The sequence below is a fragment of the Anoplopoma fimbria genome, chromosome 13 (genome assembly GCF_027596085.1).
Source record: "Anoplopoma fimbria isolate UVic2021 breed Golden Eagle Sablefish chromosome 13, Afim_UVic_2022, whole genome shotgun sequence".
NCBI lineage: Eukaryota > Metazoa > Chordata > Actinopteri > Perciformes > Anoplopomatidae > Anoplopoma > Anoplopoma fimbria.
Window position 1 is genome coordinate 11,791,858 of NC_072461.1, and position 72,089 is coordinate 11,863,946.

Consider the following 72,089-nt stretch of genomic DNA (forward strand, 5'->3'; position numbering starts at 1 on the left):
CCTTGTCAGTGCAAATTAATATCAGCTGGTTCAGTCCCAACTGATGGCCTATAAAAAGGTGTCTCATTACCAAGGTGTCACACAAGAAACATCTCATGATGGGTAAAAGCAAAGAGCTCTCTCAAGACCTTTGCAACCTTATTGTTGCAAAACATACTGATGGCATTGGTTACAGAAGGATTTATAAACTTCTGAATGTTCCAGTGAGCACTGTTGGGGCCATAATCCAGAGTGGAAAGAACATCATTTCACCATAAACCGCCCACGACCAGGTGCTCCTCGCAACATTTCTGACAGAGGAGTGAAAATAATTATCAGAAGAGTTGTCCAAGAGCCAAGGACCACTTGTGGAGAGCTTCAGAAAGACCTGGAATTAGCAGGTACAATTGTTTCAGAGAAAACAAAAAGTAATGCACACAACCGCCGTGGCCTGTATGCATGCTCACCACGCAAGACTCCATTGCTGAAGAAAAAGCTTGTTGAAGCTCGTTTAAAGTTTGCTGCACAACATTTAGACAAGCCTGTGAAATACTGGGAGAATATAGTCTGGTCAGATGAGGCCAAAATTGAACTCTTTGGATGCCATAATACACACCATGTTTGGAGGTCAAATGGCACTGCACATCACCCCAAAAACACCATACCGACAGTGAAGTTTGGAGGTGGGAACATCATGTATTCAGTATGTATTTAAAATTGTTTGAAGGACACCTACATTAAACTGAAACATCGTCAATGTCCATGTACTAATAAACTTGTTGACTTCCACTGGACTGATTGAAACTGCTTGTGTTTGAAGCGCCCATCTTAAAACTCAATAAAGTCGAACTGCTCTGTCGGTACATTTCACTTTCTTAACAGATAACATAGTTGGATCATCTGGTGACTTGTATATAACGTTACATGCTAGGTTTCTCTACCAAATGCATTTACACATAAATGCAAGGCTCTGAGGAAGTCAGGGGACAAAGTCTTTCTTCGAGAGAAATGGAATTTTTGGGCGCGTCATTGCGTTGCGCCAGTGAAGATATGAAAATGAATGTCCAGCCGGGTGTCATGTTTCCACAACTGTGGATCAGAAATGGAGCCGATAGATACCTGCGGCTACCGCAGAGCCATTTGTCCCAGGAATGAATGCTGATTTTAACCTTTCCGACTAAAGACAAAAGCCAGATGTTAGTGGGGGTTTTTTTGTCCAGGGGGAAAAGGGCATGATAGTCACTTGTGGCCATAGCGGTTACTATGTAGGCTGTGTTGATTGTTTGTTACAATGACATCACCTGGATATGAGCTATTAGCATTAACCATACAGCAGTTTTTTGATGGATGGCCACTGTGTGGTTTGGAGTTTACACAGTATACAGCTAACCCGGAGTGTCCGGCCTGCTGACAACAAACCCACAGTGTGAGGAAGTGAATGATTAAATAATGAGGAGACCTTAATGCTTCTTCTGGCAGGACATGCCTCTGGTTATATATGAGCACTTACGGCAGACAATAACTGTCCTCTTTGTCTGCTTAAAGGGAGCAGACATTAAGAGCAGGCCAACACCTCTGGACATAAATATTCACACTATTCAAATCAACGGGCCTGAGAGAATATCGTCAGGGCGGTAAGCAGGGTGAAATACGGATGCAGCTCATTTCAGACGCACTTTAATGAGCTTTTCATCCTCTTTGTGCTGACAGAAAGGAAAACACATCTTCTTAATTGAAACGCCCTTTTCCTATCTATTTTCTCTTCAGGATGTGTTACCCAGACACATGTCAATATTTCATCGCCATGCTGATGACAAGCAGAGGGTTATTTTACGTATCAAATTTAGATTTATGACATTATGATAAACACAAATAGTGTTCCTCAAACAAACATTCCAGTCACTCTATACTGTTTGCATAGGTATTACAATAGCAGGAGAATGAATGGGGCACCATTTTCCACATTTTGACCGGCGGGCTGCAGTAAGATGGAGAGCAGGAAGTTATCTACGTTTTGAGCATATTTGTACACTTCAACACTTCCTCTTAAAAAGATTGACTCCCTCACGCAGTGAAAAGCTACTCTGGAAAATTAGCGACACTCTGCCAGCTTCTGTAAATTATCCTGAAAAGTGCACTGGCGCTCAGTTTAGGGCATTGAACTTGAATGCAAGCTAAAAGAAAAGACAGGAGATCGAATCGTCATGGGAGATAAAGTGCTGATTGTCAATCCCTTTTAGGTGCAAAGTGTAAGATCTTGAAAGACTTTTAGTTTAAAACGTTCAAAAAATGTACTAACATTATCAACAGAATTTGTAGAGGTCCCAGTGTTGAGGTAATATCAAGGATGTCTATGTATTGCGTTGCATAGATTACTACTGAAATGAGCACGCTAACCAGCTAGCTTCCTGTCTTGCAATACCAGTTGTACCAATAGAGGCGATAGTTAGTCACTGCAGTGTCCAGTCTGTCCTCACTCAGTCCATGAAAGGACAACGAAGTAGAGCTGCCCCAAGGATTGTCCATCACGTTAAAATGTACAGGATCTGTAAACGAGTTTGATTATTGGATTGAATCCAAAGTGGTAAAACAGGGCAAAATAGGGCTGAGGTTACATAGGGATAAGGGAACATAAGGCCCTATGTTCCTTCAACCGTATGTTCCCCCAACTCCATGTTCCCTCAACTCTATGTTCCCCTTAACTCTTTATTCCCTCAGCTCTATGTTTTCTCAGCCCTATGTAACTTCAGCCCTAAGTTCCCTCAGCTCTATGTTCTCTCAGCCCTATGTTACCTCAGCTCAATGTTCTCTCAACTCTATGTTCCGCCAACTCTATGTTTCCTCAGGCCTTTGTTGCCTCAGCTAAATGTTCTCTCAGCCCGATGTTCTCTGAACCCTATGTTACCTCAACCCTATGATCTTTCAGCCCTGTTACCTCAACCCTATGTTCTTTCAGCCCTATGTTACCTCAACCATATGTTCTCTCAGTGCTATGTTACCTCAACCCTATGTGCTTTCATCCCTATGTTACCTCAACCCTATGTTCTTTCAGTCCTATTTTACCTCAGCCTTATGTTACCTCAACCATATGTTCTCTCAGTCCTATGTTACCTCAACCCTATGTTCTTTCAGTCCTATGTTACCTCAACCATATGTTCTCTCAGTGCTATGTTACCTCAACCCTATGTGCTTTCATCCCTATGTTACCTCAACCCTATGTTCTTTCAGCCCTATGTTACCTCAACCCTATGTTCTTTCAGTCCAATTTTACCTCAGCCCTATGTTACCTCAACCATATGTTCTCTCAGCCCTATGTTCTCTCAACCCTATGTTCTTTCAGCCCTGTTACCTCAACCCTATGTTCTCTCAGCCCTATGTTACCTCAACCATATGTTAACTCAGTCCTATGTTACCTCAACCCTATGTTCTTTCATCCCTATGTTACCTCAACCCTATGTTCTTTCAGTCCAATTTTACCTCAGTCCTATGTTACCTCAACCCTATGTTCTTTCATCCCTATGTTACCTCAACCCTATGTTCTTTCAGTCCAATTTTACCTCAGCCCTATGTTACCTCAACCCTATGTTCTTTCAGTCCTATATTACCTCAGCTCTATGTTCTCTCAACCCTATGTTCCATCAGCTCCATGGTCTCTCAACCATATGTTCTCTCAGCCCTATGTTCCCTCATTATGCTACCCCATCCTAAGCAATAAAAAAAACACATGCACAGCACATGGCTAATTATTATGCAGAATGATGGGAATTTTTTTCCTACTATGGTGAGGGTATGACTGATTTGCTAATCCTGGTATTCTTACCCTAACGCTAATCTCAATCCTTATACCTAAACCTAACAAACCCAACCAAAGAAGGCAACAAGCACTAGCCAGTCTGTCTGTTGTCAGATATTGTTAGCTGAATATCTCAAAAAGTTATCGACAGATTTTCACATGGACCAAGGATGATGCTGACTGAGCAAAGAGCTGAGGGAACTAAGGGCCTAACTTGGATGCGTGAAAAATCATAGGGGCTGAGGGAACATATGGCTGAAGATTTTCACCACCTCAGCCGTCACCAGCCCACCTCCAAATCACTTAACTGAGAATAAAAGGACTGTCTTCACCCACCGGCCTGTCCAGCGTCCGCATTTGGGTTCTGCCTTACACTCGGTGACAGCATGTCAAATATTCAGAGTTGTTCTAAGAGCAGAATCTGTTTTAAATTTATGATCAATTATTATATCAGTCATGTTTTCAAATAACGGTAATTTCATTAAGCAATTAAAGCGTCTTATTGTGGCCTTAGACACAAATGTAAAGGATTGTTATATATTTCAAGCTGACTCCTCTTCTTCAGACATAAAATAATGATGGAGAGAGAGACTTGGAGTGTTTGCTCCTTAGTTTCCACAGAGCTCATCAGCGGAGAAGCCGTTTTACAGTTACAGCTCTCTTTAACATCCAGCCTCCAATCCATCTTTCACCTCTCAATAAGCTAATAGGTCTAATGTGTCAAAATTGATTTCTAGGGGCCTCCTGCCTCCTCCTCCCACAGCTCTTTCCCATCCCCTTTCTCTGCTCGCCTTCCTATATAGCTGATTTATGGCCATGTTGGTGCTGGAAAAACTGTATTGATTTTTTTTTCTTTTTTCTTTGTTTTGTATGAATGAACTGGAAAAACAAAATTAACTCAAAAGCTTCAATGAGATAGTTTTAAATAGTTTTTTGAATAAAAGTTGAATAAAATTGCCTCTAACAGTCATCGATGGCGCTAAAGTGGGTTAAACCTGACATAAATCTTTATGATGTAAACAGTTTCACAACAAGCCTGAGATATACAAAACTGATTCTGGATAAGAGAGAAAACAGAGATTAGGCGCTAGGCTTCCACAACGACGCTGCGGGTCGGTGTGGCTATATCAGCTGTTACCAATGCATGAGCACAGTGCAGAGTGGTGGCAATGAGCACAGTGCACACACAATGTGACTCACATGCACTACCATGCACGCACAGCTGGACAACAGTGAAGCATGGAATACATCACATACACTGAGGGAGAGTTATTTCAATCACTGCTCAGGACGCCATTACGCCACCAGAGTTGTTTAAAGCTATGTCAATATGCTAAATTTCATTCCTAAACTCTATGGAAAGATTGAAAAGTATAATGTTTAGACACGATTATTTACCATATTGCTCAATTTTATTTATGCATTTAGAAACTTGGGGACTTCATTTTATGAGCAGCTATAATCGGTATTTTTTACAACAAGAATGTATCAAATGACAATATGAAATGGGCCGCTTGTATTGATTAACGTACAGAGAATCGTCAGCTGAATCTGCAGCTTTCCGCAGACTTTCGGAAGCTTTATAGCCATTTAACACCAAGCAGGAATTGTAATGTGAAAAATTTGCAAGCAAATTTATGAAAACAGATTTTATTGTTTCTTATAAATGCTTGCACGCATCTGCAGAACACTCGTGCTTTCACAGCTTTCGGGAGCAATTTTGTGGATAATTGTCTTGCCAAAGGGCACATCGACATGGACTGCCCAACCGCCGACCCTCTGATTCGAGGACGACCCGCTCTGCCTCTGAGCCACAGTGGCCCCAACTAGTGATACCTCATACCTCCACGTCCATGTAGATTTCTTTGTTATATTGGCTACTCACGGGTTATCGCAGGTCACTTTGGACCTTTATCTGTAAATTTGGTTGACATGTATTAAAACAATGACTTACTGTACCTCAACAGATTTTTTGGTCATAGTATGTTATTGAACAGTATTATCTCAGTGAGTTGCATTTTGCAGTCTCCATTAAGGTAAAAGAAAAAAAATATTATATTTGTTTTTCTTTTTTTAAACACCTTTAAACCTATTTTCTTGCTGTGTTTTGTGTTGTTTTCAAGACTATATCCTTTTTGGCAGCAAAAACACATTTCTTTACAAGGAGCCACTGCTGTGAAATATATAGTTGTTCATCTGGACATGAAACGTGGGTTGTTATTCCAACATTTTAATCTTTGGATGCCACACTGCTACAGAGCTGATGGGTATTGTTGTTCATCCTCGGGCCCACCACACAAATATGTCTTAACTGTGTCTGACTTCTTCCAAAGGGGATCTGTGAAATGTGAGGAATGCTTAGCATCACCTTGTGAATCCTCTGCTTCAAATCCACCCCCCCACCCCCCCACTCATCTGCGACCCAAAGGTTATCTGCTGCCGTTCTTGTCTGCATATACCGTTTCATTGTAAAAACACTTGTGACTGGACCGTGCTGGTGTGAATCGTGTCCGGCAGCCACATCTCAAACAGAGCTTCGGCTCTGGCCTCCGTGTTGTTTACTGCTGGCTGCCAACAGAACCTTGTGAACATCCAGCTCAATCTACTGTATTAAATGATAAGAGGACATCACAAACCGGGGGGCAAAAATATGTGCATTACTTATATTATCCTGGAATCACGATATCGAATAATCTTGTCCCTACAGCTAACCTTTAATTCAGGGCTCCTCTTATACACCGAGCCTCAAGATTATGTGGCAAAGCAGGTGTTGCATGAAGGCCCTTATCATTTCAGTTTATAACAGCTTTAGTGGTTGTGATGGGAATGCCTGGTGCAATGAAAGGTGTTAAAAGTACCATGTGCGGATATCTATTTATTTATGTTTATCTTAAAGGGCTACCAATGTGTTGAATGCATTTTCTTACTCATCTACAAATACCTTGTTAGCTTGCACTCTTCCTCTTAGCCTCCTTCGTGATTTACTACTATGTTTCTTTTTGTGTGACTGCCACCAACTGTTAAAACTGACTTTAGGAATCCACGAACCAGGCTGCAACCTCAGCGTCTGAAAAGTGAAGCCAATGCTGAAGTGCCTTAAACCTGCATTCTCTCTAAGGTCCTCCTTTGGTTCAATAGAAATCTATGATAAAATGACCCTACTTCTCCCTTGATTTATTCCCTCAGTAAGTTTATGAACTCAATCTCTAGTTTCAAGTCTTCTTCAATACAGCATGATGTTCATTTAGTAAATAATGGTCCATTTAGATTCAAATAGACCATAAAGCGGAACATGCTTTAGGGCGGGGCTACCTTGTGATTGACAGGTCACTACCACCGCGTTGTCCTGTCTTGAATATGTCCATTGTTTAGCCTTAGAACAACCCTTTCACAGTGTGTTTTCACTTCATGAAAGTTAACTAACATTTTGGCTGTCTAAAAACACCCCATACAGCACTCAGGTGTACTGAAGACAGCCATAAACCAAGATGGCGATGGCCAAAATTGCCAAACTCGTGGCTTTAAAACCTGTAGTCCACAAACTAATGGGTGATATGACCTAGACTGCGTACATTTCTTATTTACGTGCTTGAAAAAACTTTGCTCTACAGCGCTACTAATACCTGGGCCCAGGGTAACAAATTTCGAATAAAGAGATAGTGACTTCATTCTCTGTTCAGGTCGACATTACTCCACTATATCTTTGCATAGACAATAGTTGTTTTCTGACATGTTAATGTTCAGAATGGTTAATACAGCTATATTCCCTACTTTGATTCCGATAGTTATTCATATCTTCTTCAAATCCTTAAATACTCGAAAGCAATTCCAATAAATACTTGTAATACAATGATACTCCACAACTGATTCTTTAGTTTTGGATAAAATATTTATATTTCTTAAGGGGGAACTCTCAATCATTGTTAGACTGAATATGACTGGAATGTAGTTATGATACCACACCCTACAGTCTGATGGTGATCGACTACACTTGACTTTCTCATGGCTTGTCTTGCAGTCCGCCCCACCTCGAGACATGTGGCCGCTCTGTGCGTGTTTGTGTTTGATATCAGCTCGGGCCCGTCTCTTTTAACACCTCCGCTCTGCTGTTAAACTACATTCCTCCCACCTCCGAAGCCCAACTATGTTCACTCGCACTAACCTGTTACCGTTAGGCCATTCATCAACGTTCCGCTGTCCAAACACGAGAGGTGTTAGGGAGACAGTGCGGCCAGAACGGTTTGGAAGCTTTCCAGTGACCCTGGCTGTGGAGAAGATTTCCAGTCAGAGGACATAAAGTCTGCAGAAAGACGACAGGGAGACTTGTCCGGAGGTGTGTTAGAGCGCAAATGAAAATTATTATTGAGGAATAAATTATGCTTGATGCTACAGATGACTAAACCAACAACAGTAACCTTATTAAAAGGGGAAACGTACCAGCTGGCTTCCTGATGGGCTGAAAGATCTGCTAGAGTCTGTCCTTTTGAGTGTTGCTTTACACCTTTCAAAATATTGTTTTACTCTTTACTCTCATCTTTACCAAAAACTGTAAAGAAGATGTGGATGTAGTCATTGTGACGTCACCCATTGGTTTATGGACTGCAGTTCTACAGACGGCGAGTTCAACATCGTCATCTTGGACTACGGTCGTAGGCAATGTCGTTTATTTTTGCAGCCAATTAACATAAGTTACCATATTAGGAATACGGAGGAGTGACGTAGAGATGGCGTACAGGGCTCTGGCAACAGCAGCAACCTGTTAACACAGTAAGCCCTGTCCTAAAGCATACCCTGCTTTATGGTCTATTTGACTCTAAATGGACCATCATTTACTAAATGAACATCATGCTGTATTGAAGAAGACTTGAAACTAGCGATTGAGACCATGAACTCATGGTCTCAATCACTAGTTTCTCATAGTAGGGTTATCTTCTCATAGACTTCTATACAATCAGACCCCCTGCTGGCCAGTAGAGATCAAGTTAAAACACTTCCTCATTGGCTTCACTTGGCAGAACCGGAGGTTGCCGTCTGATCTTTCCTATTTTATTATATGATTCCAGTGGTGGCTGTGTAGGATTGTTTCCGAGTTGTGTTATCCAAACATTTTCAATAATTTCTTGGCATTGCAAAGTAATAAAAAAAAAAAAAAATTATTGGAAGATATGTAATCATTTCAAGTCCACATTTTTATCTAACGATAACTTCTGCTACAATGCATATACGTTGGCGTTTAGCCTCTCAAAACCCACCTATGAATAGTTAAGAGTATAAATACAACCCCTTTGCACTTTACCTTGCGCCCAGGTTATGCATGGTTCAGCTAGCAAAAGTGGAGTTTGATACGCTCTACTGTAAATGCATTTAGATGTAAGGCCCTACGAGTCTGAAGCCATGTGGCGGCTGTGAGGCTGTATTTGAGCAAAATGCTCATATCAATATGCTAACATGCTCACAAAGCACGTTGACGTTTAGCCGTTTTAACTCACCTGTATTCCCTGTGCTCAGCATCTTAGAATGCAAGCGTTTGATTATTTGAATTTAACACTTAGTAATCTGGAATGGCATGAGGTTTGCGGATATTTGGTCATAAACCAATGTATCGGACAAGTTAACATTTTGACCAGATGATGGTCAGGGCATCAAAGTTATTAAAATCCATGCTGGACCCTGTGAATGTGTGTACAACAATCTACTGCACAGTTTATTTTTTATTTTATTTTATTTTATTACAAGATATTTCAATCATCACCTGGGTACCTTTGTTAACCGTACCAAATGTGCTAATCCATGTTGTAGATTTTGAGATTTTCACAGTAAAAGTGGACATTCTTGAACATCAAAGACTTGATATAGTTATCAAATAGTTGTTGGGATATTTCAGTCTGAACCACAACTGTCAACCTCATGGTGGGGCTGGAGGAAGAGTCCGGGGCTCACCAAAGTCAATAGGATACACAGTTCTCCATGTGGTATCTCTGTACAACCATGTCTCCTACAAAACACCTACCCAAACAACTTAACTGCATACCCCATTTTTTGTTCAAGGGAAACATAGTTTTAAACTGGTTAAAATGCATTCATGTTAAGGTAACAAAGCTACTTGGTTAGGTTTAGTAAAACATCAGGGTTGGCTTGAAATGAGTGTAAGGGTTTCTCTGGACTTCTCACTTCCTGTTTCATTTAGTAATCACTGCCTCATGTGTCCTGTGTTTGTTTAACTTCCTGTCCAGGTATTTTCTGATGATGCCTTTATACATTTTGGCTGTTTATGGACTTTCTGTTTCATTGTTTCACTTGTTTGGACCAGCATCACCGCCTGTGTAAGTTTTGGTTGGAAGTTTTCTTTATTGAAATCACCCATAATCATCCTCCTGCTCACCATGTGTGTCCGTGTTTGGGTCATCTCCTTTTCCTGCTGCTGCTTTGCTCAGCCGGAAAATAAGTATGTTTGTTACATTAAAGGTAAATTCAATGCTGACTTTTGGTTTTATATGGGACACAAACAGCGGTCCCCTGGGTGAAAGTCCTGTGTCTTTTTGCATTTTCATTTTGTAATCACTGCCTCATGTGTCCTGTGTTTGTTTAACTTCCTGTCCAGGTATTTTCTGATGATGCCTTTATACATTTTGGCTGGTGTCTTTTTGAACCACCCATCTATCCTGACTTTCTCACTGATAAGAAATATATTTGTAACACGTGTAAAAAAAAAAAAACTGAATCCAGGAGAAAACATGTTTCATATAAAACATAACTGACTTTTTTGAGAAAGTGCGAGTTAGTTATGGTGAAGCTCCGGTAGCTATGTGTTGGCTCTGTGGCTGCACAGGAACCCCATGAAGCTTGATTTATTCTTGATGCATCTGCAAGGGTTGTGAATTTTTGTAGGGCCAAAGAGATATCTCACCAACAGAAACACCCCTTCGCGGGGGTCCTGTACTTCAGGTTCTCATCTGTCCATGCACATCCCACATTTCTTTAACTATCCTGGATCGGCGGAACCCATGTTGAAACCATTTTGAAACCATGCTGTTGACAGGAGCTTTTTTTGGTCTCACAATACCAGACAATCAGAGATCTTTGGAAAGCATAACTGAGGCTTAACACCATACTATAAACGCTTCTAATTTCTCACTCTCTGCTGAGGGGGATTTCTACTTTACCCAATTTTAACATTTTATATCTTACACCATAAATCATAAGGTATATACACAGAAATCTAATTATGGTTCCTGACATGTTTGGAGATACTGTTTTAACAACATTTTGAAAGTTGAAAGTAGTGAGCTTTCCAAACCCGTGTAGCGGCTTGATGCTACATTGGCCGCTTCTAGCATTACACACCCAAATCTATGACCAAGCAGGCGGTTGAGTTGCATAATGGGCGCCAGCTTTTTGACAAGGAACAATCTGCAGAAAAAGCTGCATTCATTTTGATCACTATTTCAATGTCAATAGTGAGTCCGACAATTTTTGTGGGGTATTCTTTAAAGTAAAGAAACCAAGCAGGGACTTTTAGTTGTCTTATGGACCATATTCCTACACCCCAAAACGGACCATACAGCAATGGGAAGGTTTCACTGGGGAGAGTGTGTTACTGGGCAGTGACCCAGTGGAGATCTGCGGGTTTATCCTCAGTGACAGGTTTCACACGCAGCTTGCGGGCCAAACCCACAAATAACAGCCAGGCGTCTTGTTTGCCATCCTCCTCGTTCCTGTTTCGGATTACCGACGGGCTCTTTGAAGTTGGCTGACGGACCGGCAGGGTTTTCCCCTGCTTCTCTGCCAGAAAAAGATTGGGTCATCAACAACTCCGCCACCCACTGCATATCTTGAATGACCTCGGAATAAGATGCGTGCTTACTTAGGCATCTGATCAGAGAGCCGTCGGGAGGCCGTAACAAAAGGGTCTAGTGTGAGGCGTTTCCCGATTTCACAGCAAAGTCCCTGCTGAAACACAAGCCTTGGTGTGATACTTTTAGAAAAACTGCTGTTGCCCCTTACCATTGTTTCATCAAAGGCCACGACTTACAAGTTGTGACACACTATAAATAAGTGGACAGTCATTGACACCAGTGGCTGCTACTCTTTTATTTTCCAAGGAGAATCAACTTATTTGATTATCAAGTCACTACTCCGTTCAGTTTGCTATCTGTGATTTAGTAGTCACATTTTCTTTTTTTAAAAAGCTTCTCAAACATGTAAAACCTGTCATCCACGTCAAAGAAGGCCGATTGAAATAATCCAAATCACACTTATTATGATTGCTTTTCAGTTAAGATACAACCAAGTTAACACACAATTGTCTGGGTATAAGTATTGTCTGGGTTTAGGGCTGAATCATGTTACCATGGATCAGTATCATGGCAGCTAGTGAAATAGTCACAAAATTTTTGGTTTGCATACAGCCACACAAATTATTTTTTCGTGTCGCACAGCACCAAAACAATGCCAATGGAAAGTAAATAAGGAGCATTATTTGTAGTGGAAACACAAATTAAATTAAGTAACATCCAGAGCAAGTGACGTACTTTGTAATATCCAAAAACACAAGAGTTGGTGTGCTGGATTTGAGGTGGAGGGGTCCAAATAACAGGACTTTCAACCAGAAGACAGGTGTTCGACACCGCTGGTTTTATGGTAGTGGATCCCAAACTGTTACTGAGAGTTTTCCTAAGACCTAATGACGTGGTATTGTTGCCTAAACCTAACTGTTGGTTGTGTTGCCCAAATCTAACTGTACATGGTTATTTTAAGCCCAACCATGATGTATTTCCTTAACCTAACTAAGTGGTTTTGTTGCCTTGACCTTACTTTTTGTGTTTTAACGTGATGTGGTCCTGAAAAAAAAGCTGTGTCCCTGTCGATGAAACTAAGAAATTTCACAAACTGCCATGAGACTGTTGGGTATCAACAGGCTGTACAGTGCAAATATATATATTTCTCATATGCATATGCAATACAAAACAACGCTCTTTACTGGCAGAACATTCAGCACAATGTTAAACATCCATACACTTGAGTTCACCAGCAAGGCCAGACACCCGGGTCGGATTCACAAAGCTTTGATGTAAATTAATATTGAGTCATTTATATCTGGTGTCTCTTACTAGCACAGAGTAGTTAATAACATTCAGGTAACAACTTCTCATTTATAGCCATCACTGACCGTAGCGTTCAAAATGATAAACCTCGAAGCGGGTCTTATCAGCTGTTGCTAATTTATGTTAACTCTGTGAGTGACCTGACGATAGGATGACAGAAGAAGCTCCACTTTTAAATTGTTTCAGGGATTTTACTCTCCCAGGTTTTTATATATCAACTAGAAAATATCGCTTTTGTTCCGCTCCAAGTACATCCCGTGTTTCAGAGTTCTGATGTCTTTATTTCAGTTTGCCCTTGTGTCTTTTTCATACTGTATGTCTGTTGTTTATAAGAGATGTATTAATGTTATTTCTTTAAAATAGTGCCCCTAATTTTTGGTCTCTGCCCCTAATAAATTAATGTGAGCCCTGAGAGTCCTGGCAGAAGTTGTTAGTTGTAGAAAATGAGACAACCCCAGTTTAGATAGATGCAGTTGTTAGTCCAGTGGTGGATCTATGGGGGTTGGTGGATGGGGGGGTTTCCACAAATCCTTGTTCTGTAACCACGATCTTTCCCTGATCTTAACCATACCAAAATTGCCATATCCAGATATTGTGGAACTTCAGAATGCGTAAAAAATAATGATTTAGAAAAACAAAGCCAAACATAGCAGATAATCCAGGATTTATTTCACATTTGGGGCTCAAGGGGGGGTCCAGGGACGTGCTCCCCGGGCAGCTATGTGCATAATATTTTAAGCCATTTCAAATAAAAGAATGCCTAGAAATCTTTATAATATTTGGTTGAAACATGATAGAAAAAATATTATCCCAGAAAACCTAATTTTTTCCAACAACATTGTGAGATGTTACTATTTTTAAGTTACAAACATACATAAGTAGGGTGGGAATTTGGTATAAATGACATCGTGAAACCTCTTTTTTCTACTATGCTGGAGGAGAGATCACAGAATTAATGTTTAGCTGGTAAATGTGCTACCTTTGAATCAACAGGCCATAATAATATTGGCTGCTCTACTAGGATCCCCAAAAATAGCATCTAAATGTGGTCCTCAATACTCTCAATTGATTATCGGGCTGACAGAAGAACATGTTCCCAATTATATTAGATGTCTTTAGGGAATAGCAAAGTAGTAGAAGAGACATATTTCCCAAGTTATAGAACTTTTGCTCCATTTATTGCCGGTCCAGTCAGAGAGACTGTGGGGAGATGACACAATGTTTAAGGTCTAAAGAGATTCAAGGATTTTGAGAAAACAAAAGCCCTGCTCCACCCCTGAGTGTAAAGTAACATAATGTGCAAAATATGTAATATAATGTAATAATTAATATTCTTCTTTAAAATAAAGCAAAATCTGACAATTTACTAAATCTCTCTTTATGAGTTTTTCATTCACATGGTGAAAACCTTTATCATCAACAACACAGGATTTTAATATAAATAATTCTGATTGTTTTCTTGTTTTAAAACATCTGTGAGTAATTCTCTTTTTTTTCATACAATGGTTTCATGTTGTCGTACCGTGGAGCCCTTGTAGCGCCGCACATCTCTCACTCACAGAGAGTTAGTTCTCCCCGGGAACGTTCCTCCGCTGTCATGGACCATTGAGCAATAAAAAGCATGTAACCAAACCCAGAGCCTTAATCCGGCCGAGGACAATCGCTGGCAGAAGGCTCCATCTCCAAAGTAGAACCGCCGCATGGGTGGAGAGAGCACATCCGTGGAGCTAATCAAACCAAAGGTTGCTGGAAGGATTGTGTGAAGAAAGAAAGTCAGTGTCTGTAGCTGGGTTGATGGTGCACTAAGAGTCTATTATATATTGAACTGAGGGGAAGATAGTTTGAGGTCCTTTTTGTGTCTGATAAAGTGCTCCGTGTGCGTCATTTTTTCAGGTTAATAAAAAAATCATCCCTAGTTGTTACAAGCAGCTTCATCAGCCAGTGAAAAACTTGAAGCAGCATTTTCCCTGCACATAAAGTGCAACAGAAGGGAACTCCACCCACTGCTGGGTGTCAAACTCCAGTCCAAACGTGTCAAGGAGCAAATCAGCCTCGGACGCAGGCTGGGAGGCATCTGAGCGCACTGGACGAAAAACATCCAGAGCAAAAGCAAAAAAATATTATTAAAGCTTACTTCTCTTAATGCTTTTACGTGAGTTTAAAGTATGCAGATACGTGAATCACGCAGGTTTCAACGTGGCGTAAAAGTGTGACCCGACAAGCGTCGTGCGTAAAAGTTTGCTTTATCCTTTTGGAGATCATGCGCAGCTTCTCGGGGCCGTGCACGAGAGTCGGAGATGCAGCCCTGCACGGGACTATCTTGGCCGGACCCTCGCTGTTCTCAGACATGCCATTGTCCTGCCGAGGCTCATCTGATCCCGGATTGGAAGCCTGCACGGACCCGATGAGGCACACGTCTCCACCGGAGCAGCGGTCTTTGGTTTTGCGCAGGCCTCCCGGGACTCTGGAGGAAGGGGAGATGACGGAGGACGAGCCGAAGGTATATTTGGAAGCCAGCGACCTTTGGACACAGTTCCACGAATGCGGCACTGAAATGGTCATTACGAAATCTGGGAGGTACGGTAAACGACTAAGAATTACGCACGGGCTGGAAAGTTTTGACTGAGTTTTTATCCAAGGCATCACGGCACCGTTATCTCTCCTCCTCTCCATACAGGCGCATGTTCCCGCCGCTCAGGGCCAGGTGCGCCGGCATGGACAGAAAAGCCAAGTACGTTGTCCTGATGGACATCGTGGCGGCCGACGACTGCAGATATAAGTTCCACAACTCCCGCTGGATGGTGGCGGGGAAGGCGGACCCGGAGATGCCCAAACGCATGTACATCCACCCGGACAGCCCGGCCACGGGCGAGCAGTGGATGTCCAAAGTTGTCAACTTCCACAAACTGAAACTGACCAACAACGTGTCCGATAAACACGGATTTGTATGTTTAGGTTTTTAATATTGAAAATGTTGGGAATTTCAATCGGGAATTAACAATTATAATAATAAATAATATTAGGCTATAATATAAAGTAATAATAATACTAAGTAATAATGCTGATCACTTAAATTAAAAAAAGTGTGTCATAATTATGATAAAGATATGTATTTATTATTTAAATAGTACATTTGCTGTGATGCATGAAGTAATCACTGAATTTAATATCATGATGATATGCTCTTGCTTATATCTTCACCGTAACCAATTCACTCGTTTTAAAAAACATATAACAAGACAATTGAGGATTTTATATGGTTTCAACTCTTCATTATAATTTTTTTTTTGCAGACAATTCTAAACTCGATGCACAAGTATCAGCCACGATTTCACATCGTGAAGACAAACGACATCTTGAAACTTCCCTACAGCACCTTCAGGACTTATGTCTTCTGTGAGACAGAGTTCATCGCAGTGACAGCTTACCAAAACGACAAAGTGAGAGATGTGGAGAAGAAAGACGCTTTTTCTTTTCATTTTGAAGTACATCATTATAATTGATAACGTGACATTAACAAATGTTTCCCTCCTTTGTACAAACTTCCAGATAACGCAGCTGAAAATTGACAACAATCCTTTCGCTAAAGGATTCCGAGACACGGGCAACGGGAGAAGAGAGAAGAGGCAAGTTATCATTCATGTTTATTACTCAATAAGACGTTCATATTGTTGCTACAGTATGCAAAAGTCATATTTAAAGTGTGTTTTATTAGTATCATTGTCCTGCTTCGTGAGCTCATTGTTGTTTCATGTAGACTTTCTGCATTTAAAGTATCATCATGCAAAATATACCAAAATAAAAGCACACAATGCAGAATGGCCTGTATGTGAGTATAATGGTATTGTGTGTTAATAATAATAGTAATAGTAATAATAATAATAATAATAATAAATAAATAAATAATAATAACACTTTTAATAATAGTAGTAATAATAATCTACTTTATTTATATAGCATCTGTCATACAATGGGAATAGTTAAATGAGCTCTATTATAAATCGAAGAAGCCTGAGAATAAATAAAAACAGACAGATTAAAACTTGCAAACACTGCAGCAGGCAATAAAACAGAGGATGGCATTAGAACAAAAAAACATGTAAAGGATTAAAGCAAGGGCAGAAATAAGAACAATAAACTCGTATAAGATTAGTGTCAAACAATAGAATAGCGAGAGGTAGTTAAAGGCATTGATGAATAAATACCTTTTCAATTGTCGTTTCAAAATGTTCACAGAGCTTCCATCTCTTATAACCTAAATCCATAGTATTGGTGCATAGTTAAAAACCGCTGAGCTGCAGATTTTCATATTCGTTTGATTATTTGAATTTGAGGAAAAAAAGAAATGGCAGCAGAGGATCTAAGAGGCCATGATTCATTATTAATGTATGCCGGTCCCAAAGCATCAAGAGCATTGTCAACAAAATAACTTATAAATCAATCCCAGAAGACATGAGTGCAGGTTAACTAAAACTGGGCTGATGCTCTCTCTGTCTGGTGATAGTTAAAATCCTGGCAGCAGAGTTCAGAATGAATTGTAGTTCGTCATTGGATTGTTTTGAGGGACCGGTGAAGAAAGTATTACAGAAGTGTAAGCTGTTTAAAACAACGTTGCAACATTTCTTAAATTAAAGAAAGCTGCAGTGGTGGAAAAACTGACAATTCACCAAGAACTAGTTCTCCTTTTGTGGACCAACTAATACAATCCTCACAATGGAGAAGCTGTGATTACAGTTGGTTGGACTTTTGCCAATGAAAAACGGCATAACAATGAATTGACAATCAAAGCAATAGCAGTTTATTTTATAGTATTTATTTTTCCAAACTAATGAAGATCCATTCATATATGTGAAGATAAACTTTGTTTTATTTTTGATAAATCCCTAAAATAATACAAAATCACAGAATAATTCCGGATATTTTCACACAGGAAAATGATGTTGACAGATATCACTTAGAAATAATTTACCTTTGAATGTCCTACATGCATTGCCCATCTATATTTTGTATCTGGTAAAGCCACAGAAAGCTATCTCCAAAGTTAGAGGGTGTAGCCAAGTTGTTGCAAATTCAAACATATTAAACCATAAACTTACCAGAGAAGATGAATAAAATGTTTTTCCTAACAAGTCCTCTTTGTTAGAACGGAGAACACAGAGATAATCTCATGGTGCAAGCCTGTTTAAGTCAACATGCTTCTTCCAGTATTACCAAGTCAGTTTTATACTGGTAAACTCCCTCTGGTCAACTCTGCTGTCTGTCAATCTGAGCAGACAAACAATACACTTTTATTCAAATTCAGCAGATTTATCCTCACGGTTTGCTAACTGTTCATTCTGTATGTACGCTGAAAAAGAATCTGGCTCTGAAAATGGGAAACAATATAATGTCTCGGAGCGTGCCAAACAACTCTACAACAACCAGCCCTCTGTGCACAGGAAAGAGGAAATATTTGGAAGCCCTGAGAGGCTAGTAAAAATGCTGGTCATTTATTTTCTGAGTCTGATCTAAATTGTTTTCTCTCTTGTGTTTATGACACATGTTTATTAAGAACAGGTGCAAAAAAAGGTTCTAATAATCTTGTTTTTAGTATTTTTTTCCTTGTGAAACATGTAGGAAGTTTGTTGTTGTAATACTTATTGTGTCCACAAGAGGCTGAATAGACCCATTACTCCATGCTCTAAATAGGACTGACTCACCTCACCTCGAAGAAAACACCAATGCTTTTAGTCCTATTTAGTTCGTGAGGTAGTTTGCACTTCAACTTCTTGTGGCATAAATTAGTATTTCTACAACAAACACTTAGAAAGGTGATTATGAATAAAAAATATCACACACCAAAACTTTTTTTTAACCTGTTAAATAAATTATATTATGGATAACCACAATTTTTTTTTCTCATCGCCTCTAAAGGTTTCTGTAGCAAAGGCCATGGTTGTTTAGAGAGAAAGGCAGTGTGGGGCACGAGGGACGGTAAATCTGGAGGGGGGCTTGTTGGGGTGTTGAGTTCAGATATCAGAATCACTGACTCCACCTTTAAAGGGATGGTGAAATAAATTAAAGAGATCCACTTCTTATTGAATGATGTCTCACACATTTATCCTAAAATGATGATTTGAATCATTCTATGTATCATTATCAGTCTTTTTTTTTCTTTCTGTTCTTACATCAGGAAACTACAACATCCATCACAAAAGTCTAAAGAGACGCGGATGACTGAGGAGAAATCTGAACCTGTAAAGGAATCATCTTCACAACATTCAGTCGATTCCAAATCTTCAGGTAAAAAAAACACATTATAATGGAATTTTGTCTATAGGTAACATTCAATGAGTCTACAAACATGAATCAAAACTAACTTTCCCGTGTATCTGTTCTTTGTTCTCAAGATGCTCATGAAGGTGACGGTGACAAAGGTGAAAAGGCTGAGGACGATCCTGGACAAGAGATCAGTGAGACACAGACTAAGTCGAAGGGCCCCACAGAGGAGAGGACAGCACAGACTCCGGTTGGGGCTCAGACAGAATCAGAGCCCAGACAAACCCACGTCATCAGTATATTAACTGATGGAGCCGGTTGCTACGAGCAACAAGACTCTGAGAGGGAACAAGTGAGCAAATCCTGCAGCGGTGTCGCACACAGCCCAGTTTATCCACCGGAACTGAACAGACATCTGCGGGATCCCAGTATCCCCAACAGTCTTCTCCACTCTGCTCAGGTAAACACCTGGAACAGCTGTGCCGCCGTGGATGGAGCAGCGCCGTGTGGACTGAGACTGGCAGCACCTGTTAGGACTCCAGGAACTCCAGGGTTCCCCATCGGCCTTCAACGGCACGCACCACTACAGGTACACGGGACTACCTACAAACCAGCGGAATGCTTTTTAAAACACTTATACATAATACTTATAGAACATATCATTTTATGTTTCATTACAACTTAGAAAAAGTGTTTGAACAATTTGAGATCATAAGTAAAAGTAGCAATACCGCTTTAAAGAAATTCCTCCAATGTAATTCAAAATCCTTTATTTATAATCTTACATAAGTTTAAGTAAAGAAGAAGTAACACTACAAATGTACTTCATATTACTACAATGAACCTCTAAAAATAAACATAAACAATATGAATAGTCTCATTTAAATACTGAGGCCTCCATATGACCTACATGACCTCCAACGAGACCACAAGCCAAAAACAAAATGATTTAAAGGGGTTCAGGTTCTCCAGAAACTCCTTCAGCTCAGAGTCCAGCAGGGACCAGCCCACCGCGGACAGACCTAGATCCGGACTTGCGAACTTTGATTTAGAGCTCCGGCAGGAGGAGGAGAGCTCAGCCCCAGGCAGCAGCCTCTCCCTGCAGTTGGCTGGGAGCCACAAACGACAGGACAATACTGATGGAGGGAAGTGAGGCTCTGGAGAACCAGAACCAGGATGGCGTGGGGATGAGTGTCAGACCCCTGCTGCAGTAAAATTAGATGTTTTCCAAAGGGAGTCTGGTGCTCAGAAACACCACCGCTTTTGTCCACAGGGACCACCAAAACCATCACAAAATGAAAGTTCCTTGTAGTCACTTTAACATTCTTTCAGGGTTGGTCCATAATATAATACTTGATCATCATTATTATTATTATTGGCTTAGTAAAATATAAGCAGCATTTTGATGTTGTAGCCAGTTGACCGTTCATGGACACAAAACCGTTTTTATGATTCTTATTCAGTAATGCAAGTAAGAGTAAAAAGTACAGAATTTGCCTCTGAAATGTAGTAAAGTAAAGTCAAAGTACTTTATATTCCAAAGATATTTGATGCTGGTGTGAGCTTCAGTCTGAGTTAAACAAATTAAGTGGGGGTTCCAATTTAACAGTGTTTTTAGTACAGACTTGTAGCTTTGAGTTTGCGATAGTAACACAAGACATTTTGTACAAGAAAGACTGTAGCTCTACTTTAAGATCCTCTCTTGATTTTCCAACTCAGCCTCATATTAAAGCGTGATTTATGCATTCTGCATCTGTGATGGTCTCCAATGTCAGAGAGAAAATGTAGAACTTTTAGGAGCTTAAAGAATGTTAGATTTCTGCAAGGAGAGACCCGCACAGAGTATAAAAGATCCAAAGGTTTCCTTGTTCCGATTCCACGTCAGCTCATGTCCGTGAGACATTCTTGCGTAGGGGCTCAACTTAGTTTCAACTTTGGAACACATTTTTATGCAGAAAGAGGACCGTAGGTTTTGTCTTCCATTACTGACATCAATGGTGCATCACGAAGGGATCTTCATCCACTAACAGGAGGAAACCTTTTTAAAAGTTCACATAGGAAAACTTGTGAAACCATACTTTAATGTGTAAGGAGCATTTTAATGTTACAGTGTGTCGGTGTGGAACTCACTGTTAAGTATTTTAGTCATTATTTGTTTTTTATCTGAATTTGCAAAGTCACAACAGCTGTCCAATAAATGTAGAAAATAACAATATTTTCCCCTTAAAGTACCTAAAAAATGATACCTAATTGTAGTGCTTGTCCCTTTAATCATTAAAGAACAGCAGATAACCTGTTGTTTGTATTTGCTTCCCTTGTTAACAGGATCTGGTGAGCCTCTCACACTTTGGAGGCTTCCTGTTTTATCCCTACTCCAGCTTCTCTGCAGCATCAGCCCAGTACCTCATCCCACCGACACCGTCCAGAGTGGACTTCAGAGCCTATCCAGGCGTCCACAGCCGGGACTACTTCCCCTCTCACATGATGTCCTCCACTGTTCCTGCTTTGGGTGTTGGTGGATTGAAATATCTCGCCCCAGAGTTGCTAACACTACCCAAAACAGACCAGAAGGACTCAGGGGACGACGCTGAAATTGATTGACAGGGTTTAAGAACTGACTTGAGAGCAGTCACTCTTGATTTAAAGTGTCTCCGCCTGCATGCAGTACACCCGCTCCCAGAATGAAAAGAGATGCAACGGAATGCTGTTCTTTTGTGGGAACGACACTGAACTTGTTTCAAAATGAAAGTTTTGTATCGGTAAAGTCTCATCCATCTGCATCTTATTGCCTTTATGAATGAAGAGTGAATGACTGTGGTGCAACGAGCATTTTATTTCTACAAATGTAACTAAGTTTATAAATTACATCTGATGTGATTTTATGGAAATGAGGTGCTGCGTAGTGGATCATAAGGGGCTGAATTAACTGCTCTCTAAATTCAGAAAATGTCTTACATTTAAACCCAGACAGAGTTTCTCGTTAAAATTTGTACTATTAACACACACACACACATACATTTGAAATAAGTAAGCTAAAACATGAAGAATCAATTTATTTGTCCATTAGTTTAAGTTTTTTTTTCTTAAAAACTGCAATCCAATAAATGAGATAAAATTATATTTATCCAAAGAGTCCCTTTTTGTAGCTGGTTTTAAAGCCTCTGTAAACTTGGCTTCAAGTGTTTTTTATACCAAGTCAAAAACATCTATTATTTACGAAGAGTTTAACAGTCAAACCATATACAGTCTATGAGTCCAGCCAGTTTGATCTGATTTGATTGAAAGTGACCAACAACCCACTGATTCATATTTTGCTAAAACCTTATTGGTTCATGGACGTATGTTATAGAAAGCCGATGAGGTCATTATTCATGATGTTGTTATATAGTTTCACATCTATCCGGCTAGCGTATATAAGCGCTGTTGCTCATGCGCCTCCCTACCATCACGTGATGTCATAGGTTCCATAAAGACTGTCATTTTAGCTAGCGCAATTGCTTTACGGGAAATAGATGCGGAATATCGCAGGATGATCAGGGTAACTTTCTGTGCGTTCCAATACCCATACTGCCAGACTATTTAGAAGCCAGGGATACAAAAGATTTAGTTTGTCAGAATACATATTATGTCAATTGGAACAGACAGAAAGACCAGGATGTCCTACTGCATCTGGTGGCATTTTGCAGTAAACAAGCCAGCATGCATTTCTGGCTGCCCTGGCGCGAAATCCTTTGACCAGCAGATATATGAGCAACCGGGTCAAAGTTCAAGTTGCAATGTTGAAGTAGTATGTGCCAATTGAATGCATACTGCACGCAACAGTACTAACTTTGTAAGGGCAGCTGCATTATGTACTAAAAGAATAAAAGAAAAAAAGTATGCTATGTGGAACACAGCCCTACTCTTGTATCACAAAAATAGTTCACAAAAATGTGTTTTTTAAAACATTTGAAGCCAGAAATTTAGTGTTAAGTGTTAAGTGTCTTCTTTTTATATCAACAAATTGAGTTTTGGGGGGAGTTTGCTGTGTTGCAATAGCAATTTGCAATATTTGCAAATATTCAGATACTAGTGAAACATATTATGTTAAATATGCTGTTGAATTAATTTTAAAAAAACAAAAAAACAACAACAATAACAATTGGTTGCAAAGAGACATGACATTGCTTGGAAGAACACAATTTGAAACTTTACGCTGCATACTTAAGCCATATCTCTCAAGATTATCAAAGAAATTTAAAAGAACAATTTCAATTTATTTTAGAGTAATAGGCTACAGTACAACAGAAAGGAAGATATGAAATATAAAGATGGTGGGATAGAAGCAATAGATTTCGAAATCATGAATAGATTATAAAAATTTTAATGGATTCAATCTTCAAAGTTGTGTTTTATTCATTACATTCTTTTCTGGTTAAAGATTTTTTGCCTTGAGTTTAATAAAAGACATGACTTAAATTAAAAAAAGATATTTTAAATTGACACAAAATATTCCAATGGTATTTATTCAATGTATTTCAGTAATGTTTCTTTTTTTTCGAGCATAGTCCTACTAATAAGACATAGTGATAAATAACTAGTTTATCGTTATGTCCTAGGTTGGTAGGAGCTGTTTTGAACAGGAAGTTTGCAAAACAAATACAGAGAATTAAATAAAGTTGAAAAAAAAAAAAAAAAAAAAAAAAAAGAAAGATCCAGGCGGGATTTGATGACGTACCTCCGGCGCGTCATACACACGCGACCCAAATAAACCGTCGTCGGTAGCTAGCTAGCTAAATGTCGCCGTTAACCATGAACGGCTATTTTATCAGAATGAAAGCAGCATTTTGAGGGTGACAATGATTTCGGTGAGCTACATTCTGTTGTGCGGACAGCTACTGCTGCTGCTGGCGGTGATTCTGTTACAATGTCTGGAAGGAATTCATTCCCAAAACTCTTCGACATCGGAGACCCCCTCCGCTTCTCCTGGGCAGGGAGCTACCGCGGTCCCGTTCAGCGAGCAGCCGCCGGAAATCGTCGTGAAATACGAAATACCGGTGGAAAACGGGAATTATACAGAGCCCTATGAGTACAAACCCCCGTCACCGGTCGTCCTCTGCAGCTACCTGTAAGTAAGATGAGGCGGTGCAGTTCTACGCTAGCTAACGTTGATGCTAGTCCTAAAATCAGAAATCATCACTCACTTGTCCATCTTTAACACAGACACTTTACCTTAAGCAGCGCTGTTTCCAACAGTCTGACTTTCTTAATCAACGTTACATTCAGAATGTCAGGTGTAATACAATATAAGAATGATCTATTATCTGAGGAACAGCTGCGAGCTGATGTGGACCAGTCTTAAGTATCAGGAGAGGGTCTGTGAGGTCATATACGAAACTGGGCCTGTCATGCTCTATTAGAGGGGTCTGCTATGAAGTGAGATGAGAGCCTAAAACCAGAGTTGTTAATGTTAAAATGAAGGTGGCTATAGCTAGGCCGTTTGAACATTGAATCAAACCACACCCCTTTCTATATTTATATTATATATATATATATATATATATATTCATTATAGCATTTCTCTGAGCAAAAATGATATTCTCACTAGTCAGAATGTCTATAAAAAATATCTTGAATTACATTCCTATCAGCAGAAATCATATTTCAATTTATCTACAACTTTGATTTTACTTGTCAAAAACGAAATTTTATCTTTAAAACCGTAAAAAATATAAATGACCATTTTGATATTCACTTGCGAGACTCAATTTAAATACTGCAGAAAATCTGTCGTTTATGTCTTCCCGGTCGAAAAAAACCAGGAAGACATAAACGTCATCCCACTATGTTTTTTTTCCTTCTCCATTCATATGTATTGATCTTTCAGTTTCAGATATCCAAAATTGCATTATTTTTTTTTTTTTACCTGCAATAGATAATAAAAACTCCCTTATATAAGATCTACAATCCAGTTGTAACTGGTCATAACTGAAGTCAGCCATTTTGTCATATTATTATCTATTTGGATATCCAGAACAGATATCTGTAATGTATCTCTAATGACGTTTTGTGTTCTTTATATTCAAAATTACACAATAGATAATAGGTAATTGGTGATCGTGTCATTTTCCTAGCAGTGGCATACAAGCTTACCTCCCTCCCTCTTTATCTTTCTTTACACACACGATGTCCGATGAAGACCAGAGGAGTTCATCTACTGTCAAGATCCCGTCGATCATTCAATGAACCACAGCGCTTTTCAGGAGATGGGCCACGGTTGTGTCGGGGTAAGTGTTGTTTTTTGAAGAACACATGATTTTGTTAATCACCGACCACTTCACCTTATTTTTTATTTTTTTTACTGTTTCTGTCTTTTAGTGGGGGGGCCAGACTCAGAAAGAGGTGAACCGCACACGGGTTATCTGCACCGCCCTCGACGATATTGAGTGTGCCGGACCCAGAGAGTTCCTCAGAGGAAACGTGCCCTGCATCAAGTAAGGGGACGCGCTGATGGTTCACATGTGACAAAAACCCAACATTTTAGGAAAAAAGTATTTCATGTATTAATTGTTAGAATACTAAAAAAAAAAAGCATGCTTACGTTTTAAAATATGACTTCTTAAAACAGCTGATGTTTGAATTCAATATTCAGGTAAAAATCACAATGATTGTTTGTTTTTTGTCATATTCTCTGGCTTTATGTTTCTACTTTATGTAGACATTTACCTTTACAGTGTCATTAAAGGCATAAACAATGTTTCAAGACGTCCTGCAAAAAATATCCAGTCTTTTCCAGTCTGGATACATTTTAAAAGAAGAAATTAAAATTGATAATTATTCTTCATTTTAGCACATCCTTTTACTTAGAGCCGCCTGTCGAAATATCTGCTAGCTAGAATACGAGGTCCGTTTGGTGAATGAGTTGCTGATGGCCCTCAGCAGAGACTAAACACAGTACATAGGAACAAGATTTTGACTACTACATACTCACAGTAAAACGTATTGGTAGAGCTACTCAGACAGGTTATGGATATACCCTGAAAAGAGATGCACTATTTACTGCTGGAGCTGTTTCCACCTGTGCAATATGCACTGTACATGCTTCCAGGTCCATAAATAGTGATTCGATCTGTCACCACTAGAGGGCAATGTTTACCAACGTACAGAGCCATCACGCTCCCGTTTTTCTGGTCATGTTTTCACAGTACAACATGTTCTCCGCATTCACCGGCTCATGAGCTTAATCTTTGTCGTATCTGCGGATCAGAGAGGTGTAGCGGTTGGACACAATCAAAGCAAAGACACCCATGCTATCTAGTACAAGGATACATTCTACATTTGTTCTATTGTAGAAAACAGCTGTTGCTTTTAATGTGTGCACTGGTTGTAGATCCAATTGCAGGTGTTTTTTTTTTCTTCTTCTTGAATATTGTCACAATGATTTAGGTTCCTGGTATTAAATGGTTGTTGAACTGACCTTTTTTGCACAGATACACCGGCCACTACTTCATCACCACGCTGCTGTACTCCTTCTTCCTGGGCTGTTTCGGGGTGGACCGCTTCTGCCTGGGCCACACCGGCACCGCCGTCGGGAAGCTGCTCACCCTGGGCGGCCTGGGAATCTGGTGGTTCGTGGACTTGATCCTGCTCATCACCGGCGGCCTGATGCCCAGCGACTACAGCAACTGGTGCACCTACTACTGAGACGGACCGGCAGAGTGGGACTGAGGACTGAGTTAAATATTGAGAACTCCAGCGATGGGGCCTCGGCCGGCCATAGTAATGAACCTGTGGGCTCTTCGGGGCAAAGTGGAGTCCAGGGACCTCCTGAGGACTCCTAGAGGGTTCCCAGGATCCTCCCCAGAATAATGAGAACTCATTTAATTATAATTTAATCCTTTGGAATGTCTCCCAGAATGCGTAAGAATGACTATGACACTCACAGCGTTCCCGAGAGCGACCGTGGCGACAGATTGATGATGATGATGAGATGATGAGGATGATAATAATAAGAGTACCAAACTGTCAACTAGGGTCTCTTTCACACCTGCAGACCCGCTCGTAAGGTCTGGACCAGGGACATATTCTTGCCTTTCTGTCCTGGTCTGCCTCATGATGGCTTTGACTTGACTAACACACAAAGTAGGTCTGGAGTACTAGTGATGTGTCGGGGAAATAAAACACTGCACTCGTATAGTGGCATGATGCGTTACCGTGGTTACCCGATGGTTTGCATAAATAGATGCATTGCTTATAAGATTGCGTATTTGACCGTTGACGATCAGTAGATGGATCTATAAGTAGTCTGTGCTAAAACGAACACATCTCGCATCATGACTTCAGGTGGTGGAGAGTTTGCTTTAAATCAAACCGACTGAAAAGGAGGGTCTGGGTCCAGTTGCTTAATTCCGCACCAGAAAGGATCTAAGCAGACTCGAGAGTGGTTCATTTGTGGTTGTGAAAGCAAAACCAACCACAGGGTCTTGTGATGGTAAATAAGTATATTTAAGCACACTGTTCTTGATTGTAGATATGATATACACAGTCCAGTTTCAGTCTATACTAATAGAAGTCATTATCACTTATTTCTTTAGGAGCTCTTTGTTACACCAGAGAATACAAATAAACACATAAGGCTCAGTGAAGTGCAGCATGACTTACTGTCATCTTTTTTTAAACTTTCCCCATGTAACCCTAACCCAAAAAGGTAAAGAGTTTCCTTTCAGCCCACATTACTTTACGTTTACAGCTCTAGGTTCATTTGTAAAAAGCCAGTGTGAACACGACCATATCTAAAAGGCAACAATATATATTATTTTTTTTGTTCTGACCAACTGAGCTGAACTTCTGGTGTGAAAGTGACCTTAAATCCAACAAGTTTAAATGAATGTCTGAAGTAAAATGATAGAAAATATAGTTTACTCTAGATGTACATTGTGATCAACACTTTCTGCAGCTACGGTCCCACTCTTGGTTTCATGGTAACAGCCTAGTTAGACAGTCACTGTCTGCATACATAATAACTCACAAAGAATCCTCCATTACAGTTAAACTCTTGAGTGATGATCGCATAAATATTCCTAAAAGGAATTCATCATTGTAGTTTTTCCTTTCCTCCTCTGCTGGAGGCGTTCTGCGTTCTGTACTCGGATTGATTGACATCTCATCCTCAAGCAAGTGCAAGCACAATACTCAATATATACAGTGTGTCCTGCTGACGAGGTGATGATTTAGTGTATTTTTCCGGTATTTTGCTCCAGGAACGTTTTAAGATAGGGCAAGCTGTAAATTACTTTACCCGAGGAAAAAAAGAAAAACCCTAAATCTGCTCTGTGTGTGGAAGGATTCACCTCCTGTCTGACCCTGTTCAGATGCCTTCAACTAAAACTAATTTAGTTCACGCTCGGGCCTCGCATTAAATATTAAAATCTTTCATCTTCCACTTTGTTAAATTTCTCATCTTTACCTGAACCGAAGGTTTATGTGCTCTTTCATAGTCGGAGTAGGTTTTCATTACGCAAAGATCCATCAAACTCGACTCAGATCATAAAGAAAAAAAAAGTTGAAGACACGATCGTCAACGTGTCGACTCGTCTCATGCTGCCGCACTAATCTGCTTCTGAAGGTGATATATTTTCAGCTGGCTAAACTGCTTTTGAGGAAGGAAACGGAGAGACGACGCTTTACAGCAAGTTTCCACTTAATTCACAATGTGTCAGTTTATATGCTGTATTTAAATATGTACAAAGGATCTTTCCTTTAATCTGGATGGAATTCTCTAATTAAAAAGAGGATAAAACACACTGAACGTTAATGTTATGGAGTCTCTTGACCTTGTAAGATATTGTATATAATATTGTTCCGCCAAACAAAAGCTTTTATATTCTTGAAATGTAATCCACTGTTTTCTTTTATGTATTTATACTGTCTTTAATATGTTAACTTTCTTGATTTGACAGTTTTTCTTTTCTTTTCAAGTGATCTCAATTGGCTTGTTTCTCCTGAAATAAAAAATAAAACAAAAACATATGTCAACGTTTGCCATTTGAAATGAAGCTAAGGGACAAGGGGGTTCAGGTTGTACCAGATTGGGCTGTTGTACATCTTTATTGTGCTCTCCCAACTTTTTAATTAAAAGTACGTGTGCTCCTGGGGATCCAGACTTCCTCCCGTTGTGATGATGAGAAGCCATCCAGAGTGTCTCACGTTGTATTTATCACTGTTCCCCGCCGTTATGACTCAATAAAGAAGGCATGGTACGCTGTGTTCTCTTAGTTCTCTGGTCTGATTTAATGGGCTGCTGTTGGTGCGGTGTAGGACGTCATTAATAGAGATTGTTGTCTCTTCTCAGAACTTCGAGGTATCGACGCAGGTTACAAGACTGGATTGATTGAGCACCTTGAGTTCCACCAGTGATGCAGCATATGTTCAATATTTTGAACAAGACTAAATACATTTGTTGAAGAAACACAATATCAATGTATGCTTCAGTGTATCTTGTCTTGGAGGCACCTAGTGGACATTTCATAGCATCACATTGCATTTATCTTTTTCTGAATATCGCTGTGTCGTTTCTATTGGTAAAAATCATTCACATAGCTTAGATGACATGATTCAAACCAGGTAGTGTATCACACTCATAGCAGCGAACATTCTTTCTCTCTCAGTTCTTGCCTTCGGAAAAAGACTTTGCTTGTAACACTCCATTTTAGTTAGTGGAGGTAATGCACAGTTTATGTTGTTCGCCAACCGCCTTAAAAGCCAAGAAAAAGAACCGTGCGCAGCAAGAAACAAAGTTATGACATGTTCCTGGCAGGAGTTCAACTCAGCTGTCTTAGTATTCCTTTAAAGACAAACTATATTGTAGCTAAAGGCGGGTCTCCTTCCACAACCTCTCTTTACAAACATCCATTTTGTTGTTATCTACTTGTTCTTCTTTTTGGAAAACCAGCTAGAGGGGCCTACGGCGTGTGGATCAAGAGATAAAGTGGGGCATGCCCACAGACTGTATATAAGAAGTGGATGTAGTCGTCGTGACGTCACCCATTGGTCTGTGGACTGATGTTATGAAGCCTAGAGTTCGGCGATTTGGGGTCGACATCTTGGTTTTTTTTTGCTACCAGTTAATGTAAGTGGCCATATTTGGACTGAGGAGGAGAGACGTAATGACACCGTGTACGTCTATAGTAAGGACCTGTCAATCTCAAGGTAGCCCCGCCCTAAAGCATACCCTGATTTATGATCTATTTGACTCTAAATGGACCATCATTTACTAAATGAACATCATGCTGTATTGAAGAAGACTTGAAACTAGAGATTGAGACCATAGACTCATGTTTACAATGTTTACTGAGGGAATAAATCAAGTAAGAAGTAGAGTCATTTTCTCATAGACTTCTATACAATCAGAGGAGTCGCCCCCTGGTGGACATTAGAGATAATTCAAGTTTAAGGCATTTCAGCTTTGGCTTTACTTTTAAATATCAGAGGTTGTCGCCAGTTGGCTCGCTATCGTACAAAGCCCCCTGTGTTTTTTTTGTCTTTTTGTAGAGATAGATGTCTTTGTTGGCAAACCTACCTTAATTAATTTGTCAAATGCATAAAGACTACAAATTAGTATGAGGGTAAACTACCACTGACATTTAATATTGATAATAAAGACAGACGCAGTCAATCATTTCACTAAGACACATTATGTTGTTTTATCCTTTACTTTTCAGACCATCAGTATTAATCTAAATTATTAATACATTTATGTACACAAGTTACATTCACCAACATCAAAGAAATACATGTAGTATCTGCTATTGTACAAAGAACACACTATTCCAAATACACAAAACGCCAAACACACTTAGGATCAATATGTCCATATTGACCAAAAGACAAGTATTCAGTACTTTTTCCTTAAAATAGTTTTTACTAAGGAATATGTAGTATATACAGTGATAGAACTTGAATTCCATACATTTTTTGAGTTTCTCAGTGTGTTGTATGACCCAGAAAGTTGCGTGTGACTTAAATGCATAAAGTCAAATCTGTTTGAACTTGCAACTAGAACAACCAATCAAAGTTCTGACATCTTGGCACATAACATTCAATTATCTACAATTATCTATGAGTCATCAGCTCATTGTGTAAAAAAAAAATAATCTATATAATGGTTTGCACCAAGCAATTCAACTCTTTCTGCTTTTAGAGAAAGTCTTATTCCATATATTCATTGATGTTGAGGAAAATGTTATCTGTTATATGTTGTATTATCAAAGTTTGAGGATGCACTGACTGTATGTATTATAACTGCAATTCCATGTCTCAGTACTTTTACTCAATAAAGTTGAATCTAGTTTAAATCATGTTTAAGTAGGTTCTATATTATATTGACAGCGGATGTTAGATCGTATCCCTTTGGTCTCAACAGCAGGTCTATAAAATAACCTTTATTATCATCGGTTAAGCAGTAAAAAGCGTGTGGAGTGTTTTATGTTGCAGTAAATATGCATGAACCTCGTGAAACTTGAACATAACCATGTAGCATGAAGTTACAGAGAGTCACACCATATATTGGGTTGGCTTTCCACTGTGCATCTTTTTCTCACTAAACTCAAACCCTCTGAATGATGAATACAAGATGATCCAGCTCATGATTTTCAATCAATTGTCGTCCAATAGAAATCGTTATAAAAGTCAATAACACTTATTGACTTTATATGTAATATGTTAACCACACTGTTGTCCTATAATGGTATCTATATGTAGCTATGCAGATAGTATGGGTTTTATTTGGAAGTTTTTAGATATCTGTCGGGGAGATGTGTGCGTCCAGCCCAAACCAATAAAGGTGAATGGAATTCCCTTCTTATTAGAACATTTAAAAAGTACATCACTATCTATTTGGAGAAACAAGAACATGCAAGAACCACTTTTTGGGAACAAGTTTGTTCTTAAACAGGCCCTATAACGCTATTTTCCTGGTGATTATTTTTATCTCAAGTTACAGTTACAACATGTTTACATGCGTTAATGCTCATAATCCTCCTTGTTTTTCTCATCCTGGCTGTCTTGCAGCACCTCTTCTCACCCTCTCTCTGAAATGCTCCGTTGTAGTGCTTGCTCCTCCCTCCAGAAAGCAAAGTCTGCTCTGATTGGTCAGCTAGCCCGCTTTGTTGTGATTGGTCAGCGTTTCACATTTCAAAAAATCTCTTCCTCCGGAGCTCCAGCTCCCTCTCTCTTTTGTTGTTTGAGGGCCAAACGTTTTATGTCACTTCGGTAACATTGTGACCTCATAAAGTTACAGAAGTGAAGGAGAGAATTCAATGGAGCCGTTTCAGGCAGCTCAGGAGATTCTGAGGGGGAGGGTAACTCCTTTTAGGAGTGGACTTCAGGTTTTACACTCTACGAACCTTTTACATGTACAAAAATATATATTACACACTAAAGAAGAGGGAAAAAGTGGAAAAGCATAATAGGGCCACTTTAAGTGGCACGTACCGCTGATTTAAAGGGCCAGCATGTAGCATTATGGGAGATCTATTAGCAGAAATGGCAATATTTGAACTTCCGTAGTACCTAAAGGAGTGTTTATTATGGTATGGATGGCCTGGGGGCGAAGCAAACAGCGTTACCAGGGTTTTGCATTCGGCTACTCACGTTACCTGAGGCTTGGAAAGGGAGGAGTGAGCAGAGGTGTATTCGGTTGGTTGCACCCACACCGCTAGATGGCACCAAATCCCACACACTGGTGCTTTAAAAGTATTTGTGGCATTCACCAATTTTCTGGTGCTTAAATATTTTTCTGAGGTATGTACATAATTCACAAGTGGTCCAGACCTTTTGTATGATTCATGTTCACACAGTCTGCCTTTCACCACGGGGGAAAGACAGACACTCATGTGACCTGGAATCATAATGAGGAAATCATTAATCTGAATTGATTTGAAGTTTAAATATGATGCAGAAAGTAATTAGAATAACAAATATGACTTACTTAAGGCAAATTTAATATTCTATTCATCAGATCAGCATCTCAGGATAAGAAAATTTAAATATTTTTGAATGAGGCAAAGTGTCCCTGTTAAACTGCATAACACACACAACACACTGTCAACAGCTTGTATAACACTTCAACACTTAAAACACAGTGAGGCCTGTGGATTATCAGCACATTGTCTCCAGAGAAACAGTCTGGTGCAGAAACGCCACATGTGAAAATTCCATTTAACACCATTGTATTGAGCTGGAGGCAGAAATCTTAGACTATCAAGACTATTTGCATGTATTTAGATCAACTGACCCTTTCAATAAATTGTTAATTTCTTATTTTTTTTCCTCTTCTTAAGGCAACCATTCCATCTGTAGGATTTTCCTCAGTGAAGTGTGAAAGAGAAAATCAGGCCTTTCTTGTGGAGGCAGTAATCAACTCAAATCATTATCACCTGCTGGTCAGACAACAGGAAGGGAAAAACACAACACCATCACAGTACTCAACATCAGGAAACCCAGAAAACATATTCATAGAATACAATGTTCAATCTGACAGAACCTGAAAAACACATGGTTCTTATTTGCAAAGAAAAAAAATGATGATATGATATGAAAGCAACTCATGGATTAGATATTGTCCTCTGCAGATTTGTGTTTCCCTTTGTTTAATGTCATAATACGTGTTGACTGTTTACTCGACCACTGTACTTTTCCCACCACGTATCACTGATTTCCCTCTTGTATATTGTTTTTCATGGTTTAAAGGAGATTTGTTGTTATAATTCAGGTTTTCGTACTTTACTTTAGTACTGTGATGGCCATCTTGTGGTGTTGCTTTTTTCCCTGCCTGTTGGCTGACCAGCAGGTGATAATGATTATTACTGCCTCTACAAGAAATTGCCTGATTTTCTCTTTCACTCTTGCTAGAGGAAAATCTTACAGAGAGAAATATTGCTTTAAAACAAACCATAAACTATTTAATTGGAGCCTCGTGGTGTGCAGAGCTCCCTCGTGCCCTGCAGTTTATTATTTTTGTCCTGTTCCTGACTATGAAGAATTAGCGTCTTTACTTTTTGCTACCTCTGATTGTCCAACATTATTTGATTTAAGTGGTGGCTCCAGAAAGTGACAAAATGTGCCCCTCTCGTGACCAAACAATTGACCAAGTAATGCAGGGAACCACACCAACAGCTGTTTGTTCCATTGTGTATTAAAGTCAATCTGAGCCTTTGTTGGTTGCCATGTACAGTGAGCGTTGTCATTCAGTCTCTTCAGGAGTGATGGTCAGAGTAACATCCTCACCCTTTCGTCTCACCGTCACTGAAAGCGCGGCGCCGCTCTGGACGGCTTCGCTCACTTCCTGCGTGGTGTGGACGGGCCGGCCGTTGACGCCGATGATGACGTCATGATCCATCAAGCCAGCGCTGCGGAGAAGAGACAAAAGGCATCACTCACGCGTTAACCATCTGAACCCCAAGCAGTTTTTCTTTGCTCCTGTCACATTTTTCTATCTGTGGAATTGAATTTTCGCTGCTAAATAAAAGTCCTGCATCTCTATGGAAACTACACAACCAGGACTTAAGTAGATATTACTCAAACATGTCTTTTTGTGCAGAGTAACACAATTACTATGCCATAAATCATAAAAGAGAAAGAAACGCAGGTTAAATTTCTTTGATAATTTATTTTACAAAAATTTGAAAACAATGGATTCTATATATCCAACGTTTTTTACCAGTGTCTACAAGTGTTACCAATGTTGGGAAAAATAATGTTCCATCTGCCTATATTTATTGATCTATTCACATTTTTACAGCCTCTCCTCTCTGCTCTGTGTTCAGCAGCCTGAAGTTCCGTCAAAATTTCACAGAATTTTTGAGGCTTGACTGTTGGTCTCAGCGAAATCAATCACAGATTCCCAGTTGTGTCAAGGGGTTCAGAATTGAATGCTTTTTTTACTGCCGGAAAGATGAAAATCTGACAATAACAGCGTTTTCACAGCTTCTGCCTGTGATAAAAGTTGTAGTTTTGATGATTGTTTGAAGAAAACACGCTTTTGAAGGGTTTTGGACATTTACACGTGAGGCATTTACTCTCTCTGATGATCTTTTTCAGACTGATTGATTGAATACGCACAAGACTGTAAGATTGTACATTCTGATCTCAGACAATAGCGAGGGATGCAAGGAGCAGTTCAGCGCACAATTTCAGCACTGTCATGGTGAATAGACATCCTCTGCTGTTGTATGTTAGAACACTGCTGTGTGCTGTTCAAAGTGTCAGGCTTCAATGTCACGGGAGGCTGTGTTGGATTATTAAGAATATAGAGAGCAAAAGAGAGAGAGAGAGAGAGATCCTGTCTTCACCAGGAGAAAGATGTCAGAGCTTGGCCTGTGGGGAAGCTCGGGCATAATGAGCAGCCGGACTGATCTACGGCCTTGAGAGCTGCAGGGATGCACTTATTCCACGGCTGGAAAAATATCCAGAGGGCCACTGAATGCCAGTTCACAGCCCTGCTGTTGCATTTTGTAAAACACCTAGCGCCTTAGCAGGCTCTGTCCATCAATGGTTACTGATTAGCTCCAGGTAATGCTGTGTAATAATAATTATTAAAAAAAACCCAGCTCACTATAATCAAGCTTAGTATGAAACTTACACCAATTGGAAAAGACGCAAACTACATCTTTTATGCAAGAACTAACAATTGACTTTGGAGAATAACGTTGACATGTGAATGTGACAATTAGGGACTCCTGTTTTTTTTGTTAGCTGATGTGTTTTGGACTGAAACCACAGGAAAGATACATTGAAAAAACCTGCACAGATTCATTGCACATTCCAAAATATTAGATTTTAAAATAATGGTCAGTAGAGAGGAATACAAGTTTTAAGACAGTTCCGCATCGGCTTCACTCGGGGGTTGCCACCTGTTTATAACTAGTAACTAGCATCACTAGGGCCCGTTATAATATTATGCACTGAGGCCCTTAGTAACTACCCTACGCCACTGTTGGTTAGGTTTCTCATACGGACGCTAAAGGGTGCCCCGGTACCTCGCTATCAGACACCCAGGACCACTGACAAGCAGTGTTTGTTGAGAAATTTAGCAGTTAAAGCAGTTTGGAATATTGAACTTACATTCAAAATGAATGCTAAAGTTACTCTGTCTGCTAGGCAAAGGTTTGCTAACAAGTTAATACAGTGATATCAATATCATTCTTCTCAGCCTTTTCAGACTGCCACAGAGTCTGTAACTGCTAAATGCCCCACTATGTTCACCAGTGGGTGGCTTTATCGGACTGCTGTTTGCTGCTGAGCAGGTAGAGTATAGTACTTTTTCTGATTTTTTTTTTTAAATGACTAAAAACAGCTGCCTACCACGACTGGAAACAAAGCGGATTAGAGCGGTGAGACTGAACCAGCAACAAACCAAAAGAAGGGGAAACGGCAAATATCAACGAATATCAGTAAATTGTATTGATGGGATTTCACAGCCCACAGTAGAAAGTGATTGTAGCTTGACTCTTACCTGGATGCAGCTGTTCCAGGTATTACCTCATAGATGTAAACGCCTGAGCTCACATCTGGAAATTCCAACTCACGCTCCTTGAGATTTCGGATCAAACTGGACAAGTGGAGACGAAGATGGATTAGAGAAATCTAGAAACAGTGTTCAAAAAGACTCATGCCAAATGAAAACAACAGCCATATATATATTATATATATATATGACAGGTTAAACATATATATATATATATATATATATATATATATATATATATATATATATATATATATATATATATATATATATAAATAGCCAGCGTTGTTACTGAACATCATTCTGAGTCACTATCAGGTAACTGTGAGGACGCAACACCACAATGATAAATCAGAACACGCAATTTCTTTTTTTGTCCAGTATTTACTAAAGGCAAATGAAAGATTGAATAATGAATTATTTTAATGAGTGAATTAGATCATCCAGTATTTCCTAGAGACCAGATCCACAACACCAGCATTAGATCCTGCTCACCGCTGACTTGTCTGTTGTAGGAATCAGCGAGGAACTGGCGTATTCCGTCTACAGGGATGGCAAAAGAGATTCCTGCTTCCTATTTATGCCAATTACATCTCCATCCTGTTAAAAAAACTGAATGGAAAGAGGATGAGGCCAGGTGTGTTTCCATCCATCAACGCTTTTATGAAAAAGTAATTTTTTTAAAGCAAAATGTGACAAAGTGCAAAGTAAACAGAATTAGCAAATAAATGGTGACTAATATGAAGCATGTGAAAAAATCGTCTCCTCTTCGCTCCGCACAGATCTCATTAGAGCTTCCTCTAATTATTACATGAAACAAACAAACAAAAAGTCATATTTTTTCTCAACCTCATTGGAAGACGCAATTAACCAAAATATTTTGTATTTTTCTATTTTGTATTTTTCTAAACAAACAGAAAAGTCATATTTTTTCTCAACCTCATTGGAAGACGCAATTAACCAAAATATTTTGTATTTTTCTAAATCTTGCCTTTTGCCTTGTTAATCTATTGGTCCTCAAGTTTTAAACGGTATGTTTGGAAGTTTTGAGATTTTTATGAGTTTGTTTAAAACGAGTGAAATAAATGGTGTTGCGCCTGGAAAAAAAACAAAACGTACAAGTATCCCGACATTTTCTATAATTTCCTTGAGTCAGTTTAACCGTTTTCTTGTGTCATGCCCTTTACCTCTCAACAGTTGCAGTGGTGTTTGGGCACGGTAATCACTTAGTTGGGTTTAGGGAAAACACTATAGTTTAGCTTGAAATAACTATGTGAACTAAGTAAAATATTTATATAATTTACGTAACTTAAAAAAAAAATACAACAATACTTTGGGACGCTGGTCTCAAACGGCGGTCTCCTGTTTGTTTGACCCATCCACCTCACCACCCCCCTACCATCAGCACTCTCTCTCACATTTTATTCTACGACACTTGTTGAGAGCGTACAATAGTTAAACTGATGTTTTTATATTGCAGTCAGTACAGACTAAATGCACGCAAAATGATGTGTCTTTCCTGCGCCATTTGGTGAGAGCAGGCGAGTCATGTCAACGAGCCGTCTTCTTCTGCAATCATATAATGGTTTTCCAAGTGGAGAATCGGGGCCATATACCCATGAACCAACTTCTAATAATTGCATAACGTAGTGGATGGAAATGTGACTTCATTCATCTTTTCTTTTGCAGATTTTCTCGAAATTCTGTTGAAAATTGGGATAATTGGGATGGAAACCTGGCAATTGTGATCTGAATTGTGATCATCGGTTTGATTTCGGTTTGATTTCTCGGCGAGAGTAGTACGGCTCTTTTTCTTCCAATGCACATTCCAAAGCTCATAGTCTATTAAATGTTCCTTTTACCTTCAACAAAACCCATCAGTCTTGGTTATTGTAGCAACTTATCTGGGTTTTCACAGTGAAGGGCGATTTATAAAATGCACCGTCGGTATGGCAACTGTTCTCCTTTAGAAAGAACTGCATTTTTAAGGGAAAGGAAGCTGGAGGCAGCGACCCTGATAAATGAATGTACCATCTGTATGATTTTATTCCACGGTAACAATGCAAAGGCTTCCATAATCGGGTCTTGTCCTAAAATACTGTGAGGGAAGGGCTTAATGATGAACCTGAGGGAGCAGACTGGAGACTTTGGGTATTAAATAAAACAAAATCATGACCTTAGTCTTCACTGTCATGAATAAAACAGGAAAGATTGCCTGCATAGCAGACGGCATAACAAATATGCAAATGATGAATAATGGTATCATCACTTTTCATGCGCTATAGCACTATAAATCCTCTTACCAAGTTGACAAGTGGCCCACCAGAGTTGCCATACTGTGAATCAACAGAGAAAAAGAAACATTTTACTTTATCATTGTTAAAGTGGAACAAAAATTGTCAAGACGGATCAAATTAAAACGGAGAACCAAGAAAGGAAAGGAAGTGCTTGTTGTCTCACTTACGTTAATGATGGCGTCAGTTTGGATGTAGTCCATGTCCGAGTCCTTAAAGCCCAGCTCCTGGCCCTTGCGCTGTGCGGTGCTGATGATGCCCGTGGTGACGGTGTTCTGCAGGGAGAAAGGGCTTCTCAGCATCACCACGAACTCCCCGGGACGCAGATCCGAGGACTGGCCGAGACGGAGCACAGGCAGGGGACTCTGCAGCAAAACACAAGAGAAGGATACCAATCAATGTTATTTATGGAACAGGAACACATGCTGGGTGAATGAATGTCGTTATTTCATTTATTAGCTTACCTTGGTAAGATTACTTAAGGTCAGCAGGCTAACTAGCCCTCCTAGATACTAGGATTGGTCAGTATAGATTGAATAAAAAGTCAATGAGGATACACACTGCTGACACACTGTTTAGTAAGGCTTGATTTTAACCAAAGATGTATTTATTCTTGTCTTTTAAACTTCACTTTTTTGATCATATGCGCCAGATTGGAACTCAGCTGTGTCCCCATATATGTGGCCACACCTGACTTTAATGCCACCTGCCTGATCAGATAGTGATTGAAGGTATTTCGTGGTCAAAGGAGCGGCTTTAAAACTTTGGATAAACAGATTTAATTTACTATAAATTTGTTATTTCTGCAGCTTACTCTTTCTCTATTAGTAGACTTCTTTTTTTTTGAGTCGCCGCTAACAAATCTTAAGTCCCCCCTTAATTTGTTATCTAGAATATTAATTTTGAAGCAAAAAATGTAATAATGTTGGTTAGGGTTATGTTGGTTGTCCATCAGCGGTACCCTAGCAGACAAGTGATCATTTCAAGCTTTATGCGTCTCATTTATATGCCAAAAGTTTTAAAGTTGTGAAAAAGCTTTTTGCGTGGAACTTTATGCCAAGTCATTACTGTGAAGCGTTTGCAATTATGTTTAGGATAAAAGTCCCCCGTTAATTTGTTTTTAAGAAGTTTTATTTTGAAGCAACAAAATGAGGATATGTTGGGTGTCCATCAGCAGTAACTGAACAAGTAGTCTGGCTGATCGGATCCCAATGCCAGCGAACAGACATGACAGTTAATGATCGGAAGACAAGTCGCATTAAAAAGTGTAACCTCGGCCTTAAAACAAACTTGATTGTGGGTAATGTAGGTGGCATGTTATGACTCGAAAGAATAGAATGAATAAATAAAGACCACTAAACTTTACTTATGCTGCATTTATTTTTCATGGTGAGTCCAACAGTGTTATTTGAACGCAGCCCTAAATCTGCGGCCTACTCTTTTAATAAGGTTTGCTTCCATCAATTAAATAATTTCTGCCTGCTGCTCTGAGAGCATTTGTGGAACTTTGGACTGGAATTTTAATCAGAAAATAGTACTACGCTTTTCTCAGAAGTGCTCCAATGGACCTAACCTGTGTTGTGTCTAGTTTATGTCCCCTGACCTTATATCATTTTCCATCAAGTCTCTAGGGTGGTATGTGTGTAACCACTTCAGTTCTGGCTTAGAAACAAAGCAATCTCTGCTTATTAACAACATGTAAAGTTATTAATTTAAACCACAAATTTTCATTCTGAGCCTTGATTGCTTCATCTCAGGCTGAATCAATGCCCCTGGTAATAAAAGCTGCTCTACATGAATCTTTGCCTATTTTCCTGAGACAAAGCACTACACTGGGAATGCTTTTCTTTTATAAGCACCAATCTCGACATTGGATTTGTTGAGTACACAAAAAACTAAACTAAACCTTAGCTTGTCCCTGCCTGCCTCCTCAAGGCTGATGCCATTTGTCTCTTGGGTGGCTCGCAATGCTCTGCCAAATTTAGCCATATATCTCCCGCGGCATGGAGTCTTATGTCATCACAAATTTGCCTTTTAGGCAGGCTTTAGAACCCTCTCTACAAGGAATGTAACCCAGAGAGTTATAGCATTGTACAGCTGTCACCACTCCCTGATTGGTTTTCAGACACTCTCCTTCACCTATAAAGCAGTATAAAGACAGTGATTCCTCTGACTTTCTCTTTGGGATTCTTGAGGCACTCTTGTATTCAGATCAGTACTAAAAAATGTTAATAATGTGCTTCATGCTGAGTGGAGTCTGACTGAGGGAGTAGAGCGTCCCCCTCTACCATACAAAGCAGCTGGTTGTGTGAAAGCATGTCTGAGTAGTGACATGTTTTATTCAGGACAGCACTTGCCAATACACAAAAAAATCGGAGGCTTTCAATTTACGGGACATGACCAAACACTGCCCCAGAGGAATTCAGACAAGACATTCACCAAGTGAAGCCGTAGAGTTTAATTTTTGAGGGCAGAGGCCCTTGTTGACTTGCTCCATGGAATAACTTATTGTTCGGTGGTTAATACACTTTGATGACAAACCGTAAGGCCAGAGGAACACAGGAAGGAATTGAGTCTAAGGCCCTTGAGGAGTTGACGGGGAAATAGAGGGCACTCACGTCAGGTTCGATTTTGAGTGTCGATCTTCTGGTCAATGTCCTTGACTGAAGCGTCGTACCGCGAGCCGCTTTTCAGCTCCACTCTTATTCGCCGCTTATTGTTAAGTACGTGAGCACTGGTGACGATCCAGCCGTCCTCTGACACCACAAACCCAGAGCCACTTGACACCAAGACCTCCTCGCTGGAAAATGGCACTCTGGCAAGAGAAAAGGCAAAAGGGAAACATGATTGTGGATCTGCAGGAATATGAGTGTTGAAGGTAACAATTATAATGTTCTTGCTTTGGTTAGGTTTACCCTTGGAAAAGCTCTAGGTGCACCACAGCTGGGCCGATCTTGTCCACAACATCTGCAATGAAGTTGAACTTGTAGCGCATACTTCCTTGATGATGCATTCCTTTGAGGACACAGGACAATAGATGACAGGCTAGGACATTCAGCTTCTCTAAAATGTGATGGATTAAATCTGTAAATTTAAAAAGGAACAATATTCAAACTATTTCTAGCCATGCTAGAATGTAAATGTTGATCAGTTGGTCTTTTGGTTCATCAGACTGAACATCACAACAACAATTGACAAACGTAAAATTTGGTGGTCCTGTCATGTTCCCCACAGGATGAATTCTATTGATTCTGGTGGTCCCATGCCTTTACCTGTACCGCAACAAAAAGGTTTTAAGTTGAGGTTTTGAGTAAAATATCTTGACAGCTTTGGCCATTGAGGTTGGCGGATTCAACAAGAGTGTATGCGTCAAGCTGTCACTGTTAGCATAGAGCCCACACTGTCAGTAACTGCACTCCCTGAAGAAATACACGTTTTTGGAAAAACGAAAAAAAGATTTTAGAGTGAAGCTGACAGAAGGGTATAAAATATGTGTTTGAATAATCTATCCAGGATGAGAAATTGATTAAGCAGCAAAAACAGGTTATAAAGATAAAGATAGATGTTGAAGCTACAGATCCAACTGTAAAAGTGAACCGCTACATCACCTGGCGATTGTGACAGAAGACAATGAAGTAAAGGATTACACTGTTCCTGTCAAGCCAGTAGGTCTTTATTCACTGATACAACCATTGAAAAGCAAAAGCAGCATGTGTTATGACATATAGTATACCTTCAATAGCTTAGGTAGCATAGAAGTGTAAACGTTAGTAAATTATGTGATAACTTAATCTGCCAATGTTAGCTACATAGGTTTTTATGTAGACATAGAAAGCTTTAGAAACGTACATCCCTATCACACAATATTTTACTATGACTAGCTCAAAATTCACGATAGCTACACTATGATTAGCCATTCTGCGTTTGAGGGTTGGATTTAGCAAAAGGTCAATAAGGAATAGCCAGATTTGAGCCAAATGCTTACGTCAGCATGCTAACACGGTGGCAATGTTAACGTGCAGATGTTCAGTAGGTCGAGGCCAACCTGTTTTTTTGATTTTTTCGGCGGCATTTTCACCTTTATTGAACAATTTGACAGTGAACAGCAGGACAGAAAACAGGGAGTGATTGGGGTATGACACACAAAAAAAGTTGCTGGCAACATAGCCTTTATGTGACATGTGCTGTAACCCCTCAGCTAGCACTACATTACATTACATTACATTACAGTCATTTAGCAGACGCTTTTATCCAAAGCGACTTACAGTCAGTAGTATATTACATATCATTCACCCATTCACACACTGATGACAGGCTACCATCAAGGTGTCACCATCAGACTCTAACTAACATTCATCATCCAGTCCACACCGATGGCAAGCCTTCAGGAGCAACTTGGGGTTAAGTGTCTTGCCCAAGGACACATCGACTGCCGAAGCCGGGTATCGAACCACCGACCCTCTGATTGGAGAACTACCTTGCTCTCCACTACACCACTACCTTATACCCTATTAGTCCAGTTTTGCAGGTATAAGATCATAAGCCAAAAAGTGTTAGACAAATTAAAATTTGGACCGTCATCAGTCCTGATGCTGGCTAAATAGACTACAAAACGTCATTATGCCGACTTGTCCGCCTTCACAGACTCGTTGTGTTTAATAACGCTCATGAAACCGTGGTGTAGTTAGTTTATAGCCTTACATAAGCTTTTTACTGCTGACAATTGCGTTCACATTTGAAAAAACATAAAAGTTATTATCTTGCTGAAAACAAACGTGTTAGCATTATAAACTTGTATTTGCCACAGAGCTAATTTAATCCAAAATCAAAGGGACAAGTCCCATTGGCTTTTTGTTGGGGGAACCAGTGGGTTTCTGATGAGCCAAAATGAAGCTAAAGTGGGTGGCTGCGGACGTCGCTATCTTGGCAGTAACGCCACAGCCTATCTCCTAGGTAATCCAAAATATGGGCAAAGAGGTGGAGCGCGGTTGGAGTTGGGGCGTGCCAAATGAAGCCTGGTTGCCAAAGGCTAACAAGCAAAGCTACTGCTAGCCAGCTATCATTAAGCCTGTGGTCTTGTTAATATATAATTAAAACAATATTAACCTTAGAATTTCACTCACCAAAAAAACTGGAGCAGGACTTCTTCAGTCAATCAATCGTTTAATTTGTAAAATGAAAATGATCAAGGTAACATAACAACTTCAACAATATACAATCATGTCAGCTCCTTCAATTTGTGCATTATAGAATTAACACTGCAAAAATTTCAGTTGTCATGAATCAAAACCGTTTTCTGCATGAGTCAGTGAACATGTTATTTCTGTCGTATAGTTGTGCATTTTTACATGGGATTCTATGAGGATTGACTCGCTTTAGAGTCAGCCTCAAGTGGGCATTGAACAAACAGTTTTTGGCACATCCGGATTGGCAACAAATGTCTGTCCCCGAGGTATCCGCTTGGATTTAAGTCCACTGCAAGACTCCGCTATCATTTGATAGCTGCTCCGTTTAAAGGTCTGTTTCACAAAAGATGATGCACTAAAACATAACATGCCCAAAAAGTTTTGCAGATGAGCAGAATTTGCCCTTTGCCGTTAGGGCTGCATTTCATCGGGCTTTAAGAATTACAGGTTATTTTTGTCTTATTTGTGCAGGTTAAGCGCTTGCAAGAGCCGCACAATTCTTTTGTGAAGTCTTTACAATCACACTGCAGCTAGTCTGGCTTTAGACTGTGATTAATTCAATATAAATATTTTTTTCATTTATTGCTAGAGAGTAAATATTAGGCTGAATTTTCAGAGCACATGACTCAACATCTCAAATCTCAAATCTTGTATTGCTGTGGATCTAACAGAGATCAAGGACAGGCAAACCTCTTCATAAAAAAATAAATAAAGCAAGTGCCAAAGCCATCTATTCATCTCTGCTGCCTTGCTTTATATATACAGTTTATTAGATGTTTTTCAAATCTGATAGAGTTGAAGGCTGGAGTGCCAACAACAGGAAATGGAAGGTCAAACCTCACTAGTTGAGAAGGCGGGTTGGGATCTTTTTAAAATCCTATCTGCTGTGGACACCTGTGTTTGAGTCATCTGAGGGCAGTGCAATCTCTTTCCCGATAATATATCTCCAAAATGATCTTCCTTTGCTCTCTAAGCAAACACGCAATCCCTCTTCTGAAGCCACAGCATTCTGACTGATGCTGTGTTTACTGAGTGGCACAAATTAACTTGTCTCTGCAGTAACAACCTCATATGCAAATGCCAGCATGTCTATTGCCAAGAGCTACCTTGGCACCAACTATTTCTGCCTGTCAGAGAGCTAAACTAACAAATCAACAATATCCTCTCTGTTGGCATGGAGATCCTGTACCTTTTACTACCCTTTCAATTATACTCTAATGCTATGTGCCAACTTGTGTGATTATTATGGATCACCCATCAGATGAATACCACATATATGACATGCCATCTGATCTGCTATCAGGTCGTTAAATTGGAAAACAAGTGTAGATCTGCTTAAGAACGCCATGTACATCACACATTCAACATTTCCATCACAAATATGTCATTTCAAAGAGGGTTACACGTTTTAACCAGTTAATGGTCCTCTCAAACATAGATTATTTTTCCCTTGTCAAAGGATTTATTGTACTTAAAGGCACCTTTTGGATCATTTGGCCACTAGTTGCACCACAAAGCAATATATACTGTATGTGAGCCCTCAAGTGGGCCTCGTGAGTCACAGTGTAGTTGGTTTAACTCTATGCATTCATATGTTTGTTAGTCTTCAAAGACGCACACAATGAGTTTCATTTACCAACCATTCTTAGAAAGACATTTCATCTTAAATCTAAGTTTTCACAAATTTCTGGCCTTCACTGTTTTCTTTTTAATTTGGGATTTATTCTTAGGTAAGAACAGCACATTTGAGTGCTCATGTGTTTATGCTAATATTGGGTTCTTGCGTTTTCGTCAATTCTACAGTTGTATAACATAGGTTTAAATTTAGTTTTTAATTAAGAATATATATTTTAATTATTTTACAAAACATTGTGGTCTTTTCAAATAAATGAACACTGCACTGAAAAGCTTAACGAGTAATTGCATCCCATTCAATTCTTTGTGATATTTGGATCCCCTAGTGATGCTACTAAATCTGACAGCTTCTTTGGTGCTTATTTCCTGCAGAAGTACCTCCACTTGAAAAAGTGAAGTTTTGAATTTTTTTACATTTGTAGTCCGTTGCTCCAACTTTTGTTTGGGTGTTTCAATTTCACAGCCCTGCACACTTTATTTGGCGATTGTCAGGGCTTTTACTCGTGCTGTTTAGGATCACTTGGCACATGAATTTAATTTACAATGGAATTCATCATTATAAGAACACAAGTATGCACAATTCTGGGGTTTAAGAACACGTCGTGAATCTGACGTAGACTTTTCTGAGGACCTTTCTTAAGAACAAATTAAGAGCAAACTAAGGAAGATTTTGGTGAACGGGGCCCATTGTGTTTTTGTGACGAATAAGAGTTAAACATGTATACATTTGCAGCCTTGAGGTTGAATATCTATGTATTATACCTACAGTATAGGTATATAACCTACAGGTTTTCTGTTCTTACTGTTTGAATATAGTGTGGCCAAGATTTAATATGGTTGAATCAAAATATTTGATTACCTTTGAGCCTGTTCAGACCCTGACCCCCCTAATGGACATAACCTCACTAGAATGTCTAGAACTATAATTACTGTGGTTTGACGCGACTCAAATGCACAAACTTATTTGATTGTATTTCTTTTAGCCAATTACAGAGTCCCACATCAGCTAAGGGTTCTGTTCAAGGGTTTCTAAAGAATAGCATTCACACTCAAGTATCTTGACTGCTTACTCTAAATAGTTTGATTGCATGAACTTGAACTGACGTTTATTGAACCTCTTTAGCCCCGTCTGACATGTTTATTCAAGTTAGCTTTTTGACTTTAAGCTCCACTATTCTTAGTTCGTTTTATGGAACGGGTCTCAAGTGTGCTAGAGCAGAGAGATGTGTAGAATGGGCATGTAGGGGGGTCTGGAGGTCTGGAGCTGGGAACCCAATTAATTAAACATTATGTACAAGTTTTCTGAATCTGCTCTATTGATTTACAGAATAGGATTTTACACGGCAAACATTGTCAGAGGCATTAAATGTTCTGACAAAGGTTGTGATATGTGCAGATAATAAAATAATCATTCAACTATGGCAAGTTTTGTCTTTAAGCTTTTTGGGTGTAATTTGTAGTAGTAATAATGGTCCACAATGCTGTGAAATTGCATCGTTTTAGGTCAAAAACCTTCATATTTTGAAAAGGCAGGCATTTTCAGAAAATACTTGGTAGGTGATTTGCTAAACCATCTGTCAATCAATATCTTGCCAAAGTCAGTCGGGAGAGGAGAGAAAACATAATATCCATTGATTAATTTCTTTAATGAAGGAATACTCTTTAGTTCTGATATAACTGATGCTATTGCAGCATCTAAGCTAACCTCTCCAGGAGCTGCCATTATTGTTTTGAACAAACCTGTGTCGTCATGATCATCTAAACCCCACCCCTATCTGCCAGTAACTCCTATCCCAGGATGCTTGGTCGGTGCACTGGCTCAACGGAAACAGACACATTACAGATGGATTCTCATTATATATTTGATCCTGTGATTCTCTCTCGACCTTGTAATATCCAGCTGCCCTGCCAGCAGGGTACTCCATTTAATATTTAATATTTGTCCATTGACAGGGGATTCTGAATTAAAGTTGCCGTGGCATATTGTGAATTACCAGAAAGGCCTCCAAGCCATCTGTAGTCAAGTAGTATTAAGGCCTCATTGTATGTTGTAAGCTTGTGCATACCTGCTTGTATAGGAGAGCAGTGCATCCTCTTTTGATGGCTATGATAAGAAACTGCACATTATGATAAGGGATTGAACCAGATGGTAAAAATGAGGAGGATATATATATATATACATAAACAGCAGCATGGTGGATTCCCTCTGGAGGATAAAACTCCATCATTGGAAAATTTGTAAATGCATTTTTGTCTTGCTCTTATGAGCATGAAAATGCAGAACATTGGAGGCACACTACATCAAGCCTTCTGGGAAGACATTCTACAGATACATATATTGTTTCCATCCAATGTAAGAGTCGTGCACAGTCTCCAGAACGGAGAAGGGATCTCCTGAAGTCAAATTAAAGAGCGCAGGTGATGATGAGTGGGGTTTTTCAAGTGCCAAACACCAGGAAAATAAAAAAATCAGAACATATTTTAAACCTTCATTTGTTCAGGGAATTATAATGGAGCACAGTGATTTTTTTTTTATATTTAGCAATATATCAATATATCATTCCTTCAGACCTATACAGCTGAGTTTTAAGAAGAACTCTGGCAATTTACCATTACACTTTTTCTTTCCACCTGCTTAAAGCCCATGTGTCTTTCAAACTTCACACCCCAGTTTGCAACACAGCTGGTTCCTTTCAAAAATGTGTAGTCTCTCAGACCAAGCTGAAATAGCTGAGTTTATTTTCTCAGACTTGGCAACACGCCTCCAGAGCCACAGAAGAAATTACAAACTGTTTGAGTGAGTCCTAACCATGACAAGTAGACTGACTTTTATGTGGGAAATTGGTGGAGTTCTTCTTCGAGAGAATCTCAGCAGTTGCTGTCAGGGCATGGTAAAGCTTTTCTCATTTATTTTCCCTGCTGTCCAGTACTAACAAACATAAACCCATGACCTACTGTACATGTGAGGTTAGTTTATTATAAATATTCATATGTCCAACAGCCTTTATCACCGTCTGTAAACAAATGTCTGGAAAAAGCAGCAGGAATATAGAATCATTGCCTCTTAGGAATGTTTGAAATTTGATCATTGATAGGTACTGGATTATGTAGCTCATTCAGCTTGTACTTTAAGACAGTTTGACATTTTAGCAAATAATGCTTTCTTGCTTAGCTCAACATCTGGAAACAGCTGGCCTGGTTCCATCCAAAGGAAACTAAATCCACCTTAAGCTCAATAAGTAATAATAATAATAATAATAATTGATTGTACTTGTATAGCGCTTTTCTAGTCTTCCGACCACTCAAAGTAACACTCATAATTCACTTTGGTACGCAGGTTTGACTATATCAGCCTATTTATTATTTTTGTTATTATTATTACTAGTCGTATAATAATAATAATAATATAATAATATATAATATATATATATATATATACACACAGTATATATAGTAGTAGAAGCAGACGATACGGAAGCACTCTAAAAACAGTGATGGTAACAACATTCAAATTAATTAATAAGGAGGTGTTGAATAAATATAACGTATATTACTGTTAATTTCTTATAACAACTTATACTTCTTATAATAACTTGTGCAAGTAAAGATATTTTAATTACTGAAACGAAAATGAAATGAAGTTGACCACACGACTCACCTGAATCGCACCAACCCCTCTGGATCAGAATGACCGGGGGACCCTCACCGAACTCGGCTCTCAGGCGGCAGATGCTGGGGTAAGTCCGGCCGTCGCTGCCGCACACAGGGCCGGAGGAGGCGCACACGCAGGAGCCGCGGGGCCCGCTGCTCCCCGGGGACGGAGTCACACTGCAGCTCCCACCGGGGACGGAGTCACACAGCAGCCGGCGGTGGTGGGCACTCCGAGTAGGGTGAAGTACGCCACAAACTTCATCCTGATCCTAAAGTCTGTTCACAACAGGGTTCCTCTTCTTGTAGACTCTGTCTGACTGTAGGTGTGACTATGACGCCCAGGTGCTTGTGTGTGTCCATAGTTAATTCAGTTAAGGCCTTGGGCACACCACCACACCATGACATTCATGTCACTGCTGCTGTTTTCATAGCCTTTGGTACTGGCTGAGGGCCAGTAATTATCTTCTAGTAGCAGCATGCTCGATTCTCCATCATGTTCCTATGTGCTGTATCCTTATGAAACCTCTATGGAATGCAGCTGCATCAGGGTTTATGTATTTTATGTGGAGACCCAAAGGCGATGGAGGCTACTTAAGTCTCTGCCTCCCACTCATGGATACAAAATCATATGGGTGGAGTAAAAGGCTTTCTGGTTAGTGTGTGGTTTCTAATCAAAGAACTGGCTTTTGAGGTTGAGGTGAACCTCAGGGCAATTAACAGCGGCATTTTCAGTTGACATATATTGCATATGTTTTTTTAAATTTATTTTATTCTTTATAATCAAAACACTTAAAGTGGCCCTATTATGCTTTTCCACTTTTCCCCTCTTCTTTAGTGTGTTATATATTTTTGTACATGTAAAAGGTCCGTAGAGTGTGAAACCTGAAGTCCACCCCTAAAAGGAGTTACCCTCCCCCTCAGAAGCTCCTGAGCTGCTTGAAACAGCTCCATTGAATTCTCTCCTTCACTTCTGTAACATTATGAGGTAACAATGTCACAGGAGTGACGTAAAACTCCTTCCGGCTAATTTGGCCCGCCCTCAAACAACAAAAGAAAGAGAAGGAGTTTTTTGAAATGTGAAAAGTTGACCTATCACAACAGCAGGCAGGCTGACCATTCAGGGCAGACTTTACTTTCTGGAGGGAGGAGCAAGCGCTACAACAGAGTGTTCCAGAGATAGGGTGAGAAGAGGTGCTGCAGGACAGCCAGGATGAGAAAAACAAGGAGGATTATGAGCATTAACGCATGTAAACATGTTGTAACTGTAACTTGAGATAAAAATATGCCCCCGGAAAATAGCATAATAGGGGCTGTTTCAATGGGTTTTTGGAGCTATGGTGTGTCATTTTAAATCACCTTTTCAATGCTAAAAAAATCTTAAATTGTTGAAATTCTCTTCCCATCCCTCTAGCAATCAATGCCTTTAATGCTAATATCCTGTGTTTGTGGCTTAGGACCGTAATAAGACCGTCCAATCATTTAATTTGGCCCCAATAAAATGATCAGATGGGCTACCTGCCTGTCTACCTGCGACCCTCTGCCTCATCACTCATTGTGCGCCACCAGAGGTCTCCACAAGCTGCTAGCTTGACAGATGTGAGTACTTACAATATCTATGTTTGTTAAGTACGTTCCTGATTTTTCACGATTTCTTTTCATTCAGAGTGTCTTTGGAGGGAGGCCTGAAGGGACGGCCTGCCGACTTGGCAGCTTTCTCACTAGATTTAGCAACTTTTGGAGCTAGTGCCGCTAGCAATTTTCAGTGCAAAAGATTTGGCAACACTACCTGGGGTTTTTTATTTCGTAATTCTAGCATACTCTTACTAGTTTCTCAAGAATACCAACCCTAACCACATCATACATCACATAGTGTGTTCTGTGGTAAGTTGCCTCAGGGCTGGACAGACAGGCAGAACCTCTCCAGAGGGCAGCTTGGAGGACAACCAAACAGGCAGAGCTGCTCTGTAGGGTGACCAGGAGGAAGACCAGACGGTGGGAGCACTTGTGGAGGACAGGAGGCAGGGCCGAAGAGCTGTACCACTTTGGAGGGTGACCAGAAGTCAGGACCAAAGAGATGAAGCCCTCAGGAAGCCTCAGGAAGCCGGTGTTGAAGGTGAAAGTACTCTAGAGCAGTGGTTCTCAACCTTTTTTCAGTGATGTACCCCCTGTGAAATATTTTTTCAGCCAAGTACCCCCTAACCAGCGCAAAGCATTTTTGGTTGAAAAAAAGATGTAATACACAGCGCTGTGCCATCAGTGTCTGATTTATTAAACTGTCAACACTGAAGATTGAACATTGAACATTGTTGCATTGAACTGAGTGCTTTTGTAATTACATTTTAGTGAGAAACTTGTGCTTGTGCTTCACTGAGAATCTTTGTCAGTCTTGGTGGCAGGGAGGCAACTGCTGTGATCAAGCTCTTCTCCAGGCTCAGTCTGTTTCTCTGCTTTGTTTTGATCACAGTCATTGCAGAGAAGGAGGCCTCACATAAATATGTGGAGGCAAAGGGTAGTAGCTGCTCCAAAGCTTTCTGTCCCAGGTCAGGGTGCTCCTGCTTCACACACACCCAAAACTGTGTGAGTGTGGATGTGGCAAACTTCATCTGGAGGCCACGGTCAGATGACACTTCCAGGAGTTTTTCCTGATAAGTGAAAGGTAGCTTGCTTCCGTTTGCTTCGGACAAGAGAAATGGGTTTCTCACCCAATCCAGCTGTGCAGATTTCTCCTCTATGTCAGGAAAGTAGGAATGCAAATCTTGAATCTTTGAAATGTCCCACTATGACCGACTTGACTGGAGCTCTGTCCACATCCTCACTAGAGAGAAAATCATCCACCTGAGGAAAGCAGGTGAAATCCCCCTGTGCAGAGGCCCTTCTCCACAGCTCTGCTTTCTTCAGGAAGCCACCCACCTTGTCATACAGGTTTAAGACGCTGGTGTCCTTTCCCTGCAGAGACATGTCTGATGTCTTCCATGAACATGTGTTTTGTTCTTTCATGGCATCTCCTGTCACAACTTATAACCTATAGTTTTTCAGCTATACGCTCTCTTACTTAAGACTTTTTTGAATTTTTATGGCATTAAAAACAGTAAATTGTATTCATGAACAGAGTTTCCTGTGACCATAACAGAACCCCTTTCTCCCTCACACTTTCTTTTTTGTACTTTGCATGCACTCGAGATCCGAGTCGGCTTCTTCAAACGACGCAGGCTTCATTCTCCTTTACTCAGCCCCTGATCCCCTTTGTTTGGGCTTTTAGATGCCATAATTATCTGTCGGCTCTCGTTATGACTGAGAGAATAGCTACCTATTGATCAGAGGCTGGTATCTCACTCAAGATTACACCTGTTGGAAGGCATTGCCTTCGTTTGATCCACAGATGGAACTCATTTACTAACTCTAACTTTACTAACTTTTAAGGGGCTTCTCTGAGGGATCTAAAGCAACCTTTGATCGTATGCCACGGCTTGGTAACGTGGTCGGACACTGAAATCAAATTCTTATTTTGGATCTTAAGTGAGAGCAATAAGCCATGAACAGCTGTTGTTGTTTTTTTACCATTAGAATTAAATAAGATATACCAAGGGTAACTCAATACGGATCATTGACAAACCATAGTTCAACTGAAGTTTGATTGATTATATGTTAATTTATTATAATGATTAATACACTGGTCATATACATAAAGCCCTTATCATGAACTGGTTCTAATGCAGCATGATGATTACTACCCCATCAGCATGCGTGAGTATATCATTAGTTTTATTATTTTACTGACTTTTCTCCTGGTGTGCTTCAGACTTAACTGTAGGCCTTTTTCATTTCCCAGGTTGTACATCCTCCATTCCTTTCCTCGCCTCGATGCGGGTGGAGGAGGCTACGAGGAGAAAGGAGTCGAGACAACAGGCATTTAACAGATGAGACATCCTCTCCTCGGGGCGTCATTTTAGAGTGAAGTCATTTCAATTTGACTCGTGGCGCTTTAGTTACACAGATGTATTTTATGAGATCTGTCAGATGAGCATTACAGTAATCATGTCAGCTTATATATCTACTATTGATTCAATTCAAAACGTGGCGTAGTGTGACGGATGTACGGATGGCATATGTTTTTTTAATAAACATACCTATAATAGGGTTTATATATTTTATATTGTAACTATTCTGTACACACACATATACAGTATATATATATATATATAAACATAAATAATATCAAGTTGAAATGCTGCTAGGAATGCTGTTATACCTTGACACAAAAGGTGAAGGGTCATCTTAAAAGACGACATTGGAAGAATACAAAAGGAACAGTTACATTAGTAGAGTCCTGCCGTGGTTTGAGATTATTCCAGCTGTGTGTCACGCCTCTTTTAAATGTCACGGCTGCCGAAAAGAATTCAGGACACACTAGAATTTCCTCGCTTATGGCTCCTCCGGTCAGCCTCCTCGATCCTCAATCCTAAAGATGCAATTTAGGAGTTGAGACGTCCTTCAAGATGGAGCACTGAGATCGATTCCCAGGTTGCAAGCAGGAGGATCAAGGAGAGGAGCAGAAAATCGTGAAACTAGAGAGACCCTCCATGTGTCTCCAACAAGGCTAATAATTACAGTTTTGGGAGGTGTGCACAGCGACTGAGACCCTTAGTTGTATCCTTAGGAAATCCATAATTCCAGCTATACAGAATTAATTAATTCAGCAAACGTCATCAATCATCTTGAAAAATGTTACCTGCGGTGGTCGAAGAAGGTGTATAATAAAACATGTCATCAGGATTCAGGCATTCTGCTGCTACGGAGCGTCTACAGTTAGTACAGCCCCCTCTTTTACCGCACCAACATTACTGTGATAATGTGGCCCCATTCCAGTCAGATGTGTCTGAATGTTGGCGTCAACATTCAGGGTCAAGAATCAGGCTGTTCTCAATCACGGTTGGCACTTATACCTAGGAAAAATACATGCACTGTAAATTGCATCTAACCCTCGTAATCTAGGTAGATGAGTGGGTCAAACAAACACAGGACGTTCACCCTGGAGACCACTGTTCATGTCCTGTGTGAGACCCAAAAGTCAACGTTGACTTATTTTACCTTACTTTTGTTACATAACTTAAGTAGTTAACTAACTCCATGTACATAACAAAGGTACTTGTTTTAACCCAAACCATGACCTTTTCATAAATCTAACCAAGAACAGAACCTGTTTAGGGTTCTGTTCTGCAGATGCAATGATAACAACTGGACATTTTTTCGTTGGAGAACGCACAAAAAATGAAAAGCAGCTTTTCCCAAGATATACGAACCGTTGTGTCGGGATACTTTACCTTGCTTTTTCTATTCTGTCTATTAGCTTGAAAGAACGTTCTCGGAACCTGCTCCTCCTCTGGATTCAGATAGTGAATAAAGTGTTTTCACCAGTTGTGAGTTAATATTGGTAATATTTGAACCATTTTCTTAACGATCATCACAGGATGTTCAGATCTTTGTCTACGAGCATTAATTCCAAAGCATCATTGTATGATTTAGCATCCAAGGTAAATAGGTCCTCTCCTTTACATATGGTGCATGAGGTTTGAGTCCAGGGTAAGATAACATTACACCTGTGCATGGATATAGCTAACTAGCTATCAAGCCAAGGTAATGGCAGCGTTGGTGACGTTGACAGTGTGGGAAACGAGATATATAATTCACTGAACCGTTTCCCAAATGACAATGCAACAAATCTTTGAAAACTGGGACTTTCTTGACTTGCAGAATTTTTCTTTTAACTTGACAAACATCATATCTGTAATTAATGACCCAATCCAAACGGGATCAAAAATATATTTATCTCTCGCGTTGACTACCGTACATATTTTTAGAGCAGTGAAGTCACGTCCCTTCCTGTGTCCCCCATGGGAACTTATTTCAGAAAAAATATGTAGAGCCTTTTTTTAAAATACGTGAGTTATATAAAGATTAACCCTAACATTTGTCATGAACGGGGAAATATGCTTTAGAGATCAACATACCATACTGTTTATTTTTATTTTTTTCTTGAGTAACGTTACTTAGTTTCCACCATTCAGCTAATTGATTAGGGCGAAATAAAACAAATAAACCCCTCAGACAGAAATCTGTAAAATGAGCATGATGTCAGACTGGATAAGGCAGAGAAATAAAATAACAAATTCATTCTAATAATCAGGCTGTCACCAGTCTTGAATAATATTAAAAACGCAGATGCTGTCTGTCATTGTTTGATTTTTCAGGATTATACATCACTGACATCATGTGCAGATCATTCTGTTATAATATGGACAATCATTCAGGAAATGTTTTAGCTGCTATTGTACCATATATTAGAGCTATTGGCTGCAGAAATAACACTTAATACTTTTCACCTCTTTTAGAGGAAAAGTCAACTTTTAGGCCCCTTGAAAGCATCCTCACTTTGAAAGTGATTCAGTGTGGTGGTGTTGAGCCGCTCAATAGTTTTTAAATGACTCCATTTATATGATTGGAAAAAACATAGATCGTCCATCTGTGTATTTATTTTCTCATCACCGTGGTCAGTGACACTGTGATCACACAGCTCATTCTGCTCTGTTGATAATGGCTCAATAGTCTCTGACAAGCAGCTAGGCTTAGTATAGCAGTGTGAGTTACTCTGTGAAACATACTGAAATATATTTCAGTGGGGGCTCTTTGATTCTGTGATCTTGATGTGGTAAATTAAATGGGGCCCACAATCAATTTTGCCGTATTCGACAAGTCCTTAAAGGTCCATTCCGTCTGCATTCTTTTCACGGTTTTCCAAATGTAAATGTCCACTCAGCCGCCAGCAAAAACGGTGACGTAGATTTGCAAAGTAAGCCAACCAATATGTTTATGAATAATGTGAATATTAGCACTAGCTGATCAACGTTAGCAGTGCAAAGTTTGGAAATTGATGAAAGGGTTATTTCAATTTTCTTTTACAATAGAGGTTGTATGTATACTCCCATCTTCTAAAAGGTAAAATTATGTTTTTTATCAATGGTGTCTGGTGGCTTTGAAGAGAGCGATATAGCGGCTTTAGTCCCCCGTCATGAAGTGCTGTTTGACTGAAGGATAAAGCGACTGAGGACGGTGCCATTCCATTGTTCTGTCAACCCGAACATTATTCTGAAACACCAACTATCTAGAAAAAGTCCCATTGTTCCACAGGCCCATTTTTCAGAAAATATTCATTCAACATGCATCAAACGGAATAGCATGGCTAGTTATTATGCAAAATTACATCATCTGACTTCTCAGTCAAGATAGATATTTTTTTCACATGGGAGAAGAAGGTCTTTTGGGCTTTCTGCAAGATAAAGTCAATTTTAACCTAAAACATGATCTTTTACTAAACTTAAGATGCAATTTATTTTCCTTAACCTTAAGAGATTTCTGGCTGAAAGCCCAAAGGCAAACTTGTCCCATATGCGTCAAAGAATCCGGAAAGTCAGATGACATCATTCTGCATAATAATTATCCATGTTTTAATACATAAGGAACACCACTGGGTGGTTACAGATTTATATAAAAACCTAAAATAAACAAAACATAATGGACCAACATATTAAAATGTCTGAAATTCAATTAGACAAATTGCCATGAAAGTAATTAAGTTGTCTTGAAATATGATTTTTCATAGCAGAATTTGACCTAAAACCCAAAGCCAACCCAATGTTAACATCTGTGCTATACTGGGATGATTCTATGATGTACTAATAAACTGTATACTATAATATATTGTGTATTAACTGAGAGAAATCTCCCCAAAAGCCTTGTATGGAACCCAAGTAAAAGCAATGTTATAACCTCATCAACTATGTTGCTATTTGTTCTTAAGAACAAGTGTGACTCATTTAACATGTCTTTTCACTCCAAAAAATAACTATAATAAAAAAATATTTTTTTATTTACAGATGATTCTCCTTAAAAAGACACTTGAGCTGCTCATCAATCAAAGATAAAGACACAGTAAAAGACAGCTCAGTTTGTTGTGAAGATACAAATCAAACATTATGTGTTTAAAGATTCATTTTTGAAACTGGAAATGGTAGTTTGAATTTTATGTCAAGCATTTTTCAGACAACATATAAAGTATCAAGGAACTTATCAGTGATTATTGGGTTATTGCATCACAATGCATTATGGAAAAGATTATAACCAATTCAAGCATAATGTATTATTTGCTTGATGGTATGAATATATGAATATATATATTCACAAAACCTCAATGAATCGGATGATGCAAGGTAGTGGCACCTCGCCCGGAAAAGGGAAACCGGGGCACCCTCCTGGAGCCAGACCCGGTAGGGGAGCTCGCCGGCGAGCGTCTGGTGGTCGGGCCAAAGGGCCCAGCCCGAAAAAGCTACATCGTGCCGCCACCCTGTGGGCCCACCACCCGCAGGGATAGGCATTGGGGTCGGGTGCAATGTGAGCTGGGCGGCAGGCTGGGGCGGGAACCTGGGCGTGCTGACCCCCGGCATCACAGACTAGCTCTAGGGACGTGGAATGTCACCTCTCTGGCGGGGAAGGAACCGGAGCTGGTGCGGGAGGTGGAACGCTACCAACTAGATATAGTTGGGCTCACCTCCACGCATAGCACCGGTTCTGGAACCAAACTCCTGGAGAGGGGTTGGACTTTTTCCTTTTCCGGAGTTGCCCAGGGTGAGAGGCGCCGGGCGGGTGTGGGGATACTCACAAGCCCCCGGCTGAGTGCCGCTGTTCTGGAGTTCTCCCCGGAGAACGAGAGGGTCGCCTCTCTGCGACTGGGAATCGCAGGAGGAAAGTCTCTGACTGTTGTTTGTGCCTATGCACCAAACGGCAGTTCGGAGTACGCGGCCTTCTTGGAGTCCTTGGGTGGTGTTCTGGAAAGGGCACCGACTGGGGACTCCATAGCTCTTCTGGGAGACTTCAACGCTCACGTGGGTAACGATGGAGAAACCTGGAGGGGTGTGATTGGGAGGAACGGCCTGCCCGATCTGAACCCGAGTGGTGCTTTGTTGTTGGACTTCTGTGCTAGTCATGGACTGTCCATAACAAACACCATGTTTGAGCATAGGGAGGTTCATAAGTGTACTTGGTACCAGAACACCCTAGGCCAAAGGTCTATGATCGACTTTGTAGTTGTGTCATCAGACCTGCGGCCGTATGTCTTGGACACTCGGGTGAAGAGAGGAGCAGAGCTGTCAACTGATCACCACCTGGTGGTGAGTTGGATCAGGTGGCGGGGGAGGCTGCCGGACAGACCCGGTAAACCCAAACGTGTAGTGAGGGTGAGCTGGGAACGTCTGGCTGAGGATCCTGTCCGCAAGGTCTTCAACTCCCACCTCCGGAATAATTTCTCGTGCATCCCGGGGAGGCTGGGGACATGGAATCCGAGTGGACCATGTTCAAATCCTCCATTGTGGAAGCTGCTGCTAGGAGTTGTGGTCGGAAGGCGATCGGTGCCTGTCGTGGCGGCAATCCAAGAAACCGCTGGTGGACACCAGCGGTGAAGGAGGCCGTCAAGCTGAAGAAGGAGGCCTTTCGGGCTTGGTTGGCCGAGGGGTCTCCTGAATCAGCAGGCAGGTACCGGTTGGCCAGAAGGGCTGCAGCTGCGGCGGTTGCTGAGGCAAAACCCGGGTGTGGGAGGAGTTCGGCGAGGCCATGGAGAAGGACTTTCGAATGGCCTCAAGGAAGTTCTGGCAAACCGTGAGACGACTCAGAAAGGGGAAACAGGGCTTTTCTCAGGCTGTGCTCAGCAGGGGGAGAACTGCAGACCCGGACTGGGGATATTGTCGAGCGGTGGAAAGAACACTTTGAGGAACTCCTGAACCCGACAAACACGTCCTCTGTGGAAGAGGCAGAGTCTGAAGAGGCAGAGTCTGAAGACTCAGGGGAAGACTCGTCCATATGCCTGGCGGAGGTCGTTGAGGTAGTTAAAAAGCTCTTCAGCGGCAAAGCGCCAGGAGTGGATGAGATTCGACCGGAGATGCTAAAGGCTCTGGACATTGTTGGGCTGTCTTGGTTGACACGTCTCTTCACTGTCACTGTCGGGTACAGTGCCTGTGGAGTGGCAGACCGGGGTGGTGATTCCCATTTTCAAAAGGGGGACCGGAGAGTGTGCTCCAATTATAGGGGTATCACACTGCTCAGCCTCCCGGGAAAGTTTACTCCAGGGTGCTGGAAAGGAGGCTCCGTCCGATTGTCGAACCTCGGATTCAGGAGGAGCAATGCGGATTCCGTCCTGGACGTGGAACAGCGGACCAACTCTTTACCCTTGCAGGTCTGTTGGAGGGTGCATGGGAGTTTGCTCATCCAGTCTACATGTGTTTTGTGGACTTGGAGAAGGCCTTCGACCGTGTCCCTCGGGGAGTCCTGTGGGGGTACTGCGGGAATATGGGGTACCTGGTTCGTTACTACGAGCCATTCGGTCCTTGTATGACCAAAGTGAGAGCTGTGTCCGGATACTCGGCACAAAGTCGAGCTTGTTCCCAGTGCGTGTTGGCCTCCGCCAGGGCTGCCCATTGTCACCAATCCTGTTTGTGATTTTCATGGACAGGATTTCAAGGCGCAGCCGGGGGAGGAGAGTTTCCGGTTTGGGGACCTCAGAATCGCATCCCTGCTTTTTGCAGATGATGTGGTTCTGTTGGCTTCTTCAGAACGTGACCTTCAGCACGCACTGGGGCGGTTCACAGCCGAGTGTGAAGCGGTCGGGATGAGAGTCAGTACCTCCAAGTCTGAGGCCATGGTTCTCTTCCGGAAAACGGTGGATTGCACCCTCTGGGTTGGGAGTGAGTCACTGCCCCAAGCGAGGGAGTTCAAGTATCTCGGGATCTTATTCACGAGTGAGGGTAAAATGGAGCGGGAGATGGACAGGCGGTTCGGTGCAGCGTCAGCAGTGATGCGGGCGTTGTACCGGACCGTTTTGGTGAAGAAGGAGCTGAGCCGAAAGGCAAAACTCTCGATTTACCAGTCCATCTACGTTCCAACCCTCACCTATGGTCATGAGCTTTGGGTAGTGACCGAAAGAATGAGATCGCGAATACAAGCGGCCGAAATGAGCTTCCTTCGTAGGGTGGCTGGGCTCAGCCTTAGAGATAGGGTGAGGAGCTCAGACATCCGGAGGGAGCTCGGAGTAGAGCCGCTGCTCCTTCGCGTCGAAAGGGGCCAGCTGAGGTGGCTCGGGCATCTGATCAGGATGCCTCCTGGACGCCTCCCTTTAGAGGTTTTCCAGGCACGTCCAACTGGTAAGAGGCCCCGGGGTAGACCCAGAACACGCTGGTGAGATTATATATCTCGTCTGGACTGGGAACGCCTCGGGGTTCCCCAGGAGGAGCTGGAAAGTGTTGCTGGGGAGAAGGACGTCTGGAGGACCCTCCTTAGCTTGCTGCCCCCGCGACCCGGCCCCGGATAAGCGGAAGGAGATGGATGGATGGTATGAATATATATGTGAAATAATAAATAAAAAAATCTCATTACTTGTATATACTTGGTTTCTGAAATCATGCCTATGTCCTTGAATAGACGTATTTTCAGCATAATAAAATGTTGTGTATTAAAATCACATATGTCAAATAAATATTTAGATATTGTATATTTTGCAAAGTAAATGTCATATGGCATTTTAGAAAACATACCTACATTTAGAGTATATTAAGATATATGAACAAAACAACTATTTCCTCTGTATATTAGCATATATATATATATATATGAAAAAAACAATAGCGGATCAAAATGTAGCTCCATACATGTAAACATATAGTCCAGTATATTCGTATACATATATCAGACTTATCAAACAAGGCTCACATAAACCTGAATACAGTGCCACTAGCACTAGTACTACCACCACAAATAACATCATAATTATAGTACTATAATGTCGCCTACATCATGGGAAGATCATCTGTATAGCATACACAAGTAAGCCTGTCTATCAATAGCATTGATGACATTTCAACTGTATCCCTCTATTTTCACTCGCAGGCTCTCTCTGTTCTGTTCAGCCTTCACACGCACCCCTTCACTACACTTTATATTCTTTTTTAATGTCACCTCTATGAACATCTATCTTACATGCACCTCAGGGGGCTGACTCTGCGATGCTAATTGGCCCCGGCCGATGAAAAAAAACATATGGAGGAGCGTTAATTTTAATGAAGTCTTGATGGTAATGCTAACAGTTTGGGTAAAAAATAATGATACTGGTATTACAAATGCCTCACCCTTTGGCTACAGTTCAATTACTTGGCGTTATACGACTGTGTTGACTGCCTTCCAGCCTCCATTACGCAGTGATGGGGAGCAGATGAACCAAAGAGTAGCATCTGCCAGGGTTCATTCTGCCTGAGAAAGAGCTTTTGTTTGATGCTGAAGAAAAATGAAACCTTGTGTTTAATTGAAACATCTGATAGGAAACAATCACCCTTAGAAGTCTTGAAAAACTGCTTGCTGCCAAATCTACTTACTTAAATGTATACTCATAGAGCACTTAGCGTGTTGTGTGATTTCAAGGTGAGGACTGTGACAATTGACATGGACCTTTTCACAGCGTGGTCCACATCACATTCCTCCCTGAGCTGAACAGTAGCCAAAGGGACACACAATAACGTCTGCGGTGGAATTCAATTTCCTGATCATTTTATTATGATCATAATTACAGTATGTCCACATGGTGAATGGATTACATCCAACACAGTTCAGTTAAGAAGACTCACATCAGAGGCAAAAGAAAACGACCTGACATTTCCATAATGGCGAGAGTCTGTCATTCTCCGGCCGCACCCTTCAGCATACAAATCCATTACTTCGGCCAGAAAAACTCATAATTCATAAGCTCATTACGGAGGATGTGAATTAAAGAGGCTGCCCGCGTCCTTTTGTGCAATTTCCTGATCAGGAGTGGCCTAGTTTTGAAAGTCAAGAACAGTTTCAAAAGCGTTTTATTCTTCCAACTTCTCCTGATTCTCTCAGTGACTTTGGAAAGGAGTTGGTTTGTCCTAGTGTAATGGGGAACTTCTGATCACACAGAATGCTTGTTTGCTCCACTTAGCCGTGACTTGTCACCCTGCTGCTGAACGAGGCCCTTGTGCCACTTGGGACTCCGAGTACTGTCTCTTGCCACTTGATCATCACCTTGTGCTGCTGCTGTTGGTCTCTGAGAGGAGTCAAGGGGGTTGAATGTGGTCTGCCTGGCAGTAGGGGGCAGGAGCGATCCATATTTCATGTGTTATCCAGAGCCTCCTGTCTAATTCGGGCCAAGAGGTGCACCAGGGAGGATGCCTTTAAGCAAGCTCCACTGCCTCTGTAGACCCAGATGCATGCAGGGAAGGTCTGCTGCTCCCAAGGTCAGCCATCTGAGGAACCAGCGCTGGCCGCCGCTCCTCTCCCCTTTCCTCTGATGACTGCTGGACTAATTGGCTGTGGGTTCGCGTCTGCAGCGCTGAAAATGAAACTGAAGTGAGATGACAACCCCCTTTTTTTTTTAAAGGTCCCATATGGCAATTGTCAGAGGCGATGCTGTTTGAGGGGAACTCTCCATATCCTGTTTCATTAGCCTCGTCTGCTGTCGTGGATGAGAATGTAATGTGGTGGCGAAGTGCATCTCGACACATCCCTGCTAGCTGTCAGATCACCGCCAGGGCAAATAAGCTTAGTCATGGATATTGAGTTTAACTCCCTCGCTCTCTTTTGTGTGCGCTGATTGATGGCGCGTAATCTATTAAGAGGATTTGGACTGGTTTGGAAATCGAGGGCAGAAGAAGTGTCTGACAGCCGCCTTTCTTAATGTCAAGATATTCTGGTATTCTGAAGTCACTTTTCTTCTGTGCGTGTTTTCATCCGAGCTTCTCCGTTCTTTGCATGCTTTAGTGCATGTTCATGCATGTGAGCGTGCCTCAGTTAGCTCACGGCCACCACTCAGCGCGGCTCTCATGCCGCGGTCACAGCTGATAACTCAGAAGTGTATCGCCCACCCTCGGAATCCTTCTCAGATTAACACTGTTAACTCTGTCAGCACTTTTTCAGAAGTTTGCATCGTTAGCGCTGTGGCACCGTTAGCTGCGAGCCTCCGGCCTGGCCATCCCAATGTTGAGAGCTCCAAATCTCTTATTCTGCACCTTTAGATTTCGTTCTGTTGCAACAAAACTTTAACTCCAATTTCACTGTGATCCAGAAGGGGGTAAATGGGCGGACTCAATCTAGTTGAGTTTTATGATGCTGCTGCTGCAGAATTTCTCTAAAAATACTGGTTGTGCAAGGAAACTGATATGGAGCTCAAAAGGAAGATTGCACAAGCAGTCTCTTTTTTTCTTTACTTACTTTTCCTTAAAGTTGTGCTATTTTCCTCTATTTGACCATTAATTCAGCCAACAAGTGTTCTGTCGAGCCATCATGAGTAATGTTAGGCCTACTAACTGACTCTTTAGCCAACTACCAAAAAATGTCACGTTTAGTTAAAGAACACAGCCAAAAGTGAATGGTCTTCCCCACCCCTTCTTTTATAGCCTTTATTTATTCTTTTAATCTGGGTGAGCAAGGATCTCTATATCGCTGGAACTATTTAATTTGGTTTAAACTTGAATTTATTAAATGGACATTGGTTTTTAACTGTGCAACAGAGTTCTGCTTAATTTAAAATCTGGAATTACTCATTTAAACCTAGTTTGGCTAATCTATAGTTTACTCAGAAATCTCAATCAAAACCACATTGACATTTGTATAACAACTTATAATGCAGCCTTGGTTTTATAGTGGATTTACAGTATTACGAAAGACATTATACTCTTCAAAGCTAGTATGAACAGGAGAAATGGTAACAGTGACCAAAACCCCCTCTTCGTGTTTATATGGGTGTAATTGCTTGATTTGACAAAAAACAAGAAAAGTACCAAACCATTGGCATTGAGGTATTGTATTAAGATATAATGTAAGCCTATCCAGTTAGTATTTTTGGAAATTCTGGGTAACTACTTTACTGTTTATTGTAGCTGGTGTGATTGGACATAAAGCTGGTCAGGGTTCTCCTCTAAACAACTCCAGCAGCTTTTAAGATAACCTACGATAAGATAAGATAATCCTTTATTAGTCCCACAGCGGGGAAATTGTCAGATGGAGATTGTTCTTTGTGTTTTATTAAATATGATTTTCACTGAGTCTTTATTACTTATGGAATACCTCCCGGAGGTTCCAGTTTCTATGACTGGAACTTCCGGGGCGTATTTATCTTTGTTGTTTTGCTCGTTATTGGCTTTCCCTTTGTTTTTTTTGAAAGGGTTGTGAACTGTTGGCTTCCAAGAGTTTGGTGGCCATTTGATAAGAGAGCATGGTAATGATTTGGCGGTGGAATCAACCCTCGGGATCTGGCAGCCGTGACAGCTGGGAGAGAGTGTGTGTTTTGGTGTGTGGCATGGAGAATGTCAGGCAGATGTAAAGGGAAGCCCATCAAAGTGGAGCTGAACTAGTTGTTATTCATGCTTTCATTGCAACGTCCAAGGAGACCTTAAGGACCTCTCCAACTTTTTAGCAGAGAGTCTGTGGCTAAGAGAGGGATTATTAGCATTGCATTGCAGTTTGAAAGTAATCGTACTAGGTTGCCGTTTTGCTTCACTTCATTACTCTGACTTTGTGCTCATGGTGGCCATTGTGGGAGCTGTTATTTCACCTTTACTCATCAGATGCTACTGACATATTAGGCCAGCTGACATAATTTTTGGTTCAAAAGGTTCAGAAGCAGCTTTTAACATCACTTAGTTAATTATCTTTTCAGTCAAATAAGTAAACTCATTTAACTGCTGTTATTTCTATTGAAGCTGTGTTAAATGTTTTTAGAGTAACTTTGGGGCATTAGAACAAGTGGATTTCTTTTTTTTTTTTTTTTTTTTTTTTTTACAAATGATCACTATGTAAAGTTTATATGGAAACATTTGTTTTCTAGACACCTGACCAATGGAAGTCCTATATTTGCTCTCCTTTGGGATTATCTAGTCTTTAGCTGCTAGCTAATTTTGTCTGTTTGCCATGTGACTTTTTAATAAAACTAAAACAATGAGCTGAAAGACACTGAATCGCTCCATAGAGCTGAGGGGACCTGGTCTCCAAAAAAAGATACTGCATTGTCAATTAATTTTCCAGGGAAACTTATTGTCTCCCTGATAACATTTGTTTTGAACCAATCATAATAGTCACATAGCAGTTAGGGTCACGGGTGGGTCAACACAGGACTTTCACCCATGAGACCGCTGTTTGTGTCCCATGTGAAACCTAAAGTCAGTGTTGACTTATTTTTAATTCATGTCCTTAAATGATATAATGTAACAAACATTCTTATTGTAAACTGTAATTTCTTTTGGTTTGGTTTCAATTTATATCAATCGGGTGTTTAATACTGCGCCCGTAATCTGGGAGAAAATGAGTTCCCCCTTAATATGTAATTTAGAATGCAATTTAGCGGTATAGGAACATATATTTGTTGGAGACATGGTTTAATTAGAGCAGCTGCAGAGTCAGTAATACTTGTCTGTATGTTTGTCTCTCAGGGTGACCCCTTTCACATTACAGACAGTGTGCAAAAATATAAAAGATCGGACCCCCAGAGACCCCTTGATTGACACTTCAGACCCCCTGAAAGCCTCAATTGCATAACTCCAGGGGATCTCTAGAATCACAAGACAATTATTTGTCACTTGCAATTGTCAATAAAATGATTTTAAAGCTTTCTAATGCCCTGCAGTTTTCATTATTCAAACTGCAAAAACATTTATTCACATAAATGATTGCGAGTGCAAGAGACAATTTTCTGCTGTAAATGACACAGCCAGCCAGAGCTGCAACAGGTTGCCTGAAGCAAGGGACACCCCGATCGCAACAGGGCATTTCACACACTGATTACACATAATCATTTGACCCATTTTTCATAACAACATATAATCATTAGTGCAGCTGTATGTTGACTTCCAACAGCCTGTACAGCTGCAGTGATCTCATTCCCACTTTTTGCCATTTTTGTGGCAGTTTTTCTGCAGCTGTTTTTTGGGTCAGCCAGCCAACGTCCCTGTTATCACCTTTTGTTGGGCTTGGTCATATCCCAAAAGGGAAAGTGCCTTCAACACCAGACCAATTTAAATTGTCATCAATGTGTTTTAGGATTCAGAAGTCAGGCTAGTTTGAAATAAAGCCATTGTGATATGCTTTTTTCTATCTTAGTAATATTGCATTCATAATACCCTGGTATATAGTATCATCAGTATGTGCGCAGGTATCTGTTCCAATCAAGATCGTTATTTTAAAGGAATTACAAAATGAGTTATGATCACAAAAATCAGAGTGACAAAATTTGTGTTTTCATCAATAACAGTGACAGGAAGTTTTTAAACCTACCAAGTTATTTTATGTAGAAGAACAAAAACAAAACAAAAAAATACTTTTTTGTGTCTTTTTCATTTAAAACATGAATCAACTTTTCTAATGAGGTAGATACATATTTTGTGTGTTATTGTTTTCTGCAGGCCAAACACAAAGAAGCTATCTTTATACTTTGAACAACTTTGCCTATGATACTTAACTGATCCTAGACTAAAAAAGACATTCTGCTGAAGGTCAAAGTCACCTTCATAGGATCAGGCAGGGAAGATGCTAGACTGTACCCACCTGGGTTGGAGTTTGATATCTTCTGCATATGTTAATAAGGTAATTTACTAAAAATGTGGAAGCATAGTGAAGCATCTGCAAAAACCCACAAAAATAGCTGCTGGCAAATGTTATCCCTCTTTTTTTCAACTATTATTTGCTTTTACCTTGACCCTTGCAGAGAGGGCACTCGCGGCACAATCTGTCTGATAACTACCATCTGTCGTCAAGTGCATCTGTGGACTTGAATTCAACCCCATGAATCTCAGGAAGTGCTTGCACCAAACTGTGCAACACCTCTATACTCTGTACTGCGATGGACAAATCCATCCAGACGTCACTCTCTATGGAAGATTTCAAATGCTTAAATAAAAAAGAAATAAAGTCAATTATAATCGACATCATAATATGCATTTCCTTTTCATGTATGCATTAACTGTATCATAATTAAATGAAAAACATTAGGAGGACAATAACAGGGTTTCCTCTTTTTAAAAAGTAAATTATGTGTTTTTCATCTTGACGTGCCACATTTAAATTAAATTGCATCACATTTCCAAATATGGGTTTAGGTCAGAACAATCTGTGGGGCTTATCGCTGTAGCGAGCTGATGGAAGCTACGACAGACAGCCTTTCACATTAAATCATTTCCTGTGGGCTAGCCAGCTGGAGGGACACTGCTGTTGACTGAATTATTAAGATACATTTGTGATTGACCGTCTGCAGCTTTAAAGGGGGGAATTTGACTGACATTATGTAACAAGAAAAAGTGCACTCAGTAGTGTGCAGATCTCAACAAGGTGGTGTGTTCATACGACCACTGTTGTATTTTGTGATTGAATGAATACAATCCATCCATCCATTCCATCCATTTTCCGTAACCTGCTTATCCAGTTAAGGGTCGCAGGGGTGCTGGAGGTGATCTCAGCTGTCAATGGGCGAAGGCAGGGTACGCCCTGGACAGGTCGCCAGTCTGTCGCAGGGCTGACATATAGAGACAAACAACCATTCACACTCACATCCACAGCTACGGGCAATTTAGAGTCTTCAATGCACCTAAGCTGCATGTCTTTGGACTGTGGGAGGAAGCCGGAGAACCCGGAGAGAACCCACGCTGACACGGGGAGAACATGCAAACTCCACACAGAAGGTTGTCTAGCCCAGGAATTGAACCCGGGCCCCTTTTGCTGTGAGGCGACAGTGCTAACCACTACACCGCCGTGCAGCCCTGAATACATTCCACAATTGGAGGCTCGTTCGAGCCATCGAGGCTCCAATGGCCTGTAAGGTGTAGTAAAACACACTTCATTCAAACTGAAAAACAAGCTGCGATGTTTGCAAGCAATCAGCTCGATAAAGTTGACGTATAAGACACGTCATACAATCAAGCCAAAAACATAATTAAACTCAGTATGCCTGCGAAGCAGCGGCTGAGCTGTGTAAGGAACAGCGGCGTGTGCTGGTAGTTCCGTTAGCTGTTTGCTAGAAACACCGTCCAAAACAAAATAAGTGAGCCTAATGGCAGAGGCCGAGAGGGTATGCAGCAGTTTGAGTTCTGGTAGTTCCGTTAGCTGTCAGTCAAACACACTGAAAACTGTAAAGAGTAGTGAGTGAGGGGTCAGTGGGGAGTCAGTGGCAGTATACAACAGACAAAAGGTGTTTTTGGAGAGTGTGACTCACCGGAACCACGAGAGGTCCTTGAGCATTCAGCCATAACTAGGCACCAGAAATGTGCTGTTCGCTGCAGCACAATGGAGATTAGCCTTGGACGGACAAAGAGGTGCCCACGCACTCACTCACGGACAAATGCACCCACAACTGAAATGTTAAGGAATACTGTGACAATCAATGTCGTTGTGGCCAATGAAAAACATGATGATAAACATTGTTGTTGACAACAATTTCTAAAAATGAAGACCTCCATTTTCTTGCATGTATGGTTACATTGCGTATGGTTGCAACACCCACATTTCCTTATAACCAATACAATATGTATTAATTCATTTTGAAAACGCAGGTGAAATGTATTACATATTGTGTTCAGGCTGTTTATTTCAAAATGTGGCAGATTAATACAAAACGGGGGTGTTATTATTCAATGAAGTAAAAATGTATTACATTGTTTCTAGTTATCACATAATGCCTTGTTATATTGTGTCCTTACAGTAAATGTAAGTTTTAAAAGTGTGCCTTCCATCCCTCAGCTTTCATCAGTAATTGTACATTTCTATCGATCTAGCACACATTTACTAGCATTAGCTTATCCCCCTCTATTAAACCACTGTTACTGTAACTTTCAACATGTACTGATAATTCTGCCAAGAAGATTTCTCTACGTGTTTTAACAGTTTCCTGCAGAGCAATCAATGTATTAAAACTACAGACAGTCAATTACAAATGTTCAGTCAGTAGTAGTGTCCTCAGCATGAAAGGCTTTCTCTCATGGCTTCCATCAGTTGCACTAATGTTGCGTCCATGTCATATCAAAGTTTGTGTTCATGTAAACTACAAAGGTGGAATTACGTCTGGGACACTTTGCACTTAATAGTACGGAAGTGCCTTAAAACAACGTTTTAATTGTGACGCAACAAACACTGCGATCATCAGCCCGTGACGTGGAATTGTGTCCATCTCTACCATCATTCCCATATGATATGAATTACGCCCCTCTGCGTATTTTCTTCCTATTTTGCTGTGTTCAGGACAATTCTGTGTGTCGGCCTTTCAGCCCCTATATTGTGAAGGCAAGCTTCCAAGAGAAAGCTATGAAAATGGCAGACAGACCACCAAACACAAGGCAAATACAGCGGAGCAAAACACAGGCGAACAGACCTGAACGTTCAGGGGACGTGTTCTTCTTGTGATGTCGAGCCAGGGCCGGCTGGTCTCATCCGGCATTCGCAGCAATTCCTACGAAAAATAGTGCGCTGTAATTTGTAGACATCCCACAAGATTGGAAGACTTTGAGGTGGATGGGTCCAACAAACAGCTATCTTTAAGCCAGGAGACCAATGATCGTTCCCCATATCCCTCCTGGAACAGAGCAGAGTGTTGTATTTCACAGGTTTAATATGGAGAAGTATGAAACAACAAAACAGGCAAAATTATACAAGCAAATACTAGTATTCACCTTACTTGAATACTGTGTTCTGATTTAGGATATTCATTTCAACATGCTAGCAAATCTAAATAAATCATCAATAAATTTCAATATGTGAAACATGCATTCTTGTGTCATCTACCCATATTCAATAAGTAACATGATGCACATGTCATGAAAGTCTTTCTACTTACCACAAACTCACAAAATAAGCCCTCAGAAATATTCTTAAAGCTGTAAAAGTAAATTATACTCACTGGCATTGCCACTCAGAGGACCAATGATAATTTTGCACAGTCATTCGAGTACAACAGAGCCATCTTGTCACAAAACCAGCAAAAGGAAAAATCCCTACTTCCTGTCACATGTGCCACATATATATAATGTAAACACGGCATCATCCACACTCAACACTAGGTGGCAGTATTTGCATGACCATGGCGAAAACTGGCGAAAAACTGTACGATCTCAGCTTAACAGTAGGTGGTAGTAATTGCTTCAAATACAATACAGATGTCAATACAGTTGTGTTTATAAACAGTAAGTGATAATTCCTGCATAGTATGCCTTTTACTATAACACACTAAACGCAGAAATAAAAAAAGGAGACACTTATAACAATGGGTATTGCATTTCTTTATTTAATTTCTTTATTCATTGGTTTTGTTTTTATTTCGGCATTTCAGATCTTCCATATCATGCAGGTGTGTAGGTTAATGTAATCTGCAGGACAACATGCTCATTTAAAATCAGTGGAACAAGCTAGTTTACAGGGATGTCTGGAGCTTCTGGCGTGTGTCATGACTTTCCTAGAGACCTGTGAATGCTTTTACGCCGGAGCATAACAGGCTGTGAAGGGGCTCTGCTGAGGGCTTTGCACTTCATGAATATTTCATAGTTTATACCTTTACTTTTTACCGGTCTCTGTCAGCCTGCTGGTTACCTTCCCTTTGCCTCATGCAAAGTGCAGATGCACATGAAGGAGGTGTTTGACAATTTGTTTGTATATGGACATCATAAGGACAATCCAGCCTGCCTCAGCATGACTGTAATACATGAATAGCCACGGTGATCGGTGCGGTGCAAAGAAGGCGATTCCGGCAGGTTGTCATGCTGTTTATCTGCAGTTAAAAGGGAAAATATAAACATGTAGGCCGGTACGTCGCAAAACACAGCAACAGATGCTGTACAGAAAAAAGGATTCATGTATGTCTGAGTATCCTCCTCCAGCTTTCTCAGCATGTGTTTTGGAAGGTGAAAGGAAAGAAACACTACACGCTGAGCTAAGCGGGGGGAGTGCTGAGAATCCAAGACAAGTCTTAGGTGTTTGCATGCTTCACAAACGTCAACTTATGTAGGGAAAACGGAGGTTCCAATTAAATCTCCAGTCACAGTTGTGTTTTTTTTTTTAACAAAGAGGCTTTGCACATGTGCAATAGCTTGAAATGTAATTAGTGAACATTGGCTTCTTATGTCATCAAGACCCCATCTGTGCACAGGAAGCTAGTGTTTGTCGACATTTAAAGGTAACATATGCCTCATTCTAAATAAACTACTGTTCTTGTGTTCTGCCGACTTTCAACATACTGTAAATAATCTAACGATTTGAATTTATAGTTTTCTTAAAGACACAGTGTGTAGAATGTGGTTGCATATAGAGGTGTGGTTCCATATTGCATCAACAGCTGCTGCCAATCAGCTAATGAACTTACTAGTTCAGGGCTCGGCCTGAGCTAATGCTAAGCTGCATTTGGTCTTGTATGACGTTTAAGACTTTTGTATGTGATAATGATATATTTCAGTATTTTTTAACATTTATTTTGTACACATTGGTGCAAAACCTTTCTGCTGAATTTACAAATTCAGAGTAAATCTACGATTGAGGGATTGACTCCTCACGGCTCTTAACATGGCGAAGGCTGAGCCAGCTGCTCGCAGCTAACGGTGCCAAAAGCCCCAC

General features: G+C 40.5%; 3 protein-coding genes across 3 annotated transcripts; 2 read left to right on the forward strand and 1 right to left on the reverse strand.

The window, feature by feature from the left end:
• Window positions 1-14,910: 14,910 nt before the first annotated feature.
• LOC129101878 (T-box transcription factor TBX2-like) lies at window positions 14,911-22,133 on the forward strand. Its single transcript, XM_054611830.1, has 7 exons — window positions 14,911-15,453; window positions 15,554-15,821; window positions 16,170-16,316; window positions 16,426-16,502; window positions 19,049-19,158; window positions 19,266-19,723; window positions 21,460-22,133. Exons 1-7 carry the CDS (start codon window positions 15,137-15,139, stop codon window positions 21,733-21,735), a joined length of 1,653 nt encoding a protein of 550 aa, XP_054467805.1. The 5' UTR covers window positions 14,911-15,136; the 3' UTR covers window positions 21,736-22,133.
• Window positions 22,134-23,844: 1,711 nt separating this feature from the next.
• tm2d2 (TM2 domain containing 2) lies at window positions 23,845-27,455 on the forward strand. Its single transcript, XM_054610161.1, has 4 exons — window positions 23,845-24,241; window positions 25,313-25,400; window positions 25,492-25,607; window positions 26,604-27,455. Exons 1-4 carry the CDS (start codon window positions 23,973-23,975, stop codon window positions 26,815-26,817), a joined length of 687 nt encoding a protein of 228 aa, XP_054466136.1. The 5' UTR covers window positions 23,845-23,972; the 3' UTR covers window positions 26,818-27,455.
• A 6,899-nt stretch (window positions 27,456-34,354) lies between these two features.
• On the reverse strand, window positions 34,355-52,361 carry LOC129101879 (serine protease HTR4-like). Its single transcript, XM_054611831.1, is given in 11 exon segments — window positions 34,355-34,520; window positions 36,626-36,721; window positions 37,099-37,213; window positions 37,216-37,237; window positions 38,941-38,973; window positions 39,102-39,296; window positions 41,550-41,568; window positions 41,570-41,746; window positions 41,847-41,946; window positions 49,411-49,631; window positions 52,192-52,361. Coding segments are annotated over 11 exon segments (1,314 nt in total).
• Window positions 52,362-72,089: the final 19,728 nt, after the last annotated feature.

Coding starts and splice junctions, on each gene's coding strand:
- tm2d2 (XM_054610161.1), top strand. CDS start 23,973: ATGATTTCGGTGAGCTACATTCTGTTGTGCGGACAGCTACTGCTGCTG. Junction 25,401..25,491: donor TGGGCCACGGTTGTGTCGGG/GTAAGTGTTGTT, acceptor TCTGTCTTTTAG/TGGGGGGGCCAGACTCAGAA. Junction 25,608..26,603: donor GGAAACGTGCCCTGCATCAA/GTAAGGGGACGC, acceptor TTTTTTGCACAG/ATACACCGGCCACTACTTCA.
- LOC129101878 (XM_054611830.1), top strand. CDS start 15,137: ATGCGCAGCTTCTCGGGGCCGTGCACGAGAGTCGGAGATGCAGCCCTG. Junction 15,454..15,553: donor GTCATTACGAAATCTGGGAG/GTACGGTAAACG, acceptor CTCTCCATACAG/GCGCATGTTCCCGCCGCTCA. Junction 19,724..21,459: donor AACGGCACGCACCACTACAG/GTACACGGGACT, acceptor CCTTGTTAACAG/GATCTGGTGAGCCTCTCACA.